Source organism: Neltuma alba, unplaced genomic scaffold (genome assembly GCF_004799145.2).
Source record: "Neltuma alba isolate B1F8T4 unplaced genomic scaffold, ASM479914v2 tig00011342_pilon, whole genome shotgun sequence".
Taxonomy (NCBI): Eukaryota; Viridiplantae; Streptophyta; class Magnoliopsida; order Fabales; family Fabaceae; genus Neltuma; species Neltuma alba.
The window spans coordinates 621-72,709 of record NW_021636043.1 but is presented as its reverse complement, the minus strand read 5'-3'; the positions used below and the strand labels follow the sequence as shown (position 1 = coordinate 72,709).

The following is a 72,089-nucleotide window of genomic DNA, read 5'->3' as shown; positions in this document are numbered from 1 at the left end:
TGACATGACTTTTCTTGTTAATTTCATTGTTTTGTCTGAATATTACTCCTCTGGTCTTATTTATAAGGTACTTCCAGCATGTTTCACACAGACCAAGAAAAACCCTAAATTTCAGTAACTCTCATTTAAATTTTAATAACTTTCCAACTTTATCCCTATTTAATATACATTATACCTCATATAAACAAAGTCAATACAATAATAAATGAGGGTTAAATTTGTATATCCATACAAAAAATTTCTCTCAGTGCCTTATAAATAGGACCAAAAAATATGTTTTCTCTCTACCCTATAAATAGGACTAGAGGAGTATCTCTAAAAAAATTTCTTACTCTGAAAAAAATTCCAAGAGCCGAAGAGAGCATTTACTAAACAGAGAAAACAAAGCAGTGGCAGACGAAAAAAATTCCACATCACCTGCTTATTAGACATGCCAGATCAAATTATTTTCGTCAAACTTGTACTGACTCATCAATTTCACAGTCAAAGTAAGAGATTTGTTAGCATAGGATACCGGTGCACCATTTTAATTACTTTGAGGGCAAAATTAGACCATAAATTACTTTAGGCCTCTGGGTGCACCTGGAAAAATACTTGGGGGTGCTGGATGCACCTTAACCCCAAAAAAAATTCCACATCACCTGCTTATTAGACATGCCACGTCAGATTTTCTGGTCAAACTTGTGCTGACTCATCAATTTAACGGTCAAACTAACAGATCTGTTAGCATGGGATACCAGTACACCAATTTAATTACTTTGAGGGCAAATTTACACCACAAATTACTTCAGGCCACTGGGTGCACCTGACTAAACACATGGGGGTACTGGATGCACCTTAACCCAAAATAAAAAAAGTGAAGGTGGAAATCCGTTTTTAACTCAGAAATCTTGCACGCTTAGGAGTTTTACTGTCCAAATTTATCCGAAACTTTAAAATGTCACTTATCTAATTCTATTTAGGAAAAATTACAAATAAAGATCTCCTAATATGTAAAATTGTGATTGGGATCTTTAATTTAGAAAATAGCAAATAAGGACTGAATATTACTTTTACAAATATGAAATGTGGGTGAAATGTCTGAAATATCCCTCAGCCAAGTTGTGATTTCGTCTATTGAAATTGTCATTCATTAAAGTAAACTTATCATTTCTCATAATCAACTCGTCATTTGACATACCTCAGTCAAGTTGTGATTTGGTCTATTGAAGTTGTTATTCGCTTAAGTGAACTTGTCATTTCTCATAGTTAACTTATCATTTGGCTTAGGGGTATTTTAGATATTTCATCACAATTTCATATTTACAAAAATGAGATCGAGTCCTTATTTGCTATTTTTCAAATTGAGGGTCCCAAATCAAAATTTTTATATATTGGGGTCTTTATTTGTAATTTTTCCTTCTATTTATAAATAGAGAAAAAAAATATTTTTTGGTGTTATTTAGAGGGTTAAAAGAAATTTTTTATATAGATGTATAATTTTACTATTTATTTATTATTATGTTGATTTTGTTTACATAAAATATAATATATATTAAATAGGCATAAAATTAAAAAGTTGTTGAATTTTAAATATGAGTTAATAAAAATTTAAAGTTTTTCTTAATCTCTATGAAACATATTAAAAGTGAATTATAAATAAGACTAGAAGAATAATACTCCATCTGGTTCAAAATATAAGTTAAACTTTATCCATTTAAGTTTATCAAGAAACTAGTTAAAATCAGTTTAAAATAATAAATATGTAAGCCATATATTTTTTTTTCTTCCAAATATGCCCTTATTAATGAAGATAATAAATAAAAGATACAATAAATAAATCAAAAAGTAAAGAGAATGTCTGGGGATAAAATTAAAAAAAAAACTCATTAAATATTTAGACAAAAGTGAATGTTATTTTATTTTAAAAAAAACCAAATTTCTTGACCAAAGTTTAGCTTATATTTTAAAGCTGAGAGAGTAATGAACTCACTATTAACAATCACATTCTTATGTGATAAATTTGCACCTAAAAATTTTTTTTGAATGCTCAATGTTCATAAAATCTGCACAAATCTTTTTGATCAAATTCAGCACAAATTCGTATCTTAAAGGGAAAAAAAATCTCACATTCAACAAAAAAAGACTCACATTTTTCCTTAAGAGTGAGGTTTTCTTAAAATAGGAGAAAAATATTGGCTTTTTTACTCAGACACAGTGAACAGTAATAAAATTTACTCAAATAGGATAAGATCAAAACTATTTACCAAAATACTATACCTGAAATTGTTCAGACCGTGATCGACTTTAAATTTGTACAGAACTCGTTCTTGGTCTGAACAACTTCAGTGAGACCCACAATCCATATTTATCTTACACTCGACGTGAAATTCCTTCCTTCCATACTTTTTCAGCTTTCTTATTTGACCAGACCATACTCTTACTTTTTCCAGCCACACACACAAAGTCACTCAGGGAGTAGTCATTTATTGTCTTTAGCTCCACTCAAGGGTAAGAATTCCTTCCCCAAATATTCTCATACCCAAAGTCACTCAAGCCTCAAGGAGTAGTCATTCATTGTCTTTAGCTTAGTTCACAGGTAACTGTTTTGTTTTGGCATGTGAGTGCATAGTGTAAATTCTTTCTATATAATGACATTCGGTATTCCCACTCCAATCTGCCTTCTTATCACTTCTCAAGTTCTTCTTGAACTTTGCCAACTCCTTCCATTCTTCTTTCTCCTTCCACAATTTTGTGTGAAGTGTGTAGTGTGTGCGGTCTTATAAATATTGTATACGTGTTATCTCAACTTGAAGCTTCATTTTTCTTCTAACTAAGATATATTCTCTTGATTCATTTTTTTTAAAATTTTTTGTATGTATTTTGCTAAATGATGGATAAAATTTTATATTTAGTCATTTTTACATGTTAGGTTTGTTTTAATTAAAAAATGTAGGCATATAATTAATTGTCATATAAAATAAATTGTAATTTACTTTTTTATAATCTGATTAAATGTGTAACTATTTGTTTTAGTAGATAGTGTTTTAGTAACTATGTAGTCAGAATAAATATGTATCTAGTTAGATAATATTTGGTTGTGAGCTTAGTCTAATCTTGTATCTGATCAATGAAAACTAGCACTAAATAGTGACAAAATTTTCCTAATAAAAAGAGTACTAATGGTGGGGTTAATAATGATAAAAGAGAGAAGTTTTTTTTTAAATTTAATTTTTGGGAAAAATTAGAGAGGAGTCGCAATATTTATTAAAGATGGTCTTAAAAATTATAATTATTTAGGGAGACCAAATAATAAAACATAAATTTAAAAAAAATTACTCAACAGCAATGGCTAATTGTTTTGTCATATTAAGTAATTATAAGTTTTAAATAATTAGTATGAAATAGTTATTAACATTTATTTTTGTTTTCAATCATAAGAATGCTTTTTTGGGTCACTTAAACGGTACCTAATGTAAAATTACACAAATACATTCATTGTAAGTTTATCATTATTTAATGTAAATTTACCTTTATGTGCTAGTCAAAGTATATATTTCATCAGAAGTCTTTATTCACAATATAGAAATTAGAGGCTAAAAGGAATATAATTATTCTTTAATAATAGAGATAAATTAAAATTGAACATTTGAAAGTGAAGTTGGGACGAGGAGAAAAATGAAGCAGAGGCAATTTTCTTGAATAAAAAACTCACATTTTCAAATTATTTTATTTAATCAAATATTTATCTAATTTAATCATTAAAAATATCCAATAATGGAGCATAAATTAGAGAAAATTTAGGGATGTAGTTGTTGGATAATTTAATATATTTAAATATAGTTAATCCTTTAAATACTTATAATTTTTAAGATCCTTTCTAATTTAATATTCTGGAATCTTCGTCCAAGTGCCACGTCCTTACGCTAATATAGGAGTCTCCTTGATAGAATGACCAATGACAACATAATTTGGTAGCCATATAAAACTTTTGAAGTGTGTCAATTGATTTCACAATATTGCTTAACAACACTTGAAATTTGGCTTGCTTCAGTTCCTCTTATATGTTTTCATATTATTGAATGACATCACCTTGATTGTGTACTAAGGCAATTCGCTCATCAACAACCTATTCCTATCATCCCTGTTCATTTAGGAAATTACCATACAATATAGTTACGTGGTAGAATAACCATAAATTGGACTTAACAATACTCAAACTTCATTAAAGCATGGAATGGATGGCTACATGCTGTTGTTGATGCTCCTTTGGCACTTGGTGAACTTGATCAAACATCTGAATATATGTAATGGTATTAGAAACATCCAACGTGTTTGTAGTGATATTGGTTATGTGGTAGGGTTTTTTTAGTTTTTTTTTTGTCAATATCATTATTTTCTTTTATACAAAAATTTTTTCAACTCAATGTTTTATTTATTTCAGGCTGACATAGCAGAACAGTTGAAACAATCTTCCTAAATAAACCGATGAACTTAATTTTTTCATAGTAACTTTAAGAAATAACTTTTTATAACCAAACCATGCTAAATACAATATCAAATTATATCACAATCACCTACACTAACTAATTATATAATAATGTTATCCGTGATAGAAAAAAGCAGCACCCAATCATATCCTATCACGAATAAAAAAACTTTTCTTAAACTCATTCAATTACAAACTATGTAAGAAAGGATTAATTTTATCTAATATGGTTATAAAACCACATATAATATAGCTCATAGATTGAAATATTAAGAATTAAATCTTACTTCATATTTTATAATAAATTCATAAACAAATTACATGCAATTCTAGGCCTGTGGCCAACTACCAGTACGCATACCATAATAGTACAAATCAAAGTACATAATACATAATAATACATGAATCAATTAAACACAGTTTATCTTAAAGTGGCAATATACAGGAAATAACATAATTCATAAATCGAGGAGACGCTACAAGTCGCTAATATAGCTTTACTCCTCCTGAGCCTTTCCTAATGTCCCTCATCTAAGCCTTTCACATGAAAAATGTTAAACAAAAGGGATGAGACAACGTCTCAGTAAGTAAATCCCTACCTATCACACACACTAGAATGGGCTAGCGAGGTGTCAGATGGGATACACAGAGTTAATAACAGTCAATAGATATTCATCTAACAGTTAAACTCACAATAACCATATAGGTCAAATATATCTGCTAATCTCATGCAGCTGATAATTTTAAAAGAGATAATGTATTTTTCATTTATCCAGAAGATATAAATATCAATGAAGATTCCATGTTATATACAGTCCATGAACCTCAAATCCATCCTTATATCCTCCTTATTTCCGCTTACTAGACCCATAGGCTAAGTTCTTTCTATTTGACTGGCTACTCTGACAAGCTCACCACACGAGTGATATAGACCGGCCAAAGACCACAGAGGACTCGGTGGACCATGGGTCCCCCCTCGAAGAACTAGTGGGACAATAATAGTAGCCAACCATAGAGCTCCGTATGGAAGCCGATACCACGTGACAAGGATGTAATTTGAATCACTAAATTCATAACCTAGATAGAGAACCCTCAATATGAGTTGATTTATTCTTACTGTAGAAGTCTAATTATTAATCTAATCATTGAATTTAATGTCTTACATGTCACAAGTCTACTCTCTAAATTTTAGGTTAATCTAACGGTAAACAAATTTAAAAACGCTAATTTACTATCTAGTATTCTATCTATCAAATCTAAAATAAATAAATAAAAAACATATCTAATAACTTGTAACTCAAAGATTGAATTGATGATTCAACCATTGAAACTAATGAGTATGAAGTCTAGGACCAGCTGACCAAATTACAGCCCGATCTAATGGTTCACAAACTTGTAAACAATACTTTACTAAGACTGTCTTAGTTTTATGCGAAAATTATTTAATTCATCTTTAACTCTCTCCTACTACCACCTATATATAGGCTCCTAAAGTTCTCTTTTCTTATCATTTAGTCAATGTGGGACTTTTTAACATTTCTATTTTATCTATTTTCTCTCTCTCTCTCTCTCTCTCTCTCACACACACACACATACATAAAATCAAAATTATTTTGATTACATATATATATTTAATCTCTACCTCTTTTATAAAAAATTGTTTAAATATTAGAGATATAAAAATTAGGATGTTACAACAGTTATATAAGCTAACAATTAATTCTTGTTCAACATGCTCTGATTGCATTGATTATCGAGAAAGATTTGCTTGAGACCAGCATAACATCTTACTCGCAGTTAGAGAATAACGATTTAATATGAATTCTCAACCAGCTCCACCAACAGTTGAGCTGCCCCATCCACAAATTCTTCGAGATAGACCAAGCAAACGTCAAGACGGTTACTTCTCTACTCAACCACCCATTGTAAATGAAAATTTAAGTGAACAAGAGCTTCAAAATTTTAGTCATTCTGATAGCATACCGGTCTCATCATCAAGCCCTATCACTCTTCCTATCCAACTCATTTTTACCCTCATCACATGCCATTATCATCGACATTATCCAATTCTAACTTACCCAATCCTCCTCAATTTTAGTCGTTCATGTCCTTATTTGATGATCATGCATTACTTATCGATCAACATAACACTTTTTCTTTTGAGTAAGGTGGTCCATCAAATGAGGTATTTGTTACCCCTCGACAATCAAGTTCTTTAGTTGACTTACCTTGGTTTGATTTAAATATGCCAATTACATAGACAAATGAGACATTAGATCAAACCCAAGAAGTAAATATACAACAACGACCACAGCGTGCGCGGAGGAGACCAAGATGTGACACTGGGAGTCATTATTTGTGAGATAAATTAATTCTTATTTTAGTTCATGTCAATTTAATTATTATTTATTATTAATTTTATAAAACTTAATCATTACTTACTTTCATTAATCACTTTTCTAATTAATGTAATATTAATTATTACTGTTATCATTATATAATGATTAACTCATTATTCTATTGATATGATCATTATTAACATCCTTGTAGGAATATTTATGTGGTGAGAGATTGTGAAGAAGTTGTTCAAATGCTAATAAAGTCTGAAAGTTGTTCACACTAAAATGAATTTCAGTTGGACGGGAAACAAGGTTTATTAAAGAAATTGTTCTTACTAAGTTGAATTTTAAAATTTGTTCAACCCAAGATGAAGTTCATCTGCATGGGAAACAATATTTATTGAAGAAATTGTTCTTACTAAGATGAACTTTTAAAGTTTTTCAAGCCAAGAACAACTTTGAATATAGTATTTGGGAATATAATTCCTACTATGTAGCATTTGAAGAATTATCTTTTGGGAAAATGACGAGAAAATGACTGTTAAAATTCGAAATGACAAAATAGGCATGCGAATATATGAAATGACCAAATGGGCATGAGGTATCAATCTGGAATCTTGACAATTCAGTAGAAAGACTAAAATGCCCCTGACATGTATTTGAAACCAATTTCACTACTCCAGTAATGATGATGACAACATTTGTAATGTGAATTACAATTTTCGTAATGAGAGTTATTATTTCACTATTCCCATTTGCAACTCGTTTATTCTAAACCCAAGTAACATGTATTTGGAGCCAATTTCACTACCTTGGTAATGATAATGACAACATTTATAATGTGAATTATAACTTTTTTTAATGAGTTACCATCTCGTTATTATTATTTGCAACTCGTTTATTTCAAACCAAAGTAACATGTATTTGGAGCCAATTTCACTATCTCGATAATGATAATGACAACATTTGTAATGTGAATTATAACTTTCGCAATGAGAGTTATCATTTCGTTATTGTCATTTATAACTTGTTTCTTTCAAACCCAAGTAAAATGTATTTGGAGCCAACTTCATTATCCTGGTAATGATAATGACAATATTTGTAATGTGAATTACAATTTTCGTATTGAGAGTTATTACCTATTCATGTATTCAGAGAGGTTTAGAGACATTTTAGTCTTTTTACCGAATTGTCAAAATTTCAGATTGATATCTCATGCTCATTTAGTCATTTTTCTTTATTTTTTTGCTTGCAGCGTTTTGGCAAAAATTCTGAAAAATATTCATCTCCTCCTTTTGTGATATTCCAAGTCTACGCTCCCATTTTTTTTGTTTTTTTGGGGTGGGGGGGGGGGGAACCCATTTTTGTCTCTTCAGCTTCTTCCCAAGTCATTTCAGCCTTGACAGCGACACCACCCAGCTGATCATAATGCCTTTTCCGGGCCTCTTTCCTGATCCGTTTATTGCCCCGAGGAAAATACATACCCCATATGGATCATTGCAACGTTGTATATAATTACTGGATTAAAGTAAAAATTTGTGTGGGTGAGGAGCTGATAATTTTTTTAAGACGTCTGTTAAAAATATTATTCCACTCATCTTATTTATAAGTCATTTTTAATATATTTTATACAAATTAAATTTTTTTTTACACTTTATGAACTCTCATTTATAATTTAACAATTTTTTAACTTCATCTTTATTTAATATACATTATATTTTATGTAAATAAAGTTAACATAATAACAATAATAAATGAAGGGTAAAATTATCTTCATATAAAATTTTTTTGTCAATGTCCTATAAATGGAATCAAAAATATTTTTTCTTTCTTCCGAGTAACACTTAACCTTGGTTTTTTAACAGAGTAGGGTAACTTGTTACGTTTTGAAACTTTAAGTATAATATTAAACTAAAAAATCTTTCAGAATAAACATTACTCTTAAGCAAAATTATTGAGACAAATGTATTCCTTAATTTTAGATTATTATATAGCAATAAGGTGCAAATTTATCGGTGAAGTATTCACAAATATGTACTTAGATCCATAAAATTTCTTTGTATACAAAAATGTACATGAAGATCCCAAAAATACCATAACTGCTAACATGACTTAATGTTTAAGACATTATTACACACCAAATATAAGCACCTCTTCAAACAAAAATTTAAATATTGGTTTGTCATTTGGTAAGAAATCAGTCTCTTTTGTTAAACTCAACCTCATTAATAATACCCTTTCAATCCTTAATACAGAACTTAATTTAAAAGTTGATGTAAATCCTATATACAAGACCAGTTTTGTATGTTTATCAATTTTTTTTCAAATTAGTCCTATTATTTTCTCAACAATAATCAAATAAGAGACAAGAGAGAGAATCAAGAAAGATGATTAGAATATTCTAACAAAAAAAATCATATTAACTAATTTAATTAAAATCTTTAATGTACTCAAATTAATTAATTGAGTTTTACATTAACAACCAGAGTAATAATTATTAAAATACCTCTCATTTCCTTCTCCCTCCAAGTTTCCAACCCAACAAAAACCATAACCTTTCCTCATCTCCTCTCTGTTGATTGAATCCAGCACCCCAAAATCTGAATAAACAACAATGCGTACGACAGTGCGCCTCTTTACAGACTGGTGAAAGAAAAATCAATCTCGAGAGTTTTGGAAGGTTTATTACCTTCAATGTTGTGATCTTCATATTAATGTTCTGATTTCCTTCTAAACACTATTCCAGCCATTGTTGGATTGGTTAACCACTTAGGGAGACAAACTCTGTGAGGATGGCAATACTTACTTTACATCAATATTGACTTTCACACTGTCTGATTGCAGGTTCAGCCAAATCTCATCTCAATGAGTCGATTACAAACGTTCAGATTTATATTAAAAACTCCGATGAATTTTAACGAAAAAAAAAAGAACAAAAAAGCAAATTTTTTAAAACCACTAAAGATTACATTTAGTTTGAATTTGTTATGGGATAAAGACTTTTTTCGTGGGAGAATTAACCTCTATTTGGATAGAAAGAAAAGTTGAGACGAGAGAAAATTAGAGATAAAATATTATCACCTCTTATGTTTGAATGGACGAGACAAAATAGAAAGGAAAGAAAATAAATAAATATATGAATGACTAAAATACCTTTTCTGTTATATCAAAATATATCTTGATTAAAATCTAATTAAATATCATAATGAAAAACCATATTTACATTAACATAATCATATAATTTAAAATCAAATTATTTGATAAAGATATATTACTCCCTCCGTTCCTTATTATAAGAGACAAATAACCAAATTGCGTTGATCAAAAAAACAGTTAAAATTAGTTAAAGACAATTAATGTGTAAAAAGTATAATGTTTTTTCCAACAATGCCCCCATTAATAAGGAGAGAGAGTATGAGAGAGAACAATTAAATTATTAAAAGAAAGAGAAGTGGGAGGGAGAGAGAGTATGAGTTGGTGACAAAATAAATAAGGGTAAAATAGAAAATCAATACAAAAAAATAAAGACAACTTTTAAGTGTCTCTTATATATGGGAACATGCTATAAGCATCAAATGTCTCTTATAATAAGGAACGGAGGGAGTATCATGTTATTATATTTTAATATCAAATAATTTTGTAAAAAAAACATTTTGTATAATGTAATGCTAAAAAAACCAAAACAATAACTCTACTTATTTTTTCTTTCAGTTCATTTTAGAAGGCTTTTTGCAATTTTAATAATCACATTTTTCAATCAAGCAAACACAGAAGAAAGACTTGATAATAATAAATAAAATGAAAAAAAAGTAAATAGGTATTACTCTTCCGGTTTTTAATATAGAACCAAATTGTTAAGTTAATTTTGGTCTTAAATATAAGACTCATTTCTCATATTTATCAATTTTCTCTAAATTATCCCTATGGATACTCCCTCAACCATAATCAAGTAGAAGAGGCAGAAAGGGGTATTAAGAAAGATGATTATGGTATTTTAGGGAAAACGTGTCATTTTATAATTAACTAACTTACCTAACTTCCTTAATTTAATCAAATTAGTTAAATGAGCTTTATATTAAGGACTAGAAGAGTATTTTGCTAAAAAAAAAATGTATAAGGATAGAGAGAAAAAATATGTTTTTGTCTTATTTTCTCTCCATATATATAGAGAAAAGTTAGGAGGAAAATAGGATGTAGAACCTTCTTTATTTTCTTCCCGACTTTTCTTTCCTCCCACTTTTCTTCTCTCAGGAAAAAACCACTTCTCCCCTTATTTTTCTTCTTAGTTTTCCTTCCTCTCTTATTTTCTCTCCATCCAAACATAGCATAAGTGTGACAATGACATGGCATAATATGTAGCATAACATCCTACATGCAGAGCCACCTCAACATAATTGGTCCATTAAACATTTGACCGTTAGGATCTGTCAACATAAGGTGACATTGCTATTTACAATTTCCAGAATGATACTGCTCTGAAAAGTGACATTGCTATTTACGATTTCCAGAATGATACTGCTCCGAAAAAAACTTCCTAACAGCAGTGCTTTTTACGAAAACTTCTGAGACAAAAATAACACTTATCCCATTTTTTATTCATTAGCCCAATCATACAAAATTTAACTGAAAAATGTTTATACAACACATAAAGCAGGCCCTACTCTGGTGAGCAGGTTAATTTCCTCAAAACTGGTATGACCAGTTGACCAGCTCAGATAAAAATATAATTTACCCTCCATATTCGTTGGGGAAAAAAGTAAACCTCCCCTTACACAAATCGAAATATAACATCTATTATATATTTATTATCATTAATGAACAATGTACTCATTTGTTCTCTCTTTCCTTCTATTCTAAAGTAGCATAAAACCCCGCAAGACTTCTCAAAATTGATGAATTTTACAACAAACGTAAAGAAATAATTTAATGCATAAAACTCTAGCACAAACAGCCTCAAAGCCCCATAGCAGCTTTTATAATCACGTTGGGGATTACATGAAGTGCGAGAAATTACAAGTTAAATTCCTCTCTGATCCCATATCTAATACAAAAGAACACTCTCAAGGCCTAAATTTTAACATTGAAGTAATCTGGGTCAAAATGATGCAACCTTACATAACCATCTTCACCTCCACTTGAAAAGCTGCAATGAGAGAATGATCTTGAAGTCAGCACATATTAAAGACACAGTTCAACAGTAACTCATATTATAACATTGTGCAATTGTATACTCTAAGACAGTCAGAAAGGAAAGGAGAGTCGTAACCCAATAGATTAAATGGAACACAAAATAGGATATGAAATCATAACTAAGTTTCTTGGAACCATTGTCAGTTCAGCACCAAAAAACTACACATAGACCAAGTTAATCTATGAGAATGGTTCATATACAGTCAGGAATTTTATTTTACCAACAATGACCCTCTTTATATCTCTATTTGAGGTTGCACATTTTATGCACATGGTCATTTTTTTCCCCCACTGAATAATTAGACAATCTAACTTTTCGTCTTCGTTACCAAATGTTGAAATGTCAACATAATAACATATCGGATATAAACATTGCACAGCCTATTTCCAAATCTTGCCATTTTAAAGAATATTTGTCTACAATGAGGTTCATCATGTAGCAAAAGGTTAATAATCTCAGCCATTGAAAAGATAACTTAGTAAAGAAAGTTTAATTAGCAGACTTTACAATAACAAAAAATAACTACTATTACACGAGAGAGGGGGGGGGGGAGAGCAAGGGATATACCTCCTGCCATCAGGGTTAAAAGCAAGTGCATTAATTGGTCCAAAATGCCCCTTCACACCACCAATTTCTTCTTGAAGAATCTAAATCGAGGACAAAAAATATGAGACATACAAGCAGAACAATATGTACACGACACATCATCAAGATAAATCCAAGTAAGAAAAAAGGGGCAAATAAATTAACCTTATCAAAAAACTTGGCTTCAAATTTTCCGGCACGATGATCAGTAGTGGTAACAGCTGATGCGTCTTGACCACCTCCAAGCACCACCTAGAAAACACATTACATGACCTTCAGAAAACCATAGATAAACTGAACAAATGCATCATTCAAGTAAAGACATTGAAAAGGGGCTTAAAGCAGCTGGATCATTTTCATCTAACATTGTCAACTCATTTAGAAGACCATGTATTTGTTAGGTCACAATCAATAGCAACATACTACAAGAAAATGGTAATTTCTGGGGTATAAGTTGACACCGTGAAATAAAAAATTAATAATATCCATTACCAGCTCAATGCCGTAACATCAAACCCAAACTTTAATCCTTCGGCGAGATATACCAGAAACAATATTACAAAAAACATGAAAATAACATAACAAGCATCAAATTTAAAATAAGATAAATACATACATGATCAAGAAGAGGTGACATGGCCACTGCATTGACTGGGCGCTCTGTTACATATGTCTTGATAAGAGACAATGATCTGGCATCCCAAAGCTAAGACATGCGAACAGAGGAGAAAAGAACAATTAAAAAAATATTATTCCAAGTTCTTCATACAAATGTGAATTAAAAAAACTACCAATAACAGAAAGACATAAGGAATGAATATTTTAATACCTTAGCTGATTTATCAAGGAGCCAGTCAAGAAATGGGAACCATCAGCAGATTTTGCAAGAGATGTTATTGTCTTCTTGTGGCCAGATTCCTTGTCCACCTCCTTAAGTAGCTTTCCCGTCTGCCAAATCATGCAAGACACAGGTTGATGAGAGAAGCAGAGTCATTGAACAGAAACACTGCAAGATCTTTGGTAGCAGGTATCCTCATAAACAGAGAAGGAAAATAACATCAAACTACAAGATTCAACAGTATTCAATCCGGTGTTCACACCCTACCTATGATTTAATGATAGCAATATCACCAAATGACAATATAAATATGAAGGTCACTAACCTCAGAATCCCATAAACGGATCACTGCATCTTCTCCACCACTAATAATGGTTTTGTTTAGTGGCCCCCAGATGGCTCTATTTATTCTTCCCTGAGGACCTTTAATGACAAGTACAGATTCGCCAGTTTCTGAAAAATGGGTCATCAATTGTTACCAACGGTAGCATGAGAATTAGCTGTATACAAAGTTCACAATACTTTGAATGTGCATATTTTCAAATGTTTGCATGCAACAGGAGGGCAGGGCAACGAGCAAGATAACATTGACATCTCTCAACTCTTAAATAGCTATGGATGGTCTCCAGGCAACTGCTGTGGATGTGCTATACAGGGTGCCCAAAACAGCCTATACGAAGAATCCATTTCTTATCTATAATAATAGCTCAATAAGGAAACATCATGCGTCACTTGAACTACATTAAAAAATACGGATAATAAAACATAATGCTCAAATAGGGACGGAATCTTCCCCACAACTATCAACCATGCGTGTCCAACAAACAGAATAAGCTCGTTTGCTTCTTTACACGTATACTTGAAAGAACTAGACGAGGAGACTTGCCCCCCATTGGTAAACGCTCAAAAGTAAGGTTTTTGTCACTTAAGAGATACACCCCTAAACTACAGATACTTGGATGCAACAATGAAAAGGAATCAAACCATAAAAGCAAGGAACATAAAGATTGGGCTTTACGGTCACTGTTGTCTCTAGCAATGCGTTTGACATGAATTGCAGAAGGCAATTCCATGAAGGGATCAGTTGTGATAACAGCGAGCTTGTCGGCCACAGCAAAATCCACAGACCTAGCAGGAGAATCAAAATTGAACGTGAACAACTGCTGCCCAGTTTGAACATCCCATAGCTTCGCCGTCTGATCCGCACTGCCCGTTATAAGTCGCATTGAATCCCCTAAATAGCGATAGACATTGTTAATAAAATCCACTATTAACTCTAAAAGGATTTCGTCAATAGCCAATCCAAAATATCAGAGAAGAAGAGGGAAATAAAGGAACTTGCTTGATACATCGCAGCACCAAACAGCGCCGTTGTGTCCACGATAAGTGCCCAAGCGTTCACCGTTGTCGGCGAACCAGACGGTGGGGTTGTGATCCTTCGCACAAGAGAAGAGAAGATCTCCATCTCTGTTGTACTTGAGAAACGTCAATGGCCTCTCATGGCCCTTCATCAAAATCGGCCTCATGGTTGTTTCTTTAACTCTAGAGAGAAGAAACCACCTTCTGCGAGTTTGTGGTACCAGGAAGAAAGAAAGGTTTAGGGTTCTTCAACAAGTTATAAGCTAAAGCCATGAAGGTGCAGCCCCAAATTTATTAATAAATCACCGTCATATTATTATTTTTCAATAAATGTAGCGAAAAATGATCACTAGATCAAATTGGTTTTTTTTTTTTGGCCAACGTATTAGATCGGATGTCAAATTATAATCATACTCCTCCGGTCCTTATTATAAGACCCAATTTGATTTTTTATTTGGTCCTAATTATAAGACCCAATCCATTTTGTTTCTTATATTTATGCATTTTTTTCCAAGATAATCCTTCTAATAATGATAGTTTTAGCCAATATACTTAATTAGCAAGGATATTTTATGAATGACAACACTTATTTATTATAAATAACCAACTTAACTTACTTCCTTAATCTCCTCAAATAAGTCAATTGGGTCTTATAATTAGGACCGGAGGAGTAATTTACTTGAAAAATAATAAAAGATAACAAGCTATATTTAAATACAATCCTTTGGATGTAACCAAAAAAAAATCCTTTGGATAATAAGACAAGATTTTTTTTTGAAAAAAAACTAGATTAAATGTACTCATATTGGCAAAAATAAATAAATAAAGTGCTCATTAACTGTACAGACCCAAATCCTATAAAACAAAGAAAAAATTACAAATAAAAACCCCTTAATATACAAAATTATGATTTGAGAATCTAAATTTAGAAAATAGCAAATAAGAATCAGATCTCACTTTTACAAATATGAAATATGGGTGAAATATCTAAAATACCCCTCAGCCAAATTGTGATTTGGTCTACTAAAATTATCATTCACTAAAGTGAACTTGTTATTTCCTATAGTCAACTCGTCATTTAGCATACTCTCAACTAAGTTGTAATTTGATCTATTGAAGTTGTTATTCGCTAAAACGAACTTGTCATTTTCCATAGTCAACTTGCCATTTGGCTGAGAGGCATGGACATTTCACCATGATTTCATATTTATAAAAGTAGGACTGGGTCCTTATTTGCTATTATTCAAATTTAGAATCCCAAATTACAAATTTATATATTAGGGAGTCTTTATTTGTAATTTTTTCTAAAACAAAAACATATAAAACAATTTCCACCAACGGTGAACTGAAAATCCTTGAATCCTAGGAAAAAGAGAGGTAAAAAACAATTACAGCTCTAATTACGCGATTCCGAATTTGTTAATTTGCAGCTTCTTGTTTAAATCAATACGAGGTGTTTGATGTCAGTTAAGGCCAGCTACTCCGACATTATATACATGCACACATGTTAGTACTATCTGTTCTTAATATAAGGTATCATTTGATTTTTATTTTGATATTAAATATAAGATCTCAATCTACTTTGTCTCTCATATTTATCTATTTTTTCCCCTAAGATAGTCTTTCTAATAATGGTAGTTCTAACCAACAAACTTGATTAACATGATATTTTAGAAAAGACAATATCTATTTATTACAAATAACTAACTTAACTTATTTCTTTAATCTATTTAAATTAGTTAACTAGTTTTTATATTTAGAATCGGATGTAGTATTATATAAAAATAGGAAGACTAGATTTAAATATTCTCACATTGTATGGTATAAGGCTCACTTTAATTCATAAATAAAATATTATTTTTCAAAATTCATCTTGAAAGAAAATTTGTTATTTCAACAATACGTACAGCCTTCATTTGTTGCAGTAATAATACCATTGCCGGTGAATCTGCAAATGCTTTAACTTCACACAGTTGCTTTGGCAGTTTGAGGCTGAAATTGCTTTATGCTGTTTTGCAGGTTAAATTGTGTGCGCACACTGACTGGAAGACACATGATTCCAATGGTGGCCCCTTGAAGAAGTTCAAGCAAGACAACTTCTGTATTGATAAACAGGGCATGTTTTATTTATCTTTTTGAAAACATCATAAAAAATTCAAAACTACACCATTTTTTGTCTATAAGATAGCAAAATGCCACTCATTTTATATTTTATATAGAATCTAATGGTGGGGGGGGGGGGAAGACAACATTTGGGAGAGTGGGAGATTAGAGGCCCCTTGCCCCATAAAGTGATTATTAAGTTGCATTTAAGTATAACAGAAGCTAATTATGCTGGTAGGTCGTTCTATGTCAATCTTTTGATTTCTGTGAAATATGTCATATTCCGTTCATCTCATTCCGTCCGAATCCATGCATGACTTAAATTGGTTGTTGCTGTGCACTATTCTTTTTTCGTTTGCCAGTATAAGAACAGTGACGGTTTTGCATTTGTTCTTCCTTCTTAAACTTTTGTTTTTTTAATTTATTTATAAGTTTGATGAGCTTCCGTGTTTAAGGTTTTAAACATTAGCAAAGAAATTTAATGTACTGGGGGAAGTCCCATGTAGAACAGAAAAACTAACAAGCTTCTGCGGTCAGACTCAGCATGTTCTCTTAGTTTACTTCACAGCACATGACTAAATATTCCAAGAGAACTTGTGATGCACACTTCCATATGTAACATTAGATATTTACGAAAGCACATTTAGTCTTTGAAGTTGGCCAATTATTTTTTTACACTGAACAATTCAGGTGCAGTTGTACTCAATGCATATATTCATGGGCTAATGAAAGGCCAAAATTCCCAAAAAGCTGAAAAGATTTTCTAGAGGATGAGAAGGGATGGCTGCAAGCCAACTACTGAAACATATACCAAGATGATAAACTTATACAGGAAGGCAAGGCAGTTAGGTATATCCGAATTTGTTTAATATTTTTTAAATGGTCACTCTTACGAGCATGCCAGCAACAAGATTTCCAAATGATCTAATGGTCTATGAAAACATCTATAGCCGACATTCATATGAATTTGTGGTCCATGAGTAGAGTGCAGAGGTGTCTGTTATGATTTCGTTGTTTGATTCTCCCAAAAGCAGCTTTGTCCTACTTTTCTCACACCTTATCTCGGGAAAAACCTTATTTGAGGGAAGATAGTGACCTTATTCCTATAACTCCCACTTACATTCTCAAATGCATTATTCAGTGCTAGTAATAACTTGTAAATCCTCTTTCTCCCCACAATTTTAAAAGGTAAAGGGATCACGAAAGAATCAATGCTAAAATTTACGGTATTCATTCTGAAATATACGAGATTCATTGCATTCAATTAGAATACTGTACATCCATTATAAAGGCAAATGTGGCAGTGCATCGGCAATACAAGGAAAAAGGAAAAACATACATGTAGCCCTAATACAAGATTTTAGAAACTATAAACAGGCCCCAGGGTGTGCTGGCATGATCCATAATTTTGTGATTGGGCCTTGACATGTTGGACTTCACAGTGTGCATTTATGACAGGGCTTATTCTTCAAGACAATTTACTTGAGGCTGGCTGCACCAGTGTAGCAAATCCATGTTTAAGTTGCAAGCTCATTGATTTGCTGCCGATATTGTGTAAGGAGGGATATTGGGCTACAGACATATCTCCATGTTCAGGTCATGCAAAGTGAATTCATTCCTGAATAACTCAGCCATGTTTAATTGGTTGTGTAGATTCCTTATGCATCCTCCGAAATAACCTTTACAGTGTCAAAGACTAGCAAGACTCTCCTCTATTGTTATTCACGGAATTTAAGCAGTCAGGCATATTAATCTCAGCTTTCCATATTTTGAACCTTGGATCTTTTTTCTGTGGAATTGGTATACTTCTAGTCAAGTAATCCCCCTTCCCATTTTATGATCTATATACACAAATGACCCCATGGGAGAAAATTGAGCCTGTTGTGTTTGTGCCCTGTGATGAATAGTTGTATATTGTGCCATGGCTGGTGGGCATGTCCATCTCAGATAAGAACCCATCCTTTTTCTCAGAGTGTCAGGGCTGTTTGGAATGTGTATTATGGCATCTGGTTGGTTCAGGCTGGTCTGACTTTTGAAACAAAACAAAGTTACTTAATAAGTTAGTAACCATAACTTTAGTAAGTAATTCATGGACTGAAGTTTGGAACCTACTGATTTTCTATTCGTGAATACCTCCCAGTATATTTTATTTTATATAAATTTCTAGTTCTCTGTTTTGGTTTCCATTATCTTTCCATTATTAAGTAATAACAATAACTGGCTCTGATAGAGTGAATGCATGTGCGTTGTAATTACTGGTGCAATGCATTTCACAGTAGAAATTATAGTTATAGTTATTACTTATTGTAGTAATTTATATTATAAAATATTATGCTTCCATCTCCTGAAGAAAATCCTGGCATATCGCAACAGTCGTGCAGGTTATCCATATGGGGCTGCAGAAATTTTTTCATTAATACAGCACATGGGATGTGAACCAGATCAAACTTCATATAATATCATAGTAGATGCCCATGGGAGAGCAGGTCTTCAAGAGGGTAAATTTATCAACTTGCTTTGTTTATATAATAAATGGACTACTAACTATCTTATGCATTGTGCAAGCTCTGCATCCTTTGACTATAACTTGTGAATATAAAATTGAGCAATTGCAAGTGAGAGAAGAAAGAAAAATCCTTTAAACCTTTTCCAATTTTGCATGGTTACAGATGGTGGTCATCAAGAGTGGGTTGTAACTGTGGAATTCCTAAGTTGTATCTTACTTATCAAACTTGTACAAGATATGGGAGCCTTCAATTGGCTAAAGAAGTTTTGGCCAGCCTTCCTTGCTTTTACAGCTCTGAAACTTCAGAGGATGTCTCTGGAAGTATACTTTTCCCCCGAGGTGGGTAAAATGAAAGTATACTTTTACTTCTCTCCGAAAACAAAACAAATATTCATTTCTTTTTTTAATTCTTTCTTTTACTTGTTTGAAAACAGAGACTTTACCTTTGTTTCGTCTAAACTGGACTGACTTTGATTAGGAAGAATTGGAACAACAAACTTTGTTGTCTTGCCATAAACTAATTCTCCTTACGAAATGATTTTATAATTTCACTTCTAAATATGAAATGTGGAAGCAGAAGCTGTCTTTGAAGAGATGGAGAAAGTAGGAAAGACACCAACAATGAAGTCCCACATGGCTTTTTTATCTGTCTATTCCAAAACAGGCACCGTGGGTAAATGCCAGGACATTCTTAACCAAATGCATAAATCTGGTCTGAAACTAGATACTTATGTTCTCAACAATATGCTAAACTTGTATGGAAGGCTAGTCCAACATGAAAAGATGGAGGAAGTACTGTCAGTGATAGAGAAAAGATCACATGTAGATGATATCAGCACATACGACTCTACCAATGTTCCAGTCTCTTCCTGGCAAGGATTTAAAGCCTAATGCGGTGACTTGGACATCTCAAATTGGAGCTAACTATAGAAAGAAACTTTATGGTAAGTGCTTAGAAATATTTGAAGAAATGGTTGTTTCTGGTTGCTACCCAGGTGTAGAAACTGCCAAGGTAGTACTAGCTAGCAGCGTGTTCCAATGAGGATAGACTAATGCTGAGCAGGTCTCTACTGTAATCAGAACAATGCAAAAGGATTTGAAGAGTTTTTTGCTCATATGATTCTTGCTTTGTTGTATGAATGGATATATACTTATTGCTGATGCTGAGACAGCCAATGAGAAAATACATTCTTATAACATCATATCAGTGTGAGATTATCTTGCCTTGTAAATGTTGTCTCAGTTTATACAGTGTTGACAATTGAATTAGATGAACTCCTTTGCTTCTTATGGTTGGAGTACATAATTTTCTTGCTTCTGTCAAAAAAATGCTTCGGCTTATCATAGTGAAGCTGCAAAATTTTTGAGCTTCGATTCTCTATAGTAATTAATTTGATGCACAGAATGTTGTGAGGGGAAAAAGTAAGTTTGAAGGATAAAATGAGTATTATATACCTGTAATGTCTACATTTTCAGAGTTCATCAAGGTAGAAAGAAGTTTTTTTTTTTTTTTGCTTGGTCGGAAAAGCCAACTATCAATGAAATAAAATACCACCAAACAAAGTCTGATAAAATCAAAAGATGAAAACAAAAAGAAAAAACGAAAAGCACCATAAACTAAGACACCAACTTAGCCAACTCCTAGACTTTCTGCCTTATGCCAGGATACTATTATTAACATCCCTACTCAGCAGATTCAACAAAAGAGATGGTGGGCAGAAAAACCCAACCGAAGGACACACCTTCTTAAGAGTAGCCTTAGCAAATAGCAAGCCAGTCAGCAATCAATGAGTTTAAATATTAAATATTAAATAATATTATATAAACTTATCCTTATACTAGAGTAGCTTAAGTCATTTGCTGTGATTAATTCACCTATAACTTGTATATCCTTAATTTATGTTCGAATTTTATTTCATGTGAGACTTGTCTAATAAGACTGATAAATTGAGTCTTTCAAGGCATTCTTTAATTTTTCATAAAGAAAAGGAGTAGCTAAGTAGTCCTAATAATTTGACTGCTATGAATTAGCAATGATCAAGTCTCAATAAATTCACAACTTACAGCTACTAAATCTGTCATTCAAGGGTTATGGTCTCATTATTGCAATTTGAAAGCGAATTATATAAATAGAATTGGCCACTGGGAATTAAAAGAAAGCTTAAAGAAAGAAAGAAAGAAAGAAAGAAAGAAAAGGAACGAAGGAATAAGGCAATGAATCATAAAGACAAAAACATGAGTCAGTACTGAGGCTGATGCTCACTCACGGACTGATGATTCCATAGCAGGAAACAAAAGACACCACCTACGACAAAAACTGTCACACTGTTTTTTTTTTTTTTTTTTTTGCCTTTTTTTCCTTCTTCGAATAATTACCGTAACGAACATTACAGTCAACCTTTTTACTGTTGCAGGCTTATCACTTTTCAAAACTTTAATGATACTGAATGACGTTTGATCTAAACCTAACACGCCGCCATTAATTCCTCTTTGAACTCCATGTTATCTACCAGTTTCACACAGACATGTTAACTATTATAAACCAGTCTTTCAGAACCGATGTTTGAATTTGATTTCTATCAATTTTTCAGTGAGAAAATAATGTTATTATTTTTAAAAAAATTGTTTATACCAATTCATCAACGGATAGATTTTATTTTAAATAATTAACAATTAATTATCACTACTGTCCCGCGGGGGAATCCTTTTTTTTTGGGTAATTTATACCATACAATTTATACTTTTTTTCTTTCTAACAAAATACTCATCTGAATATTGTTTGTACTTTGTACTGTTTGTATCCTTGGTGAAGAAAACAAATCCTTTCCACTTTAACTAGAATACAACTTACTTCAAACTTAGTCTAATAAGCATCTAGAATTAATTGAAATTTAATACAAGGGCCTTCTAGAGCTAACTTTGTGATATCCTTCAGGCAATGCAAGGGCCTTTTCTTTAAGACAAATGTCATGTTTGTAATAGATTACTGTTGTTTTTAGGATAACTTTTTTAAAAAATTTATTTATTAAAAGTTCAAATTTGATTACCTTTTTGCAAACCTGTGCGTTTGCCCAAGGGAACTTCCATAGATACATGTAAATATATATACTCTTCCAATCTTTAATTTAAGACATATTTAACTAATTTAATTAGATTAAGAAAGTTAGGTAAGTTAGTTAATTATAAGAAATATGACATATTTTTCTTAAAATACTATAATAATCTTTTTTAATATCCTCCCTCACTTACTTGATTATGGTTGAGGGAGTATCTATAGAAGTAATTTAGAAAAAAATTGATATTTATGAAAAATAAGTCTTATATTTAGGAGCAAAATTAACTTAAGAATTAGGTCCTATACAGAGGAGTAGTATATACGAACAGGAGTTAATTTAACGCTGTTCGTTTAAGCAAAAGAATTGAATAATAAAGTGAGGCGGAGCAGTTGAACTGGGTTTAGCCATATGTAAAACTCGCAAGCGAAAATGTGTATAACCAAAGCTTTAAAAATTAGTAGTTAACATTAAATTATGAAAACATGCCAACACAGTACCTGAAAGTGTGCATATTTTATGAAGTTGTTGTACTAGTGATAGAGTGATTAGATATAAAAATTCCTTTTGTATCAAAATATAAGGGATTAGGTATAGCCAACAGGCAACATATAAGATAATTAATTTCATTACCAGGTCGCTTTATTTGGAAGTCAATATATGTGTGTGTGTGTGTGTGTATATATATATAGTGAATTATAATGAGAATTTATATATAAAGAAATTAGAACAAAATCAGCCTTTGTCTTGTCCATTGGAATGTAGTCAACATGTGAAGATTCTCCGAAAGAGAGCGGCAACTTCCTCGTTCGGTGAAAATAGTGAGACAAATTTGACTTTGCCACATGTTTTCATTTCCATATCTCTGATTTGGTCCATATATACCCTAGACGAGACTTCAATGTAACAGTAATTGGTTACTAGCCTAGAAGATAGAGTTAATTATATCGTAATTTTTAAAATTTCAAAATATACATGGACATGTATATGTATATTTAACAAAAGTGACATAGGGAAAAAAGATGCAAAATATATAAATTTATTTTGAATAAGCACTACTCCATCATACAAATGTTCCCATTAATTATGTCATTAACAAAAGCATAAAATATATATTACAATCATGATTTTGTGGTATAAACTAATTAATGTCATCTATTTCTCTCCACATATATATATCTCATCAAGATTATCTATATATATCTTGAACTGTTTTTGTTTTGGAGCATATATTACACGAAAAGTATAGGTGCAATAATGTTTACATAGTGAACGTCTATATCCTGAGAGAAATTAAAGTGAGTGAAGGTTAAAGAGAATAGGAGGATTGAAAGTTGGAGGCATGAAACCCTAATATTCAACACAGATTTCCAACTAACAAAAGAAAAGAAGAAAAGTAGATACACACGCAATTTGGTTCCTGAAAAGATATATACCTCCTAATGCATTGGTTACGTACACTTTAGTCCATCAACTGGACCAAATGGTATATTTACCATGATTATCAATTTGAGGAACTAATTCAATAATCAAGGAGATATATTCTTCAAGGAGTACCGAATTGTATATTTTACTCCAGAAAAGAAAGAAAAAACGAAAGTTTAGCCAAGTTAGTTTTGGCATATCTGAAACTAGTCCGATTCACATGTTTGATATTAATTTCTTCTCCTAATTTATATTTCCTCGATCATTGCAGCGTCGTGCTTCTGAAACTTTGGCTTGCCTGTCCAGCTGCTGGTTCCAAAGAACTCATGTTCATGCTGCCATGTTGTTGAGGTTCTCTCTGTGAAAACCCACCATTCATGTTTCTCACCATTCCTCCGACACCCAAAAAGTCTAACGTTAATTTATCAGAACCTCCAAAGCTCACACCCAGATTCTGTTGCAGACTATTAGCCTGATCGTTCCCTGCTTGCACATTTCCGAATATAGAAGGATTCCCATTAGCAAGAGAGTTCATCAACCCTCGAAGATGGTGGTGGTGGTGGTGGTCGTTTTCTGCTGTACTGTCACTTCCAAAAGTGACAAGATTATCCGATTTAGCACCATTATTATTATTGGTTGTTGAACCACCCATTCCTCGAAGTAACGAGGAAGAACTATTATTTGACGTTGTTGTGGTCGAGCCCATTTGAGCAGCTTTCTGAAGCAATGCAGTCGCAGACATATGCGCCGCCGCTGGAGAAACGTCGTCGTGTTGGATTGAGTTGCTAAAGAGCACTGAGGAAGCTAAACCAGCTGACCCGACATGGTGATGATGATCACCAATAGGGTTATTGAACTGATCAGCGATCATACTGTTATTAGGGAAGAACCCTAGATTAAAAGGATTCGACGAACTGTTGTTATTACTAGGGTTTCCTTGAAGATCAGGAAGCTGCATGAGGCCATGTATAGAGGAAGCCTTGCCGGAAGACGAGAATGCTGCTTGCTGCTGAAATCCTTGGTTAGGGATCGGATCTGTGGTGAAAAAAGCTGAGGAATTATTGGGCATTGATGGGTTTGATGAGGAGGGTGAGATTAAGCCGGTGGGCTCAAATTTTGCTGCATTGGCATTGCTTAGACGCAAGATACTGGTATTATTAGGGTTTGTTGCAGAAGCAGCAGCAGCGTGGAGGTTTTGATGATGAAGATGATGATGGGACATTGAAGAACCAGCAACTTGCTGATGATGAGATAGGCCTAAGCTCATGTGGTGGTTTGTCCCATAAAGATGAGTGCCTATAGGGTTTAAGCTTGCAGGGTTCCTCGCACTCTCCTGAGCTAGGGCATCACAGAAGGCTCTGTGAGTGATAAAACTGTCACGTCTGCAACAAAACGTTATGGAGACAATTTTATGTTACTAAGTTTTGATTAACAAATCAAAATATATAATTAACATGCCACGTGTATATATATTGTATCAAAATCTCACGTACACATGCAGATATGTGACATATATGTACTTAGAATACGTAGACATGAATTAATACACACACACAATTACTTATGCATTATTAGAAATAAAAGAAAATACACATCGACGAGTATGTACATTGTTCTAAACTAGAAAAATATGAACGAAAATAATAGCTTAGGAATCTAATTTTCCTTAAATAATGTTCCCAATTTGTGGATGGTGTTCAGAGAAAGCTTTGCTTCTATGGAGATTGAGAGAAATAATCAAAGAAAACATATAAAATAACAAATGTAATGATTATTTATGCAGCTAATTGAAATTGACAATTGGAGAAAAATGGTATCGTGTTGTAATTTTTTGGCTACGTACCTATCACCAATAAGATGAGCATTCTAATTTTAATTCTAATGGAAGATGTATTTACGCATGAATTGTTGGTTTAACAATACTTTTTCATATATAAGTCGTAAATGGAAATGTGTTCAAAGGAGAAACAAATAGATTGTATAACACAAATAGAAATAAGCAATTAATGTAAGGGAATTAAAACTAATTATTTTTAAAGCGAACCATGCATAATTGAGATAAAGAAAAATTAAACTAGAGGCAGAGGAGGAGGGCCCAGGAGATTATACCAAAATCTATATAAATCCAATAATTCCAACGAGAACTTCCACTTTGAGGCATCTTTTTAAATCAATGAAAAGATGAAAATCATTTGCATATTTGATGAAAGTCAATACCGATATGCCTGGACATGGGACCGACCTCAATAAATGAAAACTATCTCACATGTCTTGTCCTCTAATTAAATTTCCATGATGAGCATTGTTTCAGCACAATCGTACCAGCAAAGAATCGCTAAATTCTCGGAAAACAAGTGAGAAAACACAGAGACTAGATATAGTTTGGAGAATTAAAATATCATTCACATACATGGAAATCTGGAAGATGAATTTGTTTAATAATATATATATTTTTCTTCTCCCATTAATCTTTGTATAGCTAGGTCCCATGGCCAGAAAGGACCTGAATACAATTGAAACTAAATACAAATAGCCAACTCATAAGAGAACAAAACCTGGTATCTCTGTGTCTGTCCCTTGCATTGTTGCTTATAACTACACGTGAATGGGAATAAGGGTGAAGGGCGATGTTCCCAAGGACCAAAGTTTTTAACTTTTCCTTGTTTTTTCCCTCTCAAACCAACACACATTTTAATTTGTTTTTTGAATCCTAGTTTTTTACAGTGCAGCACTCACGTGCGAGCAGTCTTCTGATGCAATATTGATATCATTCCCTCCTCATCTCCTGACCATACTTTTGAGTCATATATTTGACTGCTCAGTTAATTAGATTTGTCCAGAACAAATAATCTTTTTATATAGTTTTAATCAAATAACAAATTCAGAATAATGTGTCTAAATTGATTCGACAACTAGCCAAGACTAACTCATAATAAGTCACTTTTCATTCAAAAAATTCTAGGAACCCATATTATTGTGTAGTCCAAATTAAAGTTTTCTTTTAAGCTCGTTCACTTTCTTTACTCTCTTAACATTTTACTTTAATCAAACTCATGATTTTGGTCACTAGACAATACATTGTGATCTTTGAAGATTAAATATATTTCAAAATGGTCCTCCTCGATCACATTAAGCTCGCAATGAACAAATAATTAACGAGATATAAACGACATATATATGTAGTATAACAAAATGCTGCATTTCAATCATAAACTTAATTAATGCTTCTTTTGAAAAGGATCTCATGCAAACGTTTTATAGCCACATTTCTCATTTTGTTGATTATAATTAAGCAGTATCGATTGTCCCATTAATTGTATGTTACTGAAGCTTAATAATATGTTGACCCATTTAAAACAAAAACAGGTTTGAAACAAGGACTAATATTAATAGAGATTTAATTTACACAAGTTATATCTTTCACACTACTCTTTCTAACTCGTCTAATTATAGATGCGAGTCTTAGAAACCCCAAGAAACCCTCAAGTTCCCCAGAAACAAATTGTCAGCTCTCTGAGCCGAAGAAAAAGCTAGCTAAGCATGCATATATATAGATTTGCATATATAACAATCAGCAAAAGCATATAGATGAAGCTGAAAGTGATTAATTAATCAATTACCTGGAGAAGAGAGTGCCACAGTCGCATCTGTATTCTCTGGTACCACAAGTCTTGGAATGTGCTTTCCAATCAGATTGAACAGCGTATTTCTTGGAACACTTCTCGCACTTCCATTTCTTCTCGCCATGTTTGCGAGAATAGTGCTTCTTAATGCCAGTGAGGTCACCCAGAGCTCTTGAAGGGTCATGGTGGACGCATGTGGGCTCTGGACACAGATAAACCTTTCTCTTTGGCTCTTTGTTAGTCTTCTGCTTCAGCTTCCATGGTAGGTTGTGTCCTCTTCTGTGGAGTTGTAGGTTCTGCTCTCTTTGGAACCCTTTGTTGCATACCTCACATATGAACCTGTTTGTCGCCATTAATGTCTTGGGAGATAGAGCTATCACCTCCGCATCTGGATCTGTGCGTTCTCACACAAGATGACAAACCACAAAAAGTTAGACAGATTCCTGTACTACTGTATCCATGTGCTCAAGAACTGAAGAACTCAACCACTTGAAAAGATGCTGAAACCAGAAAAAGGTGTTGAGATAAATTAATTGCAGATGAGTCCAGGTCTAATTTTCCAATCACTGAAGCTAAGGGCCAAGGTTATGAGATAGAATTGAAGCTCGGGATGAATCAAATAAGAGTTTTATCGATCAGATGTGTTTTATGCGATGGGAATTGATATAAGTATATATGTATAAAAACATATATATAGAGGTACTTGCTTGGTGTTCCAGGTTGATTCCTTCTTTTCTTCTGAGGCACTGCTGTGTTTGGAGCAGTCGAGGAAGCAGCCGTGGAGGATTGATGATGTTGCTGCTGCTGTTGTGTCATCTGAATTGGGTTTTCTTCTGTGATTCCGAAGAACGGTGAAGACGAGGAAGCAGCAGACATGTTCTTGGGAAAAGTCAAGCGAATCTGTAAGGAAAAATTTAATTAAAAAAAAACTCTTGTGAGAGAAAGGAAAGAGAAATTAATAGGCAGAAGAAAGAACAAGCTAATATAGCAACCTGATGAAGTATGTATTTGTTGGGGTTTATTTTTTTGTGCGCCTCTATCCCAGATCTGTTTGTCTCTTAGAAGAAAAGCTTTTTCTGATGAGATTATAAAACCCAGAAAACAGCAGGCATAAAAGAATCAAATTAGGAGACAGCTACAATCCGGAAAGGAATTATAGAGAGAGAGCGAGAGAGAGAGAGAGGAAAAGAAAATGGCTGGGTGCAAGTAACAAGTATGTATGTATTCCTACTTATCCTGTCTTCTCTCTGGCTATTGTTTTGTTGTGCATAAAATTTATCCCTCTCGTTTCTTATTCCTCAATCATTTGATGTCATGTACATAATTAATAATACTCAGCATATACTTGTCCACCCATACTAGCTAGCTAGCTAGCTCTCAGCCCGTGTGTGTGTGTGTGTGTCATCCATATATATATACACATATATGTATCAGTGTCTCTCTCTCTGTGTGTGATCAGTGAAGTTAATTAAGGAAGTAGTAAAGATGGGGAAGAGAAGAGCGAAGATTAAAAGGGGTTAATAATGTCGCTGTACTGCTGAACAGGCTAGGTAGCTGCTGTGAGCATAGCAGAATGGAAGGTGATGGGTTTAGGGGTTGGGGGCCACCAAGTAGCCAAACGCCTTATCTCTCCTTCTCTTATTTCGTATCTTGTTGCCAACAACAAGACACCCCTCTCTCTTTTCCTCATTTCCATCCTCATCCCTCCATCCACCCCGGCCTCCCTCTATTTCCCTTGCTAGCTCCCTTTAATCTCTCCCACAAATCTTCTTTTTACGTATTTCTCGTCCAATGCAATCACTTAATAATATATATATCTCTCTCTATATATAGTTCCCATATGCACGGAGTTCAACATAAATTCGTTGGTATTTCTACTAGTCAAAAAGCAATCATCACAAGTTTGTGTATTATGTATGAAGAAAATTATCGTTATTAGGAAAGCTTTACATTTGTCGGTCCAATAATCTCTCGCTCCATTTAGGGTAAGAATCCATTCAAAAACAAGTTGGCAAATTGGAAAAAAAATTATCTGCATCAATTTTTTTCCTGTCAAACTCATGAATATATCATTTACACAAAGTTTGAACTCAAGTACTCACACTTGAAAAAGACTTAAAATAAGTGTTTGGTGTCACTGAGCTACAAAGTCCCTACCACGTCTACCATCAAAATATGTATAGTAAATTATTATATGAATAATTTGGTTATACTTATCAGCTACTAATTTACACACACACACACATACACATTAATGGGAGTATATTCATCCTAATTTAGACCATGCAAATTGATTTTAGATTACCTAGATTCAATTTAATTTTTAAAAATATTTTAAACATTTTTATTTTAATAAATGCATAATTTAAATTAAGGATAATATTATAATTGATACTTCTTAAAGAAATTAAATTATAATTAAAAAAATTTTGAATTAAAATTTTAAATCTAGACAATCAAATTAGGCTTTGGATGGTCCAGATTTCATCACAATGATGAGTACACGATGTTGATCATTGTGACAAACACTGAATGAAAATCGATATGTTAATGGTGAAATAAAATGTAAAGTAGTATTGTGATGAATTGGTAATAATGTGAGTGAGTGAAGTAAGAGAGAGAGAGAAGGGGAAGTCCCGTTTTGATTGTTTCGCACTCAGAGACCTCAACAGTAATATGATTAATTAAATGACAGAATCTGATTTAGTGTGGACTTTGAATTCTACACGCCTCAATCCATATACGTAATAACAAAGTAGTGGCTAATCAAAATTGTGCCAAGACAAATATTGCTACTTAGCATATATACTTAAAAAGTGTCGAGCTGTTTGTACTCTTTTCCATGCAAAAACCTAATTACTTCCAACAAAATATTCCATCCATAAATTGACAATTCCTTATGTGCTTCTCTTTCAGCATCAATTATATATATATATATTGATATATATATATATATATATATATAATGTGAAGTTTGCATAAAATTGTACTGTTCATGAATTAGTCCATTTTAAAGTTTCGTATGGAAATTTCTTATACTAGGATTGTAATCAAATAATAAAATAGACAAATAAATAATATAAGTTTGGCTTTATTTTTATTAGGAGGTGAGTCTATTTTAATTTATTAAACTGAATTTTCTTTAGAGGGACTATTGATTTATGGCACTCTATAACGATAACTAATAATTTCTCTTGCTTTATTTCTAGATGAATTTTATTTGATTTTATTTAGACAGCCCTTGTAATAATTTTATATATATATATATATATATATATATATGTTGTGACTTGTGCCTCTTTAAGAGTAATTAAAAATTTATCCTCTTTGTCAGCACACCTAAAGATTCCATTCATTTTCTAATGGAATAAATGTTGGAAGAGCTCACTCATACAATATTTTTACGATAATATTTTTAATGCATATATAATAAAATTTATGCTGCAGGGTGAAACGACTTTGGATCTTCTCGTGTCTTGCTCCCAATTTTATATATTACTAAAATAAGATAAAATAAATTTAAATCATATCATAACAAAGAAAAATTAAAGTACACGTGGAAGAGTGAGTTTTTTTTTGGGGGACTGAGAAGAGTGAGAGTTAATTAACTGCTTGAAATTAAATTACATAATACCATTTTTTACGTTTAATTACATTATACTACTACTGGTTAATTGTATATTCAAAAAATTACTTTTAAACAATTCTCTTGATTTGGCAATTGCCGAAGCCACTAATATAATAATACGTGCTCACGGTTTATGGATCATACAATTTGACCACGATCAGCTTGAAGGGTAACAAAATTTATCAAATATCCTAAAATGTAATGCCACCTCATGTATTTAATATAAAAGTTAGTTTGATTTTTAATTTTATCCTAAATATATTCCTTTAATATATTTTGTCTCTCATATTTAATTATTTTTTTAAAATTGTAATTGTAATAGTTGCATATGTTAAATATTGTCCTTCTAGTACGTAGTTGCATATATTAAAGATTGTCCTTATAGTAACTGCATATGTTAAAAATTCTCTCAAATGATAGTTCTAGTTAATACAAATGGTTAACAAAGTAATTCTAAAAAAGACAATACTTATTTATTATAAAAAAACTAACTTAACAAACTTTCTTAATCTACTCAAATTAGTCAACTAGCTCTTATATTAAGAACGAAAGATAATGCATGGGTGTGTGTGTGTGTGTATAATATCGATACGTTTGACGTATTGGGAGTTTGTATAGTATTTGTTTGTTTTACAGATTAGATGTGGGCAATATATAGGCTAGCAAAGTGGTTGCCGTTTATTACCGAAAAGGTTACCATTACATCATGGAGTTGTTTAAAATGTGTTCTATATTTTATATTTATCACTTATGTGATTTGCCCAATTGCGAAGAAATTAATTACCTTACATATATGATCTTATTTTAATTTAAAATTTTGACAGCAAACAATCAAGGAAATATTCAATTGGTTAAAATAATTTAACATTTTTAATGCCTGTTTTATTTATATCTTTTAATTTTTTTTACAAAAATTCAGGTGAGTTGAATTTAATTTCACAGGCTCTGTAGAAGTGATGTCATAGGTTTCATTATGAGCTTATTAGTTGCAAGAATTAAATAAGTGGATATATAATTTCAATCCAAATGTTATCAAAAATAATCTATGAATATTTTCAAAAAAGTATTCAAGGTACCACTAGCAAAACGTACATTTCACAATCAAAATATTTACCCTTTGAATTATTAATATTGAATTTTCCATAAAGTAATCAGTCTAATTACGGGGCAAACTAATAACTGTCATTTCTGTTTTGGTTTTTTTTTTTTTGGTGGTATAACTCATAGTATTCTCAAACCATTTTGGACTTAAGACTAATCTCTGTCAGGTTAGGAGCGTTAAGATTAAAGCCCTTTCAACATATGTCCTTTTCAGGATTCGAATTTGTATTCTCCTCTTTACGGAGGTGAGATCACTTACCATTTTAACCAACAGCTTGTTGGTCATTTTTGTTATTTTTTATTGGAAGGTACACATAACATTTCTTATTCATATAAATCGGCTTGCGATTGTATGAAAAATTAAGGATTCACATAATATTTTCTTATGCTCTCACATATACTTCTCCATTAATTTATTTTTTTGGTGAAACAAACAAAGTCAATATAAATTAGTTTCGACATTGTTTTCATGTGAGTACGCATGACGACAATATAATGACATTCAAATAAAGGACATGTTGTAAAAGATTCCCAAGTATCATTCTTCAGCACTGACTTCATATAAGAACAAGAGAATATATGCCTGATTTTTTTAGAATAAAGATAATTAACATCTCGACATTAATTCTTTCACATTTATTAATAATCAAATTTTACGAAACATATATGAAGTCCTTTTGGTTTAAGAAACTTTACATTGGACCAGATGTGAAATCATCGGGTATATCATGACTCCCTTAATTAAATAACCAAATTAATTCCGCTAAGGCAAATCCCAATTAAAAAAATTAAATGTCTTAATCTGTTAAATATTGCTCCTTTCTTTAATCCTACGACGCGGTCATGTTATTTATAATGTTGTTTATTAAAACATGAATGATTAATTTACATAAGAGTAGCGAAATAAAATCAGATATTCTCATAATCTTACATATGTCGATAACACATATGGGATGAAACAGGTGAGTTGGGATTGGTATCTGTAACGCAAAATAATTCCTGTGGAAGAATTTAATTTCGAAATAAATAATGTATGTCATAGACATAGAGAAAGGTCTGAAATATCTTCAGACTACATATTTTAGCAAACCTAGATATAAATAAAAATCCTTAAGTATTTGAAGATCATGAGAGAATATTCACCTATTGTGTGGAAGGGAATAACTTTAATTTACATTATTTAAGTGTGCCCGTAATGACTTAATTAATTATGCAAAGGAAAAGAGATGGTGTGGAAAAATGTTATGCTAGAGCAATCAGCTAGAAGCCATAATATTATAGGTTTACACACCGAACATGGCCTTAAGTTTATTACCAATAATAACGTATTATATAATAATCTCTCCAGTCCTTTATATAAAATACAATTTTTAAAATAGGAATAATAATCCTTTTCACAAGTTACCCTTTTACGTTTATCGATTGCAAGTCTTCATATTAGTAATTATCATATTGTTGGCTAATAACTGCATTTTGGTAGATCCTCTCTCATATCTTCTTTCTCATATCTTCTTTCGCCTTTTTTATGTTTTTTTTACTTGTTTTTTCTTCTTCACTCATTCTCTTAATAAATAAAAAGGTATATATTAGTTATTTGTAACGAATATTAGCTGATTTTTTTATTTACATAATAGTTGAGTTATTTATATCTTATAACCAGAAGTAATGTTAAGGTGGGTAAGATAGGAGATGATGATTGAAAAATGAAAGGCACGAACTGGAAAAGGCGTTGAGATAGTACATACGAAGGTACGTACGCTAGCCACTAGCTAGCTAGCTAGCTAGCGATTTAGTAGAAGTTGAAAATGAAGACTCAGGGTTTAACAGCATGTGTTTATTAATAAAGTCAACATTCATCCAAATACAAAAACTGACATATATTACCTCCAATCTTAATTATAAGAACTAGTTGATTAGTTCGAAGAGATTAAAAAAATAAATTAAATTAATTATTTGTAATAAATAGATGTTTTTTCTAAAATATCCTTGCTAATCAAGTGTATTTATTAGAACTACTATTATTAGAAAAACTACTTTAAGAAAAAATGGATAAATATGAGAGACAAAGTGGATTGGAGTTTTATAGTTAGGACCAAAATAAAATTTAAACAAGATCTTATATTAATGACAAGAGATAGTATAAATTATTTATAGAAAAGCAAAGCTCATAAGAAAAAGCTTATTGCTGGACTTAAAAGATTGTAGTGTATATATAGTCTTTAGAGAAGTGTGGATATATAGAACTAATACAAGCTCCATCTCTAGCATATGCCATTGCGATTGCAAATTCAATACTACAAGTTTAAATATAAGAGTTAGTTGAAAATTCAATTTAGTTTTAAATATGACTCCAATTCATTTTGTCTTCTTTATTTATTTATTTTTTTAAAAATAATTTTCATGTTGATTGCACATGTTGAAAGATTTTCATTGTAATACACATGATTAAGAAATATTATTTTAGAAAGAAGCACGCCTATTTATTATAAATAACTAATTTAACTAATTTTTTTAACATTCACAAATTAATTATTTAGCTCTTATATTAAAGATAATATGTAGTAATAATTAAGTAATTTTGGGGAGTTATATTTTTTGGCTAACCATCATGATATGACAAGAGGGGAACTCCAAGTAATTAACACACCGTCGGCATAAAGCTAATCCAAGTAATTAGATGTACGTGTGGATATAATGGTTACATAGATTGGACTTTTGATTTAATTGCACTCACTAATTATTATTCGAGCCATAATCAAATTTATGACTCTTTACATAATCACAATAATTATGATCAGCACTATTTGCACTATATTCCTATGATTTTATTATCAAGTCACTTCCAACATATTTTATCATAATTTTGAAAAATCTTAACTTTATTAACTCTACTTTAACAACCTTCCAATCAGTGGTGCCCAAGATTCCAATTCTTCCCAAGAGAGTTGCCCATATATTAGTGACGGTAGTGCTTCAAATAGAAAGATATTTGTGTCTATAAAAAGGGGAAAAAAAACAACTTTTCAACTATAATCCAATTTAATATATATACTTTTAAAAAAATAACGATATACATAAATGATGGATGAAATGGTATCATTTTAATCTTCTCTCGATCTCTTTGATGTATTCATGATCATCACCACTTCTAGGATTCTACATCGAAGATCGTTTAGCACGCCAACACGTATTTAATTAACTATGCTCCTTGACTAATTTTTCTGTAAATGAGAAAGTTAACAAAAAGATCAATTAAAAAAAAAGAAGAGAATGTGTGTGTGTGTGTGTGTGTAGAAGCAGTAAATCGTAGGCATGTTTGCAAACTTGATATGTCTCTCTAAAAGAGAGAGAATCTGAAGCAGTGGGTCATACCCTATCTAAAACTTGAAACTTCCTGCGGCTTCAGATCATTGCCATGGCGGTGGGGTGGTGTGACTTTTATATGTACACACACACACACACACACACACACACACTGATTTGATATGTATGGAACCCCACTATGCATATATCCCTTTCAGTGTAACGAGTGGTCTCGAAACCCTAGGCCTCATCAGGAATCTCATTTATGTATTACAACTCTATTATATTGCATATATAATTATATATATATAGATTGCTCATTTTTCTTTTGAAATATCCGAAAAAAAAAAATCTCCTCCTTTTCTTTTCACAACATTGCAGTGCTGAATTGCTCATATATGTATATATTCCTCCGACAAGTGTATCTGTAATTTGTTCTGAATATGAATTTAAGAATATTCTGCCTTGTATATATTGCCGCTTGGTCGGAGTGTATGTTTTTCAAACTGAGGATTTATGACTGCTCAATAATATATATATATATATATATATATATTGTACTTCCTCAGTGAAATAATAGAATACTTGATTGTAAGAGTTAATCTGTACAAATTTTAAAAAACTGGCTTCCTCAACACTGGACTTGGGGAGTGTTTGGATGGAAACGAAATCATGATTTTAAAAGTAATTTTATAATATACGAAGTAAATATGTAAAGGAATTCGTCTCAATTTACAAAAAAAGTGTTTTTGAGAAACATTTTTACAGCTTCCCAAACACCCCTAAGCTAGAATGAGGGGGGAAAAACACGTGTGATTTTTAAGATGAATAGTCAATTATCATATATGTAATGTTTGTGGGGGTGGCGCAGTGAGAAAAGGAGATGGATGCAACTCTTCTTTTTGGTCATTACCGTTATGGCAGTGAGAGAAATTTAAAAAGGAGTTTGGTGTTTGAACTCTCCAAATATCTCCACAAAAATATCACACATAAATACAATACCACCTCACATCCATCCTTCATATATGTCCTCCCATTAATTATTAAACCTCTTTCTCAAATATTTCTCAGTCTTGACAACGACATGCATATATCTCAAATTAGCTTGTCACAAAGAATCAAGAATTTTTATGTTTATCTTGTTTTTATTTGTTGGTTAATACTGCCTCCAATCCTTAATAGATAAGAGCTAGTTTGTAATTGATTCATAGTGTTCTGACCTAATTAATACTTTTCAGATAAAAAATAATACATATAAAAAAGTTATGCAAACAGGCTTGCTAAATTGCTCATAATCTCAACGAATCTATTGCATTTCACGAATCTCAAGAAGTTATATTAGATTGAAACAAAAATATTTAGATATCATAGTCGGGATATGAGTTTCAATTAACCTAAAGGTAATACTATCTCCTGCATTTAATATAGGAGTTTGTTTAACTTTTATTTTAATTCTAAATATAAGATCCCAATCTATTTTATCTCTCATATTTATCTATTTTTTTCAAGATAATTTTTGAGTGTTCGGGGGGATTTTATTAGTAAGGACATTTTAGAAAAGATAACACTTACTCCCTTCGTCCCTAATTATAAGATCTTCTTTTTTGAATGGATTTGTCTTTTTTTATAAGGTCCCCTTTGAGTTTGTCTAAATATTTAATGCATTGTTACCTATTTTAACCCTAATAAATTTCATATATTGCATTGAAGACAACATTCTCTCTTTATTTATCTTACTATTACTCTCTTACATTTATTAGGGATATATTTGGAAAAAAATTACATTTGTTACATATTAATTGCTTTTAATTAATTTTAAATGTTTTCTTAAAAAGCGCAATTTGGCCAAAAAGTTCTTATAATTAGGAACGGAGTAGTATTTATTATAAATAACTAACTTAACTATTTTTTTAATTTACTCAAATCAATCAATTAGCTCTTATATTAAGGATCGGAAGTAGTAATTACTAGCTTTGATTATAAATATATAAGAGCTAAATAACAGATTTAGTTAAATCCTAAATATAAGATTTTAATTCACTTTACCTCTTACAATTTTTTTATCCAAAATATCTTTAATAATCATACGTATTAAGGCAATTCTCAATCAAAAGATATCCAATGCACATAATTAATTAAAAAGGATAGTTTATAAAAACTAAAACACATTTTGTTACATATAACTAACTTAACTATTTTTTTTTTAATGTCCAAAAATTAGCTATCTAATTCTCATATTAAAAATTGGAGGTAGTACTTTCTTATTTGATTATTGTAAATGGGACGCAGGTAGATGAATATAAGATAACGTACAGACAGACAAGTACTCTCAAACCAACCGAAATTACCACCATACCTAACATATAGATATATAGCAGTGAACGACAACATATATGCAGGAGGCAAGTTCGTGAAGATCATTAATTAATTGAAACGACAAAAAGGGCATCAACAGTGTTAAATCCATACACACACAATCACATCAAGTATATATCAAGGGAACAATATAGTTTCTTAGCGCGTTACACGGGCTAGTAATCTTTTGTCTAGATTCTTCGTATTAAAAGCAGATAGTTTAACCATGGGAGGTTTAGTGAAGGTAACTAATCTTTCACACGTTTAATGAAAGTAGCTAATCTCTCACTATATAATGCACTACAGTTTGAGTTTTCATTAAAAAAAAAAAGTTTATATTTAATGCCTGATAATACTTTAAACAGAATTGTCTTTAATAGAAGGATATCCGTACTAAGCAAAAAAAAAAAAATTAGATAGTTTACTAATGATTTTATAGCCTCATGGCATGAAAATAAGTGAGAGATTACGAGTTCAATTCCATTCTTAGTGTATATCCCTTTACTTGGAAAAAAAATGAAATAGCTTAGATTTAAATTTAGTTTAACTGCTATTTTTTTCAAAAGAAAAGTAAATTTATCATTAAAAGTGGAAATGAAAATTGTTGGTGATGGAAATATAAATTAAACAGTGCATATATTCCAAATACGGAGCAGAGTGTTCGGGGGGACATTATTACTAATTACAGAGGCATGCAAAAATAGTGAAGATGTGCTGTTGATGTGCATGTGAGTGCGATGGTGACATTGGAAAGACATGTGAAGCTGCATCACCTTGTGGGCCCCCCATCTCTTTCTGTTGCTTTCTCTTCATTTCCATCCAAACTCCAAAAGTTGTGAGACTTTGCTCCACAATAGCAAGGGCTGGACCATCCTTCACTAACAAGCATCTCTCATTCTCTCTCTCCCCTCTGTTTTATTCTATACATTTTTAATAGAATATAGTCTAAATTTATTTGGAAAAGTTTTTACTCATAAATTTAGGCCCAAATTTGCTCTGAAAACTTAAAATTGTAACAATGTTGCCTTCTAGTAAAAAATACTACAGTTAATATCGCTATTTTAACGATTAGAATTAATTCTTTGCTATGAGAGGTAAAATTGCCATGATTTTGAGCTTTTAGGGTGGGTTTGCACTCAAACAGACCTTTCAGGTGCCCATCGCTCTTGAGTGAAAACATCAAAAAAAAATATTTGCACTTTAATATGTGGCTTTTAATTAACTCATTTTAAATTATTTTACATCTTAAAAGATAAACATATTAAAAGAATTTTGTTTCATGAAATGGCAAAGTAATTTTTTTTTTAGGGGATGCCAAAAGGCAAAGTGACGAATGATATGCATTGTTTAAACCCTGGAATTGCAATTCATAGTATAGGTCTTCACAAAATCTCTGCACCATTTAAATCTGACATAAACAATCTAATTAAATCTTCACAATATCTCTTAAAAATATCCAAGAGAGCCATTTTTGGTGTGATTATGATGCATTGGCAGCAGAAGGGTAATGCAGCAAATATTGGAGATGGAATATATTGAGGTCACTACGATGACACAACAGCCTAACAACTTTTGGCAGCCTTCCTCTTTGTTTTCACAGCTTGTCCCTTTTGCCATCTCCAAATATCTCTTCCCAATATTTAATATTATACCCAACATATTATCATACCTTTCTATGTCTTCTTATTTTCATGCACTAAACGTACACTTTTGTCAGATTAAACTATTTTCAATATAATAACAAAGGCAAACTTGTATTGAAGGCAACTTGAGGCTGTACAAGCTATGAAGGGTACGCTTCCATTTCTGCCTCTCTCTCCCCAAATATTCTCTCTCAAGATTTGGTGATGTGACAATTAGCCATTAAACAGAAAAAGGTTTTAGTGGATCTCACAAAAGGGGGTATGAATTATTTGTTAGAGATTATCAAAGTATTGCTTTATTTGCTTCGCATTCACATTCAGAACAACCCCACTAATTAATTAATTACTTCTAATTATTGTACATCGATGCTTTGCTTAATTTCACCAGCATGGAAGCTTCCTCCTTCATTTATCCTTTGCAAATGAAGAACCATGGTAGGTAGGGATTCACCTTCAACTTGTATATTATAGGACTAAATTGAAAATTAATGATTAAGCCAAAAATGTAACCTTCCCTACTTTATTTTTTGACAATTTCACTCGTACAATCCAAATAGCACAACTTACTACCAATTATATACTTTAATTGAAAAGGAAAATAATAAAACAATTTCTTTTTTTTTTTTTGAAACTGTTAATTGTTCTTGCACATTTAATTAATAATTTGCATAATGTGCTTAAAATATTAAATCACCACATCCTCTTTCGAAGCCCTGTAAGCCTATTTTGCATTTAAAACGACAAATAATGATTCAAGTTGATCAAACATCAATCTTCCCCGCGCAAGAGATAATCAAGCAGATCTTACAACCCCATCGGACTTTCAATGTCAAGGGCAATCATAGACAGTAGTCTATCAAGATTACTGAGTGAATTATTAATTGAGCAAAACAAGGAAGAAATGGTCCATCACAAGAAGAGAAAATTTTCAATGTATTTCATTTCCTTATTTCACTTATTCATAAGGATTAGATGATGATGAATTTAAACAAACTTTCAAAACACTTCCTCTTTACAAGTTGCTCTAATCCTTTCAAGATATACTCAAACAAAAAAGAAAAGAATTAAGCAATGATATACTGGCATTGATTTTAGCCTTCATTCAGAGAATATACACTTGAGAGTTTAAATAAGACTCCCATTTACCTATTCAACACGAAGCCATGTCAAAGAAGGGAAAACATAGCTATATAGATAAGAACCACCCAAACAGGAGCTCTTGAGTCTGACTTCGCTGGCATAGGTCACCTAGTAATCTGGATTCATTCCCAAGTCATCAATATCATAGAGTTAGCAAGTCCTGATTCCTCTAAGGTCGCATTACTTTCATAGTCCAGCACTTTGGAAGCTCCTGGAATTGATTGAGTCAGCCGAAATTGCTTCACCTCACCTTCCCCCAGCTGAGCGGAGCAGAATGACCACAGAAGCTGTGCAAGGCAAGAGGCATCCATGAAAGTCTTTACATAACAGGAAATATACAACCAACATAACAGACATATTTGTTTGCACCTATTGGCGAGACAAAAGACCTAAATTTGGGTCCATTAGTTGACTAAACCGTTTATTTCTGATTGGCACTCTTTCTTATCTTACAGAATTAGATTTGGCTAGAAATATCTTTTGAATTTATTTTGTCACTGGTTGTTCCTCGATTGTGAGACCTGATAGCCACCTTGGCCCAATATTTTGTAACCTATCCTATTCGGATAAACTGAATGAGAACCATGCTTTTAATTTCATACACGTTAACAGAACCAAAAGGATAGCCGCCACACAAACTGGGACCCTGGGAAAATACAGATACTGAACCTAGGGCATCTGAGGTTTAAGTATACAAGTCCAATCAATGAAGACAAACAGGTTTTGACCAGAGACCCCTGAACTCAAATAGATAACCAAGTGATAAGAAAAAAGAAGGCCTATAAAACTTATGGCAATCCTAACCAAGTAACTTAAAACTATTTTAATTAAATGGGTGATTCCAAGCAAAAGCTCGTTTAGATGTTGAATTGATGGTGGTCAAGGACCAACCATGAAAAAACATAGCAGCACAGTCCAATGAAATCAGGTATAAGAGAGAACAATGTTTACCTGAATTGGATCAGTCCGTAAAAAGTTGCGCTGCACACGGCATCCATCAGGAAGCCGGATACCGACTCTGCATAGGAGATTCTTATCGCCCTTGGGTTCTTCAGGCAGAGGAGGGTAGCTGGGGGCCAAGACAGTTTCCTGTCCTCGGTCAACAGACTCAGCATCCTTATCTACTCCAGCCAATGCACTTGATTCTTTCATGCCTTCCATTGACAATGCCAAAGCTCTTAACACTTCCTCATCTTCTTCATTACTTTCATCTGAACAAGCCAGGACTGAATGGTCAGATAAGCTAACATGACGATGACAACTACACCAATGATTATCATGATCAATTCAGCACTGAAGAATAACAGCAAAGCACCCCAAATACAACTAGAAATGATTAAAAAAAAAAAAAAAAAAATACAGCATCAACATAAAGGGGTAGCGTGCATCAACTTGAAAGACATTGCAAGTGCCAGTCACACAAATTGTTAATATGTAAAATAAAAAACATAGGTAAATGAAAAGGACAGTTAGCAATAAAAGGCAGTTATTTTGAAGATTGAGTGAATAAATACAAATAGAAAATTACAATAGACCCTTTACTTTTAGTTGGGCTAGAACTTTCTCTTGGACGTTTGTGAGACAAAGTACTGTGATGATCCTTAGGGCCTGCATCCAGAAACGGTAGTAGACCCTAAAATAATACAATTGAATTATCAAATCAGCAAAGGTAGGGATCAAAGTTAAACAGTGCAAAACTTTTTCTCATCATTCTCCCACGTAACCTTCTCATCAGGCCATCAGAAGCTCGCACATATCACATACCTCCAATAAGCTTTCAGGTTGAACCATTCCAGACCAGATGCGCATCTTTTGGCCAGTGATGGGATCAATTACAAGCACTACAGGAATTGAGTCCAGTCTGTAATAAGTGCATACTTTTCTACCTTCAGTTGTATCATCATAAACCTAGGTTCACAGAAAGAATGAGTCAACAATGCCGAACTGCATGACTTAAATATACTGATAACATAATCCCACACACATTATGCACATAATATAAGGCAAACATCACGATAAGTTTAAGCCAGAAAACACAAGACATATGTCTAAACTCCAATCTAGCCTGGATATATGTGTCACTCAAAGTCACATTATTTGTCCCGGTAAAAACTCAAAGTGACATGTATAAGTCATAGCACTATGAAAACTAGGCTGGACCAGTTGATTTGACCACAAAAAGAGAGATAGAATAGATTAGACCATCACATGTCATAACTTGTCCCAAAAGAAATGCTAATTTAAGGTTACCTCCAGCTCCGGCTTAATGACCGCCAACATAAAATGAAACATTGACCCATTTCTTCTATTCTCATTTTTCGGCTTTACCATTTTACCACTTGACCAGTCTAAGAGAACGTAGATATAATCAAGAGAATAATGTGGCTTAGCATAGCAAGCCATGTGCATCCCATCAATAAATCAATCCACATGAAGAGTGAACTATGCCGTTTTTTAACATATTGAGAAGCCTTTTTTTTTGGGGGGGGGGGGGGGGGTAAATAGCATGGTGTGAATATGACTTGAAAGAAAAATGGGAAGAAATCACACACCACAGAACTGATGGGGAAAAAAAAAAGAGAGCAACAAACTGACCTGCCAGAAAATAAAATTTGTGCTAATGGTCTGAGAGACAGCTTCATTGGCCCAAGTATCTCGATTAAGCTTCACAAAGAAAGAAATCAGCCAATGATGATATGCATTGTGTGCATGTTGTTATACCCAATTATGCATTATAAATATATACATTAAAGAAAGCACCAACAATATAATACCATATGTGAGCTGAATTCTCTGGTAGATTGTATATTCACTAAAAGCCATTTATCCTCCGTGGAAGCAGCAATTTTTGCCTGCATTTAGAAGCCATAGTAATTAGAATAGCTCTGAGCCTATAAATATTAAGTTACCTTTTAAAGAGACAAGTATTAAATAGAGCATCCAAAAGTTGCGTCACTTTTTCTTGCGAGTGACCAAGAATCACAGCCCACTCACTTGCAAACAGGAGAAAACAAAAACAGCACAATAGTTTGAGAATAATCACATGTAAAATGCGATTTCCAACATGTTCTATGGACAACTGACTGCTTGATTCTATCTAGTACAATGGATGAACCAAAAATGATTTGGATACATGGATGATTAATTATCATAATTAAGTTGGGCAATAAAACAGTTTCGGTTCAACTTCAATTTTATTTCAACTGAAAGCAAGGAAATGAAATTCTTCTACATGACATCAATGACTAATTGACTGTCTGAAAGCTATTGGCTATCACATAATAGGTCTCAAATCTCCGGTAGATCCTCAATTTTTTGTTCCTCTCCTACACTTCTTGAGCATTCGCCAACTAGACATCAATTGAGTAAGTTGTCTTGAAAAGGTTAGTTGGTTAAATCTTGATAAGCGAGCACGTCATTCAGTAACTTAACAATTAATACCATGCCTACCGTTTTTGGTTCCTTCAAGGATATACCTAATAAATCATTAAGAGTTGTTTGTAACAAAACTTAGCTGTTAGGCCAGGAAAAATCTTGATCATCCATAGGTACTATAGAATGATCTTGCAGGTATGATGCACTACTCGTAGTATTTTAACATTCCCCTTTAGTTGTCCCTGCCAGAATCTAACTAGAGGCTGCTAGTGTTATGCACGTAACTAGCAAGCAAGTCATTTATTTATAGGTTCACTACTTCAACATTGCAATATCCCAGTCTACCACAGACTGGGATTCAACAGAAGTTTTTGCCACACCACATCCAACCATTACCAACAATGTTTCCAAGCAACACCTAATATCATAAAATTATTAAGAAAAAAATATATTTAATATTTCATTATCCAAACACTAAAAACAAGGAAACCCATTTACCTTATCAAATGGACCAGTGAAAAGCAAATGAAAAGGAGGGCGATATAAAGAGGCAAGATTGTCACGAGAACTCTCTGCTGTAGAGACAGCACCTTGCTCTGACTCCCAAACCCCTGGACGTCTCATTTCCTCTTCAAAATTTCGGAATGCAACTAAAGAGCTAGCTTCTTGTGAACGAGGTCCCATCCTTGATACTCTGCACAAAGGCCACCAAAAGAAAAAAAAAACTCAATTAATACTTTGACAAACGAGAACCAGCATTGCACATTAAAACACAACAAAAGATAAACAAAGACATTAAAAAACGAAAATATTCTTGGACAAATGAAAATATTAAAAACAATTATCAGATACACTTGAACAGGGGGGGAAATGACTGAAAGCCCCATTTTAGAATCTGACTTCTCAATTCGACCCATCATAGAATTGCTTTCTCTATTTGGTTCCTCATAAAATTTCTTTCTCAATTTGATACCTCAGAAAAGGGTAGCTCTCAATCTAATTCTCACTCAACCCCCCCCCCAAAAAAAAAAAAAAAAAAACAACAACAAAACAAAAAATCAGTTCTCAAATATAAATTATCATCAATGAAATCCTCTTCAACAATATACTGCAAATGAAACGGGCAGGTGCGTTCGCAAGTGACAATGACTTAGTCTCCAAATATGTAGATTAATAGAAGATTGAGGATTGGTTCCATTATGATAACAATTTTCTTTAAATGAGATAAAGATTATAAATTAGAGAACACAAATAAAGGAATTCTATGTGAAAACCAAGTTGGGAAACACCCAATCTATAAGGGATCTTTAGAAAGGGGGGAAAACAAGAAGAGAAAGAGGAAGAGGAAGAGTGCAGGCAGCTGTCTTTTTTCAAAAACAAAAGGAGAGACTTAGAAGGAGTCGTTTGTGAGATAAAATCTTTTCAAATACAGGATGTCACGTTTCAATAAGGTACAGAAGACAAAATGAGAGATAGAAGATGCAGCATTTAGTTTCTAGTCAGATTAGCTAAGTAGAAACATGTTTTGCCTGTTTCATGCAGCTATGAAACACTGTTCAGATATAACAAGGCATATCAGACATGCAAGTCAAAGGATGACAAAAGCAGTGAATATACATCTTGATTGAAATAAAAGGCTTCAATCACCAAGGAGAGCAAAGGAAAATTAAAATAAAACATACCCATACAGCATTGGATCATCATAAAGGGTTTCCCTCTTAACAGGTAATGGAGGACGTACTTCGTCTCCATCATCACCACCGCTACTTTCAATGGCAGTATCCTTTCTTTGTTCACTGAATTAATTATAAAAAGGAAGCAGCATTAAAAACAACCAACAAATGATATAGATTTGGGCATAAACAATGGAAGTCAACGCCTATATTACCTTGAAGGGCGACCAGTCCAGGAATCATCATTTTCTGCAGGAGGGTTATGTGATGGTGATAGCTGTGGTCCTGCCCCACCTTCATTACCAATCAAAAACAGCTGGATAGCTTCCTCTAGTTTCCAACTTGTGGCCTGTCCAAACATCATTCTTTAAAATCCTACTTGATAGTAACTTATGCTTCAACTATGTAAAAGATAAATTCATGATAATTTTTCCTTTTATCTGTTCCAATTATTACTTATTTTTTTCTGATTTCTCAACTCAGCACAGGCTAATGCTCTAAGGAACGCCTTTGTATCCAACAAATCTCAACCCGCAGTAACACTTGTCTAAGATAGTCATCCAAATAAGCTTATTTTTCTGCCTTCCTCCAAAAGTTAAAAAAATGTATAATTCGACTACCCATCAGGAAAGCGCCTCCCAGCCGCAAATGAACTGGCTGGTGAGGATCTTTTTTTTTTTTTTCCATCACTGACATTCATCTCTACGATGCGGAATACAATATTCCATCCAAATCAAGGAAATATGTATAGAAGCATAGACGCTCAAAATAAAATTGCAAGCGCGCCCAATTCGTTTCCAGGCGAAAAACAAAAACATATTCTAGATCAATAGATGAAGGAGAATTGGAAATATGGATTTTTTTCTCACATTTTTAGAGTAAATTAGATTAGATAGTCAAGAGAAGAGAGTCGTAATGGAAGAACCTGCAGGAATTGTCTGGCCGTCTCTGCGGTTTGCCCCTCGGCAACCTCTAAGAACGACGAGACCATGATTTGTTGATCGTTCGGGGACAATACTCCCTCCATTGTTTCTCTCCGAATCGAAGTCCTGCAAGCTTCGATCTGGCGATCGCTCCTAGGGTTTCACAAGAGTGAAGCTTTGCACTGCTAAATTCGACGAGAAACTGAAGAAAATACAACTCACCAACTTTTTTTTTTTTTTAATCTGGGAAATAACAAGAATTCAGACAAAAACTATTTATACCGATTCATCGGGAAAAATCAAGAAATAAATAAATTGCATAAGATATTCTGCATTTTATTACACAGTTTTTATTTTTTATTTTATAAATATTAATAAATCTTCCTAATATATAATATAATATTACTTTATATGTCATCGTTCAATCTTAAACAAAAAAACAATAATTTCTTTTCGTTCAAAATAAGAAGAATTTTAGTATGAACTTATAAATTAAATATATGTATTAGTTTAAATGATAATTCGATCCGTAAAATTTGTTTATTCCCTTTCGGTTCCAGCTTCCAAGTGATAAATGATGAATATGATAGATCGATGATTTTAAAATAATTTGTTTAATTTTCATCCAAAAAAAATAATTTCTCTAATAATTTGAAGTATTTTAAATTATCCGTTGGCACAAAAAAGATTTTAAATTATCCACACAAAAAACCCTCTTAAATAAATAATATTGCCTTGGGTACCAAATATACCAGGGATCTTCAACAAGGTTTACTTATATGGATCCAAATTATATGGTCATTTGTTATGCATTACTTGTTTTTAATCAAACTAGATACAACGAAAAATATGGTAGGTCATTCACTCATGTAAGATTTGACATGAGAGGGGAATTCACTTGTTAAATCACCTGGATAACTGGGAACAAATCTAATTAATTAGTAAGTCTTTATTTTTTTTTAAAGAATCTCACAAAAATATCTTTAAATTTAAAATTCTAAATCAGTTTTGTTCACTACATTTTAATAATAATTGATAATATTTAAAAAAACAAATAACAGCATATTTTTCTACTTGTTTACAATTTGAAAATTTAAAATTCCAAAGGTATTTGTTTAGAATTTTTCTCTTTTTTTTTTGTCGTTATGTTAATTAATAGAATTGAATCTGGCAAACAGACAAAAATTATACTATTGAAAAAGAGGAAAACACGACATAATAAATCTGGCCATATCTACCACCCACTTTAATTCTAATTCTAATATTCATATTATGTGGACCTGAGAAGGTTTTTTTTTTTAATTAAAACTTGATAACATTATTTAGAACAAATAAGACAGTTACAGCTATCCTCCTTCATCATTGTCCTCCTCTGGATTCAGAGGTGAAGGTTGATGAATGATACAAAAATTGCTCTCTATCCTACGAGACAATTTAGCAAGAAAATCAGCAGTATGATTGTCCTGCCTGTGAACATGAAAAACCTATCTAATCCCTATGAAGCAAGATCCTAGCATCATTTATAACATCTCTAAAAGGATGCTCACGTCTACTACCCTGAGAAGTTTGAATATAACTGTGGGCTTCATGTATTTAGAGTTTTGGGATTCATGTGAACTTATGTAATTCATGTATTTTAGAACTAAAGCACAGATTGGGTTTTAGGCACACATGCAATTAAATAAAATTTAAAATTTTACCAAAACTTTTTGAGATCCATGGTGATTTCTTAAATCAAACAGGAAAAAAAAATTGAGACTTACCAATTTAATTAAGTTCGATATCCACACGAGATCACGAAAGATGAATCAAAACCCAGGATAACGAGAGTGATGACTAACTGCCTTTATTTATAAGTCATGGGGGATCCTTGTCCTACATAAATGTCAAATTCAAATCCTTAAATATCTAATTCAAATCTTAATAAGATAAATATTCAATCCAAATCCTAATATCTTATAATGTTTAATCATAGTATCTAATATTATCTAGTCTTAATAATAATTAAATACGCTAGCCCTTTTAATCATAAGAAAATGACTCAAGTAACGTTTTTCTCAGTCTCTCTCTCTCTCTAAGTGATTTCTTATAATTCGATTTCTCTTTTAAAAAAAAAAACAACCGCCTCTCTATTAATTAGGTTGCCTCTTTAGTCACTAAAATAAACCCTTAATTTAATTTAAACCTCATATTTAAATTAAATAATAAATTATATACGAATTTTGTATATTGAATATATAAAATTCATCCACCACGATTAACAAAAAAGAGAGAGATATTATTATTATATTTTTCTTATAATGAACATGGATTCAAAAATTATACATAATATATGCATATATATAAAAATATATCATATATACATTAATTTTCACCCTATCTTTAATAGAATTTTATCTTTCTTTAGTTTTGGGTCTTCCATATGAAATATTTTTCAGAACAAATCTTTTAAGGATATCAAATTCTAAATTGGACATAATATTATTAATTTTTTCAAATAACAATATAATAAGATAATATTATTTCACCCTAAATAATATTATATTTTTAGTCCAAATTAAATTAAAAGATCTTTTGGATTTTTCTCATTTATTAAGAACATTTTCCGATTAAATAAGGGCATATTATATTTATTAAATTTGAACACTTTTTAAATTCAATGGATCTGGATGTCTTAGTATGTGGGGTTTATGCCTCGAAGACCTTTTTTTTTTTTTTCAATGGGAGGGTTAAATTGTTAATATCACCGGAGAAAAAGAAAAAAAAAACAAAGAAAGAACGAACTCCTCTCTCATTTATTCTTTCTGGGTTAATAATTTATCCATGCACTTTTTCTCCTTGAAGAATTGTTTTATCTTAAGGGACAATGATACACCCAAAATAGTTCAAAGGACAGCATCTAAAAGTGACACAAACAACTTATTTTCTCTCTACATGTTTAGAGTAGTTTATAAGTAGTTTTTTTAATTATGATTTATGAAATATAATGTAAATATGTGAGGAAAATTTTATCTCAACTTATATAAAATTTATTTATAAGTGTTTATTTAAGTGATGCCAAGCGAGTATTCTATCTATTTAACCAATAGCTAAGGGCGTATTTGGATTAGTATTTGGAAAGGATGCCGGTCACAAAGTGTGAAATATGAGTTGAAGAAAGATATGGAGATTGAATTTTGTTTGGATGAGTGATATGCTAGAATAGAATAACTTCTAAGCTAAAAGCTTCCTCACCATGAAAGTTTTTTTGAGGTGCTTCTATAGTTATAGAAAAAGTTATTTTTCTACTATGGAGAGAGAAGAAAAGAGACAAGGAAAAAGGAATGAAAGAGAAGGAAAAAAGAGGAAAGAGAGAGAAGGGAAAAGTATTATGAGGTACTAAGAAAAAAAATTTAATTACCAAGAAATATTAATGAAAAGTGATGTTTTATTTTTTCTCAAACTTATCATTACATACTTTTTAATTGTCAACAAACTTTAAGGTAATTAAATCCCTTACTTAAAACCTAATTACAATTCTCTTCAACTTAAACGTGGGTTTAAAAATTAGCCATACGAACGGTATAGAGCTTGTTTGGCCCAACTGTTGGAGGTTCGTAAGTTACCTTTTTTTTTAAAACCAGATATAAGTTTGAAAAATTTATGGTGTTTGAATTGGTGGTAGAACAATAAGATTTTTGCATAAAAAACTACAATAAGCTATAAGTAAAAACTACAATAAGCTATATTTTTAAATATGCCCTTATAATAAATAGGGATAATTAATCCACAGCTCCTTATAGTTTCAAATAATTTTAAATCAGGTTCTTATAGTTTTTTTTCTTTTTATCAGGTCCTTATACTTTCATCTGTTTTTAATTAGGTCCCTGAATTTTTTATTCTTTATTTTATAAATTCTAATAGTACTATTATATAAACATAAAACAGTATATATTATTTAATATTAGTTTATAAACAATAATATTCTAAAGATATTGAATTATTATAATGATTTTAATTTTTCCAGCAAAAAAATTAATTGTTCTAAAAAAATTTCCTGAATTAATTAATTCTATTACTTTTTTATTACATAATTATTAATTTAATTTAATTATTAATATTTCATATTTCAGTATTAATCTATTTAATTAAGCTTATATTTAATTAATAAATAAAATTAAAACTATATGGACCTGATTAAAAATTTAGTGAAATTATAAGGACCTAATTAAAAGAAAAATAAATACAAAGACCTAATAAAAAAAAGATAAAAGTATAAGGATCTAATAAAAAGAAAAAAATTTATAGGAATCTGATTCAAAATTCGTTGAAACTATAAGGACTTGCGGATTAATTAACCCTAATAAAAAATAAAAAATAAAATAAAATATATGAGATCAGGAACTTATAAATAATTTAAAATTATTATATTATGTAAATTGATACTTTTTTGTTTTTTATTATTTAATAAAAGTCATACACATTTTAGTAATTTTATAAACTAAAATTACTTATTTAAGAATGATCCAAACAACTTATTTTCACGGACTCAACTTACTTTCACAAACTAACCTATTTATAAAAATTAATCTACACATAAATCACATTACTTAATCTAACTTTTTTTAAAAACCAAATTAAAAATAAATTATTTTTACTGCTGCCAATCCAAATAGCCCATGTTGTATAGTTACCTTACTCAAGACTAGACTAAAGGAAAAGAAAAAAAGTACAGGTTATCAACACATAAATTATTTGGTATTGCAGGTACGTATATATAATGGAGAATATGGATGGATTTAAGACTCTTGACACTGTTTACACAACGAAAGTACCCAATGCATAATAGAGTGAGGGTACAATTATTCTGCAACACAACACATCATGATGTTTCTCCCCCCAGACGACATGAGGTTGAACGTATTTGAGGAGCACTCAGCATTGTTTGCGGCAGAGGCAACGGCGGCGGAACCCACGGCAGTGGCCGTCGGCGAAGCCCTCCGACTGGCACACAGAGGCACAGTTAGAGGACCTCACACATATTCCTCTGAAGCGTTGGCTCGCTGACTCGCACATCCTCGCTTCTGCCACCATTCTTGGCCCCATCCCTGCTAAAATCAGCCCCATGTATCATATCATATTATATATATATATATATATACACACACACACACGTACACAACCACGATCTAAATAACTTCTAGTTCTGTACCTGTGGCCAGAAGCAGGAGGAAGAGGAGGAAGATGGAAGAAACAAGTTGGGGCAGAGAACGAGCCATATGAGGAAGTGACAGAGTAGTGAGAGAGAGAGAGAGAGAGAGGAATCAGTGGGGTTTGATGATGCTGGTGCGAATGAAAGAGGGAGGGAGAAGGTCTTTAAATAATGGAAGAGATGGTAATTAATTAAGGTAAGCATGAGATTATCAATGTGGGTTAATAATTAACCAAATCTTAATCTCTGTGACTTTCATTGGATAATGGAAAATGACCACTCATAAATGCTCTGCCGCTGCTTCTGTCTTAATGTCTCCTGCATTACTTATCGCACTGTGTTTTTGGCTCAACATTGGTTTTTTCATCAGTAGACGTACACTTGTATTTATCACTTAACCAGTGGGGTTGGGTTTCAGGCTGTAGCTATTTCAATCTTTGATCTCATTTTGGATGGAGATAAGAAGACAGGCAATATACATGCATATATATATGTACTACCTTCGCTCCGATTTTTAATATAAGATTCTGTTTAATTTTTATTTTGGTCTTAAATATAAGATCCTAATCTATTTTGTCTCTCATATTTATACATTTTTTTTCAAAGTAGCCCTTCTAACAATGATAATTCTAGTCAATACACTTGATTAGCAAGGATATTTTAGGAAAGACAGTACCTATTTAGGACAAATAACTAACTCAATTTACTTCTTTAATCTCCTCAAATTAGTCAACTGGCTTTTATAATTAGGACCGGAGGTAGTAAACAGTAAGATACAATAACGAGTTAACAACAACCAATATTATCTCATTAACTAGGATCAATTAACTAGATATATAGGCTGCACAACGCCATTGCCAATAACCAAATTTTTAAACAAATTGTTAATTAAAACGCCTTGCTCATCAATAATCTCATTAAACTTTGGTCTTCTCTTAATCTTTTTTAGAAGACTTTGTATTGTTCAATCTATTCTTCTTATCGATGCGTCCATGACCTTCTTTGTACATGTACAAATCACCTCAAACAATTTTCTACCATTTTTTTGGCCAATGGATGCTGCTACTCTAACTCTTTCTTCCCAGATGCTTAATCAAGATCTAAACCTTTATAAGGATAATGTCTTCTTCTTTTTTCCCCCCCACTTTATCTGACTGATAATCACAGGAAGATCAAATTTTCTTACCGACTTCTAATAGTAGTATGGATAACACTCACCCTAGGCCAACACACTAACATGACACAGTAGTACATATGTGATGGGACCGATTGTTGAAGATATCTAATAATGGCGTTTTTTTTTTTTGTTTTTGGTGACGGTGACATGCCGACACTGATATGAACACAAACTCATGTACGTGAAACGTGGGACGAGGATCTTCACATGTGGATCACAGTTCACAGCAGCTTCACTCGAAACATCTTTAATGAGCTCTCATGCAGATTTTCAGGGTTGATGTGTGATGTTCCCAGTTCTGGACGCACACTTGTATGATATCAATCAAAGCATATCTGAAATTATTATTATTCATGTAAGAAAAAAAAAGGAAAGTAAGTAATTACTAATGGAAAAGATAATTAATGAATTATGTGCTGATGTTGGCATAGAACCTGATCATGATCCATCCAGGTTTTTCAGATGAAATATTTAAGATTACGACTAGCTCTGCTTTTATTGAGTTGATGATGATGTCGTTGATATGGCCTTGTTTCTTTCTAAAATACTCATTGGGCATGTAATTTAAGAGTTGATATTGATCTGGACCTATTTTACATATTTATCAATTTTTTTGTCTAAATTAATCCTGTTGATGTTTTTTCAATAATAATTAAGTGGGGGAGGAAGGGATTAAGAAAAATGCTTATAATGTTTTAGAAAAAAAATATCATATTTATCTACTCAAATTAGTTAATAAAATCTTACATCAAGGACAAAAGAAGTGGCTTTTATATGGGTGGGTGTTACGAGGGCAAGCAGTTCCGGACCTTTCATCTTTCCTTCCCATTCTCTTTCCTTCTCTCCTTTTTCTAACCATTGGATTAATATTTCAATGGTTGAGGTTTAAATCTTTTTAAAACTATTATTAAAATATTAAATTATAAAAATAAATAAATAAATTATAAATTATAAACTTTATTAAAATTTAATTTTAATGATTTGCAAATGTACTAAATATTTTTAAATTTTGTTTATAAATAGTTTATAAAAATTAAAATATGAACCATTATATAACAGTTAGAAAAAGAAGAGGAGGGAAGGGGATAAAAAGAAAAGAGGAGAGGTTCTGGACCAGGGTACAAGTAATAATTTTTAAAAAAGTTACATATTAAATAAAATCCATGCAAAAAATTTCATAAATATTACTCCTCCTGTTGTACTTGGAGTAATAACTATTTGATTAATTTAAGTTAATTAAAAAAATTAAATAAATCACTTAATTCTCACAAATGTCCCTCTCTAAAATGCTCCTATGACAAATATCAGAGCTAAAATGGACTTAAATTTGAGAAAAAACTGTATCCAACATGTTTATAAGGTAATTGGAGAATTTGTTTTGATACTATTTTTTATTTTTTATTTTTATTTTCTTCTCACATCTATACCGTATAATATAGATGATGATTGTACTTGACGACTATTTGGGTTGGAGATCAGATAATAATATATCTGTTTAGATAAACTAGTTTACGTTGAGAGTTGTACGTGTCAAAAGAATTTTGTGTTGGGTTACGTGAAAGTTGCTTATAGTATTCACGTTGCGTTCCAACGGATTCGGGATTTCCAAGAAAAGCGAGTCGAGCTTGCTGGTCCCCACAAAGATAAAGGCAGTGTACGAAGAGGATATGGTGATCCAGAGAGTCATCACCAATCGAACTAGAAGAGAAGAAGAGCAGCCCGGAAGAATTAATGATGAAAGAATCTGGCTTGTTAGTGGTGATATTTGCAGTAGCAGTGGCGCCACTGATAGTGTTTGGTGCGGATACATTTAGCAGACGTCACTTCCCGCCGGACTTCGTGTTCGGAGCCTCCACTTCAGCCTATCAGGTTTTCCTCCTCCTCCTCGATTTCCGATTCCGGCGACCTTTCTGGAACCAGCAAAATGTAATAGAATAAAATAAAATAAAAGTCCGCATTTTTAACAAATTAATAAACAGTTAGATAGTATTTGCTGCGCTTTATGCTGTTTTTCTACTGATGGAGGAATATACGTCGTCGAAGGTTGAAGGTGCTGCAAATGAAGACGGGAGAAAGCCCAGCATATGGGATACATTCGCCCATGCTGGTAATAAAATGGCAAACTGAAACTCCGTGCATGTGAGAATTAATATATAAGCATTGTTACTGTTTCCGAATTGCCACTTTGCTTAAGCATTTTTCAGTTGCTTTAACGATTGATGTGTCGAGCTGCTTTCAAGTTCTGAACTTTCCCTATGAATTTCCAAAAGTTCTATCACTACTTGTGATTTTAACTTTCAGGTTACGTAGGCGGAGCTGATGGAGACATAGCAAGTGATGAATACCACAAATATAAGGTCAGTTGATACGCTTTCTTACTTTATAAGTATAATAGGGACATTAGAGCCTTCACAATTCTTCATTGACAAGGCATTTATAGACATCGTGAAAATTTTCATATTTTAGTTCTGTTGATTTTTTAGTTTGTATTGCTTTGTAAATACCTGTATATCTACTGTGCAAGAGTGCGGTAATATGGCTGCCGCGTCTGCACTCAGATGCGCATTTTTAGAGTTTGTTCAAGATTAGGTAGTTTGGCTATGTAATATAGACTCTCTTTACAGCACTTCACTCAATGATGTTATAGTCCTAGTTTTTCTCCATCTCTGTTTCTCTCTGTCTCCTTCTCTATCACTCTGTAAGTTCATTCTGTTGCAGGAAGATGTGCAACTCATGGTTAAAATGGGCTTAGACGCGTACAGATTTTCAATCTCATGGTCAAGGGTTATTCCAGGTGCAAAGAGTTACACTAATTCTCATTACCCTCCTATCGTTTCAAACTCTTTCTCACTGTCTCTCCTCATATGTTTATAGATGGAAAAGGAGCAGTTAACCTTAAGGGAGTGCAATATTACAACAACCTCATTAATGAGCTCATAAGCCATGGTCATCTTCCTTTATTCCCTTGCATACTGTGATTTAATTTGCCCCTTCCAATTACTGATTTTTCTTTTCCATCATACAGGAATCCAACCTCATGTTACTTTACATCATTATGACTTACCCCAAGCACTTGAGGATGATTATGGAGGATGGGTCAGTCAAAGAATTATGTATGGCTTTTAATTTTGAACTGTGATAAATTGTGTTACCGGGGAGTTTATATCAAAAATAGTTTTATCGTGAGTACAATCTGACATATGTTGACATGGTTATTATTGCTTGCAGAAAAGACTTCACAGCCTATGCAGATTTGTGCTTCAAAGAATTTGGTGACAGGGTTAAATATTGGACTACTATAAATGAGCCTAACGTTTTTGTATTGGGAGGCTATGACGCGGGAATTGCTCCACCAAAGCGATGTTCTCCTCCCTTTGGAGTTAATTGTACTGTTGGAAATTCCTCAATTGAGCCATATATTGCAACCCATTACATACTGTCAGCTGCTAGATTGTATAGGGAAAAGTATCAGGTAAACATATATGCACGTGTTGAAAATTAAAATAACCCTTCTTTTTTGTTTGGAAAAATGTAGTTTTCTTATTTGTTAAAAATTCTGGTTTTCTTCTTTGCTACTTACTGAGTTGTAATCATTCAGGATTTAAATTGTTCTGTCCAATTTTGTTATTAGAATAGGGTTAGAGGTTGTGTGTGTGTGTGTGTGTGGAAGGTATGCTAATGGAGATAAACTTTTTCATGACAGGTTGTATAGGGTAGGCTGATAGGCTCTCAATAAGCTATAATTACCTAGGCTTATCCTTTGTGTATATATACCCTCCTCTCGGATCTAATAAAGTGTGCTTTGAATCATTTACAATTGTTATTGCCAGCTAAGATGCTATTTCCAACCCTTTAACTTCACATGTGGCATACTCCCCACATGATGTTTCTATTAAATTCAATCAAATTCTCATTCTAAATTTTTCTAACCACACAAACTGATAAACAAAACCCTTTTATCCAACATTCCTTATGTTAGGGGCAAAAAACCTCAAATTCTGGGGACATTTACTTGGTCTTCTTCTTTATTGAACTTGAGAGAGGAGATATGAGCTTGACATCATTTATTGGTCCAAATCATTAGTTTTAAGTTTATAAAACTTTTCTACATATTCATCTCTTCTCTAGTTCAAATTTATCTAGTTTTTTCCACTCTTTATTCACATTTGAGCCCAACAATCCAGCAAATCAATAGTCAGAAGGAAATTTTGAGACTAGGAACTTGAGTTGGGGACCATTGGGAGTATGCTGTGTGAGAATTTAATGAATCTGAGGTGGCATCTCATGCAATAATGTTGATGGGAAGCCAGAATGAAGGATCTGAATGTCTATTTTTTTGAGGGTATTTTCAATTTCATAAGTTGAGGGAGGTATTTGCAAATGATACAAAATTGAGGTGAATTTACATTCTTGATTATGGTTGTGATAATATAACACACAGAAAAAACGAGTACATTGCAGGATAAGCAACATGGATTTGTTGGGATCAATATCTATTCTTCTCATTATCTTCCTCTAACAAACACCATCGAGGACATAGCTGCCAGTCGAAGGGCCCAGGACTTTTTCATTAGATGGTGATTTCCTCAAATTCACCATGTCTGTCCAGACATCTTATTCCATGTCTGTGCTCTAAGTAGTATAACTTCAAGGAATCATTCAAATGACAATATCACATGTCCTCGCTGGTTCATGAACTCATTGTATGGTCTTCAATCATGCAAACTGATGCTGTTAAGTCTCTGTAATTTTTGAAAAAGTCAAGAGAAGTCTGAATAATTTACACTTACCAGTAAGATTTCTATCTCATGGAGTATTATTCTGTCTTGTGTTAGTTAGCTTAACAAGCATATGTTTTCATGCGTGTTAATTGACGTAGATGACTTGTTTTAATAGAGTTTCATTTACGCTTTGTTGTTGCAGGTGTTTGCATCCCTTGCTACTTGGAGAATATCCGGAAACAATGAAGAAGATCGTTGGTTCCAGACTTCCTTCATTCACGAAAACTGAATCAAACACTGTTAAAGGATCAGTTGATTTCGTAGGATTAAATTATTATAGCGTACTTTATGTTAATAACAGATCAAGCAGGCCACAGATGGACGACAGAGACGTCATGGAAGATATGGCTATAGAAATGGCAGGTAAGTTGAAGGCTATATTGTGTCTAAGATATGCATTGCCACCAATCAGTACAATAGGATCTCTCTCTTTTTTTAAATAATCCCCATCAAATCAATAGGATGATTTGATATTCAAAATAGAATTCAATTGAGCGGAATGAAAAATTAAAACGAGAAAAATATGCATATGTATAATATCCTTTAAATCCCTAATAGAAAAGATAGTTGTTGTTGAGTAATGATAACGAAGATACAAATATTTCATTTATCTCTCTATTTTTTTTTCATAAGGGCATATCTTATTTTTTATGCTATGAAAAGTGAATCTATTTTCTACCAGACTGGCCTTTATTGTACTGCTAGTAATATTGACCCGTGAATGAGAATCTTTTAATTTATTTAACAATTGACTTGATAATTCCAGTACCATTTAGTCAAGTTGCTGATATATTGTCGCTGTTGATTTTTATTGATTGGTTCAGCCCATGAGTTTATGTGACCCTTGTCTTATGAGTTAGCTTGCTAGTCAATATTAATAGGTTGTTGGTTAATATAAATTGTCTATATTTATTTATCAAGTAACTAATTTCAAAAAAAAGCCAAAAAAAAAAAGACTGAGGATTGCCAACTTTCAACAATTATGGTTGGGCTTGATTAGCCTATAAAAAAGCAGTATAAATATTATTACATCATATCCTTAATGTAAGATCTAATTTGTAATTGAACTAGAGGTAATATTACCTCCGTTCCTTAATATAAAAACGAGTTGACTAATTTAAATGGATTAAGGAAGTTTGTAAAGTTAGTTATTTATAATAATTAGGTGTTGTATTTTTCAAAATACTCTTGCTAATCATGTGTATTAACTAAAACTACTATTTAATTGAACCTTTAACATTTGCAACTACTACAATGACTACTTTAAAAAAAATAGATAAGTATAAGAGACAAAGTGGATTGAGATCTTATATTTAAGACCAAATTAAAAGTCAAACTAGTTCTTATATTAAGAATTGGAGGTAGTAGTTCATAGAGATTAGAGGAGAAACCTTCTGTGCTGCACATACTTGTATTAACGCCATCATTATTTGATAGAATCTGTCTTTCAGCTCCAAAAATTATTTTGCTTTATGCTTGTTGCAGGTCCTTTAAATTCTTCGTCTGAGGCATGGAAAGTTTTTATTTTTTATTTGTTTTTTCCATTTTTTCCCCAGAGATGATAAAATAGCCAGACCTTTGCTTGTTGCCTTGTTGGATATGTTTTGAGTAACAATTAACCAGTTGGTTGGTTTTAGTTTCCCATTACCCCTTGGGGTTTACAGGGGTTGCTGGAGTTCCTCAAGCAAGTTTATTTTAATATTCCTATTTACATTCATGAAAACGGTAATTCCTCTCTTTCTCTGTGGCAGACAGCTGAGTTCTTAGATATTTTTTTCCTCCAATTTGATCGCTTAATTACTCCTCAATTTGGTATTTCAATGGATTACTCGTAAATAAATTTTAAAAATTTTTGATGACATGCAATAAAATTTTTGATAGATTATTGATAGTATGTTTTCTGAATGAGAAGGAAATTTTATAATTTGAAACTTTTCAAAGAGAAGAGAGAATCTTTTAAAAAAAAAATTATCATTTTTTCAAGTAAATTATATAATTTTTCTCTATACAAATTTTTATGAAATGGTATGCAACAACCTCTGTAACTATACAGGGCAACGAACACTACGAAATTCTTCATTGAACGACTGGCCAAGAGTAAACTACTTGCAAGCACATATTGGAGCAACGCTTGATGCATTAAGGTAAGCATAAGTGATACTAGCAATTTAGAACGGTCACTTCGATCTTCGAAGTTTATTAACACAATCTCTAATCTCTGTTTTCTTTTTTTTTTTGGGTTCTCTTTTTCATGCAAAAATATTTGACATGGTCAGAGAAATGGCTCCAATGTAAGAGGTTATTTTGTGTGGTCCTTCTTGGATGCATTCGAGTTGTTTGGTGGATAGAGTTCAAGTTATGGTCTATATTATGTTGATATGGATGCCCCAAATCTGAAAAGAAGGCCGAAGCTTTCTGCCACATGGTACTCCCAGTTTTTAAGTAAAGCCACTATGGATCAAGAGCAGCTCATTGAACGTGAGAAGAGTTCATCTCAATTCTCACGTGTTAATTCTTCTAAGTGCACAAATGGTTGTACTATGTAACTTGGATTCCTTAGAATGTCAAGTTTGTAAAAGGCGTCTCAACATAAGAAGTGATGCATTATGATTTATGAGTGTCTCTATAGCTTCTAAAATAGTTCTTGTAATAGTTACAAATATTAAATATTTCATCAAATGATACTTCTAGTTAGTACATATAATTAGAAAGAATATTTTAAAAAAAATAATACTTATTTATTACAAATAACTAACTTAACTAATTTTTTTAATCTACTTAAATTAGTTAATTAGCTCTTATATTAAAAACTAGAGGTAGTATTACAATGTAAAAAAAAGAACTATATCTTTCAAAAGCTTTTTTTTTTGTTTGGTTTTCATGAAACCATAGTTTAAGTGGGTCAAACCATGGTTTCATAAAAAATATGATGTGTTTGGCAATTTAAATCCTAAAACCATGGTTTGAGCTCCAAAAGTGATTTTGGTAAGGTTGCCAAACACCCTCTTAATCACCTTGGCTAAATGTACTGTACTTTTGTTATAATAATTTGTAATGTAATTTATGCATTAAACTTGAATTTGCACATAAACAGGATATATATATTGCATTTCTATGGAATTGGCATCATTTATATTTTTCATAAATGAATAAATTCTACTTAAAATGTGTTAGAGACAAACCCTAAACTCCAAAAATTGTTTTTAAAATGGATTAGAGACGAAAATTTTCAACTCAAGTTTCATTATTTTTAAGCAATAAAATCCTTTTTACAGGAGGAATGATTTAAATAAACTGAAATCCATCCATTCATATGTCTATATTACCATACCCCCTCATTGATCAAGAGATATGAGTTTTGCATATTCAACATGTCAAGATGGTTTATGGTTAGCAATAGTAACAATTTATTTACATACTAACAAATGTTTAATAGCTTGAAATAAATCAAAAGTTGTTAACCCAATTGTTATGGCTTTGCAAAACTACAGACAAAAATAAAAAAATTTACATAAAAATTATAGGCACTAAAACACAAATCTAACCAAGAAAAAAAGTTGAAATAATATTTAACCAAAATCCCCAAATTTCCTATGTATGTATATACACACAACAACCAAGACAAGAAGCTTAGACATGATAGATACATTAAGCAACACCAAGAAAACCCTAACGATTCATGCTTCACTAGTCCTTGCTCCTTACTTACATTAAAATTACAAGAGCTATCTTCCAAACACATTGATTTATTTGGAAGCCCCATTTCACACGAAAGGTACACATTGTTATATACACATACCAGAGCATTTCTAGTGTTTCTAGCTTCACTTTTGACAGATATCTTCTAGTGACTGAAAGGCCTATTCCCCCCCCCCCCCACACACACACACAGACCTACTTGAGAGGTGGGTCTCACTATTCTTTCTATCTTTCTCCACACTGGATCCTTAAATCAGAGGAGATCATACCTCATGCTACTTTGAAGCTCTCTTGCAACCACCTGGCATGAACTTGCATTCCGGCTTCAGTTAAAGCATTCAAAGAAGACTGATACAACCTCTCATCCAATCCTGTCCCTTCCATCTTCATGTCCCTTAATAGTCTTACTAGTTCATCAACTTGTCCAACCTTTGAGAACACCATCACCATCACACCTGCCATAGCCCTATCAATCTCTCCACCATTCATTCTGTACTCCTTGAAAAACTTGATGCATTTTTCAAACTCTCTTGCCTTGCTATACGCTACAATGATGCTCGTGTAGGTAACCTTATCCGGCGCGACTTTCCTTCGCTTCATTTCGTTCCATAGCTTCTCAACCTGCCTCAAGTCCTTTACCCTCCCGTGCATGTCTATCAAAGAATTGTAAATCCACACGTTGGGATTGCACCCTCTTTCTTTCATCTTAGCCACAAGCCTCATGGCTTCTCTTAGCTTTCCTGTTCTTCCATACATCACAACCATGCTTGAGTAGGCCACAACACATTTATCATAGCCCTTTTGTTCCATCTCCGAGAACACCTTCTCTGCTTCAGTGTATTGGCCAATACGACAATAAGCATTTATGATTGATGCATAGGTGACCTGTCCTGGTTCATGACCTTTTGAAACTAGTTGCTCATAAACACTGATAGCAGCTCTAAATCCTCTCCTCTTGCTGAAGCCATTTATAATAGCACATAGTATGCAGTCAGTGACCTTGATACCTGCCAATGCAGAATCATTAGCTCCGGTATCAGTATATGCAATGTGAAACAAGGAAACATTGTAGAAGTAACATGACTTCAAGTAATCAAAAGGAGGGGTTGGTTTTTGGGTCTATCTTCTAGAAATAAACTTGATTTTTGTGGCAACCTTTTTTGGACCATGAAGAAGGTGATTATAAGTAGATCGAGCTAACTTTGATAAAGATGGCGGGTTTGGTTTGCGAGTGAAAGCAGATAACAAATGCAACTACAAATGGGCTGTACTAGTACGGTAAGAAAACAGTCATCATATGCCCTGTAATCTGTGACATTTCCAGTGCTTATGTGCTTAGAAGCGCATCTTCTCTCTTCCACTGTAATGTGTTGACTGGCTTTCTTTTGACTATATGTTTGGTTTTGGAAAATATGCAATGAAAAATGAATGACAAGAGGGAATGAAATAAACGAGAAATAATAAAAACTCAGTCCTATTAACTTGCAACATGTATGTACATTTATCTCATTCAAGATGAAGTCTTTGTTTGCAAATAAGTCAATGTAAAGTAGTAATGTCTGTATCTTATGACAAAAAGAAACTCTATCTTAAATCTCCTAATACATATAATTCTAGTTAGAGTGGACAAAATATGAACAGTGTGCAGCTTCCTACAATTTATATAGATATATATATTATCCCTTCATCAAAACTCAATTAAAGAATCAAAATATGTAAGGCATCTGCATCACCTGCATTTTCCATTGTTTTAACTACTTCAAGAGTCTTCTCCATTAAACCTTCGTCAACGTACATCAACACAAGTTTGAAGTACACCTCTGGATCCTTTATCCTTGTTTTCCTCTTTGCTTCTCTAAGAAGCTCCTCTGCTACATCCACCTTACGCAAACTTGCAAAGGAGCATATTAATGTAGAATATATAGAATCATTAATAACCCCTCTTTTATTCATGTCCCTGAAGTACTTTAGAGCTTCGAATGCTCGTCTTGATTGGCCTAATGACTCACATAAAATGCCATATATCACAGACCAATATCTTTTTGAAGTAATCAATGATCGTTCACTTCCAAGTTCTTGAAACAACTGGACCACTTTGTCACTATCACCAAGTTTCATGTAAGCCTCCATAGCGTGTAGATAGCATCTGGAATAATCTGCAACAGTTAACTTGGTGGATATCATGCGTTCAAAGACTAAAACACTGCTCCTATACATATGAAGCTTATTGTAGCTTCTCAAGGCGGAATCAAAAGCTGAAACAGCAACTTCAGTACTTTGAGAATCCTGGAAAACATCAAGAAATGCCTCGGCAATCCTGAACTTCCTAGATCTTATGCATTTACTAATCAATATAGAACATGTAGCTACATCAGGCAACACAGAATAAATCTTCAGGTCTTCTGAAACAGATAAAATGGAGCCCCATTTCCTAAATCTCAGCAAATACCTGATCACATGCTCTAAAGTTGATTCCTCTGGTCTAAACTCAGGCCTCTCTTTCAATCTTTGATAGTATTCATACCCAAGTTCCTCCGTTTGAGGATCTTCAAATAACCCACAAACGAACTCATTCAGATTCTCAGCACCAGAAGGCTTTGAGTACTGCGACACATCATCTGAAAATTTCACATCGAATTGGATTACAGGAGCATGGGGTTGACATGCTTCTTCTTCCAAGATCGGAGTGGGCGAGCCTGAGAACCTAACAGTGAAGAATCGAGGATTGGAGTGAGGAACAGAGGAAAAGGAAGCGAATTGAGAAGTGGGTACGAGAGTATGAAGAAGGTGGTAGGTTCTTCTTCTGCAGCAGTTGGTAGTTGAAGCCAAAGACCAGTCTGCAGAACTGGAAATGGCCATTATTGTTAATGAAGGGATAAGATTTGGAAGAGAATAGTGTATAGAAAAGGTTGGTTCCATATATACCTTATCGTCCACTAGATTTCGTCACGCATGGGAAGGTCATTGGCCACTCAAAATTTGACGAGTGGAACAATGGCAGGCATAGAATTATCTGCTTCCATGGAAGCCACGTGAGTTATTTGCAGCCAAGCTACGCTGTTCGCAATATTTTATGAACAAATTATATATTGTCTACGGTGCCCCCAGAGTATTGGCTTGGAAAAGTCTTAAAATTTTGTGAAATTCACAAATAAAGACCTCCAAATTACTGAAATTATGCAAAGGTCATCTGAATAAGTAAAATTACCGTGAGGACCCAGTCTCATATTATAAATATGAAATATTGATGAAATGTCTGAAATACCTCTCAGTCAAATGACAAGTTGACTATAGAAAATGACAAGTTCACTTTAACGAATAACAACTTCAATAGATCAAATCACAACTTGATTGAAGGTATGCCAAATGACAAGTTGACTATGGGAAATAACAAGTTTACTTTAGCGGACGACAATTTCAGGAGACCAAATTACAATTTGACTGAGGGGCATTTCAGACATTTCTCTAAGATTTCATATTTTGCAATATGGGACTGGGTCCTTCATAGTAATTTTACTTATTCAGGTGATCTTTGTGTAGTTTTAATAATTTAGGGGTCTTTATTTGTCATTTTCTCTAAAATTTTAGAATAGAATGTAAATGCATAAATAAAAATAAAAATGTAGCAATATTTTTCATTTATAATATGCATCAAGCATTTCCAGCAATGGAAAACCTATGCTATTTCAATTGTATGTGTTAATTTATTTTTTCACTATCCTTAATATAATAATAATTAGTTTCACATTTAATTTAATCATAACTAGTTTGATATTTAATTTGATCCTAAATATAAACTTAAAACTCACTCTGTCTTTTATATTTATCTATTTTTTCAAGATAATCCTTGTAGTAATTACACATATTAAAAGTTATATTAAATGGCAATTCCAACTAATACACAAGAGTATTTTAGGAAAGACAATACCTATTTATTACAAATAAATAACTTAACTAATTTTTTAATCTATTTAAATTAATTAACTAGATCGGTAGTATTGTCTTAGATTATTTAAAAAAATGGACTTTGATTTTTTAATTTAATTTAAAATTTCCTCATGTCCTTTTTGTGAAAATTTTTTATATGTATGATATTTTTTTTCTGCCATCTACATTGTAAAATTGTTTAAAAATATTAATAACAAAATATCAAACTATGTATTATTTTTTAAAAATAATTTCCCCTCATTTATGTGGGAGAATGACAGAAAAAGAAGTTGAAAATTACAAATTCCAAATCGGGTTTAGTAAAATATAACTTTAATTAGTATTAACAAGTCTGAATTTACAAATGACAATAAATTTTTGTTGATATTTCTTGTTTGGTATTTACAAAATTTCAACTTCTTTTTTTGGTTATTGTCCCCATTTATATCCTCCTGGCTTGCTTCCTATTTCCTTCTCTCCTTTTTTTTCCCCGGTTTGGCAAGCAGTTTTTTTTTGGTTTGGGAAATTTGGTAAAAAATGCTTGTTTAAAAATTTAATTGACTAAAAAGACTTAAATTTGAGTGCGTACAAGTGTAATCTATGGGTGTAATAAATTTTCCGTTGTGTGCAACATATCTTTTGCTATGTGCAACAACTCTAGTATTAATAATTATTGCACATTATTGATGATATGTTACACATAGCGGAAGATATGTTGCACTTACGGACAAGTTACACTTGCTTAAATTTAAGTTCTTTTAACCCACTAAGTTTTTAAACAGGAACTTTTAGTCAAATTTCTCTTTTTTCACTTTTTATAAAACATTAGTATTTATTGACAAAAAACTAGTATTGTGAAAAATGTGTATTTTAAGTATTTCATTGAAAATTTAAATAAAAATAAACATTTTTTATGAGCACATTCGAAAGCCAATAAAAACACATCTAAATTGAACGTAATTAAGTCCTAAAACAGAACCTGTGATTGAATTGAAATGAAAATAAATAAAAAATAAATAATTTCTGGTGTGAAGCCGGAAAAGCTCTGGTTTGGCAAGTCATCTAGATCGGGCTTAGGTTTGGGGGCTGCTTTGACCTGCCGAGGACCTCAGGTATGGTCTCAGCTTTGGATTCTTAATCTTTCCCTCCTCTTCTCCGCATAGCCGTTGAGTTCTGGCTAGTGGTTTGTCCTCCTTTTCCTCCTCCAACTCTCTTCTTCTACTTCACTGTATAACTCAATTTAATGGGTTCTTTCTTCTTCATTTCTAGGAACCAAGTTTTTCTACTTAAGGTGGAAAATCATCAGGGAAAGAAATTCCCGAATTTGGCTGACTTTGGAGTACGAAATCAGCCTCTATTTTTCATTTTCCGAGTCAGTGGAAAATGGGGACTAGGGTTCCTGTGCAGCACTATAATCTCAACTCTCCCACTTCGTTCATTGAGGGCCCACTCCACGTTCTCAACACCGTTGAGAGTAGAACCTCCGATATGGATGACATCGAAGCCGAGGTCGATCGCGAAGCTGTCACCGAAGATAGCTTGGACAATGATAATGATACTGGTGCCGTCGTAAGTTGTATTGCCTGGTGTCCCCCCCCCCCCCCCCTATTAAGGAAAAAATTTCCCCTTGTTTAAAGCCTAAAAGTGGGAGCCGTATCTTGTCCTATGCATATGCGGTCTTTCTATCAGAGCTGATACATAACTTCAATTTTCATACAAACACTGCAGAATTTGTTCTTTCACGCTATTTATGTGATTCATGTCCTGTATCCTTGTCATCATGGATTGTCTCCGTTGTGCATAGTTTATTCAACTTTTCAGGCAGCCGGTTGATGGGTGGGCTTGAGCAAGAAAGTATATGCTTGTGGTTGTAGAGTAATTTAATTATACAGATGATTTGTACTTGTTTTGCAGGACTGCATGCATGAACCCCATAGGAATTCCTTGCCACTTCACAATGTGGAAGTTGAAGAGGATCGCTCCAGTCTCGAGAACAACGACTCTTCAAGGGACCCTTATAATATCTTGACCATTGATGGTGAAGTACTAAAATTTCTTGGACTTGTTTATTCTTTTAGTTGATAGGAATTTTTGTCTTTGGGTTAAATATATGTGATCATTTAAGATGAAGTTGTTGCAAACTCATTTTATCGCAACTTCAAACTAGATGTTTCACCCATCGAATCAGCAAGGGCAAGATTTCTACAAATTGTTGTGGATCATTTTATTGATGACCATGTAATTGAAGTGGCTGATTCTGAGGCTGATTACACTGCTCAGTGTGGGCAAGATAAGCTCAATAAAAGGAAGACAAGAGAGGCCCAGTATGAAGGAGATCCTAGTTTTGCTTTACCTCTGATGTATATTGCAAACATGTACGAAAGCTTAGTAAATGATGTCAACACCCGGCTTGCTTCCTTGAATGGCATTCGTGAAAAGACAATTGGGGTAGCGCTAGAAGCAGCTGGTGGTTTGTACCGAAAACTTGCCAAGAATTTCCAAAGAAAGGTACAGAAATCTCCGCCGCCTCCCCCCCCCCAAAAAAAAAAAAAGAAAGAAAATTATGAGAATTGAATCAGTCCTCAGACTAGTCGAGGAATTGGTTCAAAGTTCACTAGTGGGACCGTGGTCAAACCAATCATAACTAACCTAATATGCTTTTAATTTTATCTATAAAATAAATAAATGCATAATAATGAGATCTTCTATAAGATTTAAGTTTACGCACTCTTCTGTTACTTACCCTCTAAGATAAGAGTGAGTTGGACATTTTTGGGAAACTAATGCATTGTGACGTGGATGGACTTCTATTTATTTTTCTTCACAGTTTTTGATTCACTGATGTCTTTATCAAGCTGCTCCCCGTCAGGACCATGCACATACAAGAGAAGAGAATTGGCAACTTCCATGGAAACAAGGACAAGGTTTCCAGAACTAGTAATTCAAGAAGAGAAGCGTGTCCGCTTTGTGGTAGTCAATGGTTTGAATATTGTTGAAAAACCAGATGCCATGCCTATTGATGATGCTGAGTGGTAAGTTGAGCATCTTGGTGTTTTACTTTACCAATTGCAAATGCTTGTCTGACTTGTTTGTTTCAGGTTTAAGAGATTGACAGGTCGCCACGAGGTTGCTATCTCTGCACGTGACTATAAATTTTATTCTCCAAGACACAAGTTTAGGCGTACAGCATCAAACATGATGGCCAATATCTCTGGTCTACCTGTAAGCATAATATGGCTCATTTTGGCAATGAAATGCTCCTTCTAAACTTCTAAGAGAAGTTTCTGTGACTGCAACTTTTTAAGCATTACTAAAAATGCAATTTCTATGTATGAACCTTGGCAATGAAGTTCAGTTGGCTCAGCTCAAATTATTAATTTATGCGCTTGGCTATTTTTGACTCCATAATCATGATTGATATTCATAAAACCACGTCAATAGCTTGGTCATACAATATTGAGAGAGTAACTGCATTCTAGTTTATGGGCTTTTGTAAATCCAAACTTCATTTAGTGTTTCATGGTCCTGACTTGACTCAATTCTGCAGAGTTATCCTGGAGCTGACAACTCGTCTACATTGAGTACTTCTCAAGGATTTCGCTCTGTAAGTGAAGCACAAGTTAATTTGCTTTTCTTATAAGTTTGTCTTTCAATTGGTTGGTCAGCAATTAGTGTTTTTGTCACTTCAAACCAATTCATTTGAAGATTGCAGAGATGACGGTAATCATTGTAACCACATTTACAGTTTTGTGGCCGTTGGGGTCTGACGTGCCCCAGTCACATGACTACTTGATACCTGTCTTTTGCATCATCTCAATTACATTTTATTCATTTGATTTCCCAGTTCACCCTGCAAAACTTGTTGCTGAGGTTTATTATCTGTGCAAATTGTACTATTTTGACAACTCTTATCAATACAGATCACCTTATCAGTTTTGCCGAAACACCAACTATTGCATGGTCTAGACGAGAACAGTTGATGAATTGGTGATATCATGTCACCATATTGTAAGGGGGAATGAAATTTCTTATAATTATCTAGATTTAGAAGAAATGGAAAAAGAAAAAGAACAAAGAAGGAAAGAAAATTTGAAATGTTTGGTTAGACAACAAGCAAAGGAAGAAATAAATATGATGGTTAAAGTTAAAGATTGTATCCTTATTTTCTCTTTGAGATCAAATTCTTTATATTCCCCCCATGCCCCTATTTTCACTGCAATCTTAATGGTTAATGTGAAATGTGAATCTTCCACTGAACTGACGAGAAGACATGACTGATTTTGATCTTGCTGATGCGTTAGAAATTTAGAACATAGGCACCATTTTTATTTCTTCATGTATTTTCAGCAGCAAACTCCATGCAAACATCACATGCAAGCTTTGGCTCATCAGCCTCAGTTTCATCCAGTTCACCAGAACCATCAAACTATGCATCAGAGTCAGCATGCAGGCCCCTATTCTCACAACAATCACTGTGGTCCTTCCTCACACTTACCTGAAATTTCTCATGCTCACCAGTCACCAACAATATCTCAACAGTTGCCCTGCTTACAACCACTCACAAGTGGCCATGTTGGTGGACGCCTGCATATACTGGTGAGTATATTTTGTAGAAATTGAGGGTTTTTCCCCTTCAAACTCTATTGAATGAAAATAGTTGTGTGTGTGTGTGTAAAAAAGGAGGCAAAAAACTCTGTAATTTAAATCTCAAGAATTGGTCACCATATGGTAAAGCTAACAAAACGAAACTTCCTATGATCTGAGATTCTTGTATGAACCAAAGCACTAAAAGTGCACAGTGATTTCAGGGTGTTTGGATAAGTTGGAAACCAGACTGATCTAGAAAGATTCAAGTTGGTGAAATGTAGGTCATTGACCCAAGTAGAAATGAAAAAAAATGGCAATGAACGCACAAGAATTTAGAGGGAGCTTAAGGCTCCGAAGCCATGACAAGTTGTCTCGAATTCTTATGGATGTTCATTGAAGCATAATACATGGGTGCTTATAGGTATCAGTGAAGCTGCGATAAGGCAATTGCAAATCTGGAGACAAGGGACCAACGAGATAGCTAATATGCACATATGCCAAAATAGTTCCATTATCTACGCTATTTCTAGCAGTAATAATATCTGAGAACTATAAAAATACCAGCAACGATGTCACTTTTAGGGAAATGTGAATGATGATCCCTTATTTATGTCAATGTCTTTCCGAATCCAATTAAAATGAATTTGCTTCTATATTCTGATAAAAGGCACATTTTACTCATAATTGCTATGTTTTATGTGTGTGTGATTTGTGTTTCGGCCCTGCGCTTGTTTCTTATTTTTTAGGCTCTTATTTTATTTATGAATGCAGATTTGCGATTTTATCAATTCGTTGTAATTCTTCTGTTGTTGCTCTGGGCTTCTATCATAGTGGAAGACTCAGTGTTATCTTGTTATGCTCCATGGGAGTTTAGCAGGGCAATTGATTTTGATAATTGAGATAACTTGATATTGTGTAACTGCTGTCCTTTTTCCTGACTGAGAAGCTTTACCATTGCGTTGCAGCCATCGAGTCCTGCAAAGTTTTGTGATGAATGTGGGGCCCCATTTCTGAGAGAAGCATCTAAATTTTGCTCCGAGTGTGGTTCAAAGAGGTTTGGAATATGATATTGAGTGTTCAAACTTCGAAGTGCAGCCATATTCGTGAGTTGGGTTTGTCCTCACCATTCGTCCTAGTTCTGATCAAATGTCTTCATAGTTCATGTATAAATTAGCTTTCCTAAGCATTTTCACATTTTTGGGAAATGCATTTAATCATGTAAATAGTAAGAGAAAATTGTTTGCATTAGCGTGCGTGCGTGCGTCGACGCAGTCCTTTGATAGTTCTCACTTTCGGGCGACTAGAACAAATAACCTTTGGATTTACTCCCTCACTTTAACTTCTTTCCCATAGACCAGGGGACATGGTAGGTTTTGGAGGTTGTCTGGGATTGAAAGATGGGCTTAATAACAATTGGATCAACTTTTTGTAATAAAGATGTGCTTAAATTATAATGATAATTATAAATTACCTATTAACAGAGGGCTTGCATTAATAGTAAAATTTAAACTCAAGCCTTAATGACTTGTAAATTTCATCTTCATCAATTAGACCAATTTTTTTTATTAACAAAAGAAATTTTAAAAAGAGACTTGTTTTCCTGAGAAAAAGAGGCTAGGGTTTTTTTCTTGCGAAGACGAGGGGAAATGCACCCGAGCTTTAGGTTTTAAGTGACAGAAGCTGTTTGAAAAGGAGACTTATTTTAGTTGTGAGAGGGAGTAGCGAGTCATTGTGGATAGAGACGATTTTTTTCTTGTTGATAAGAGACAATTGAATTAATTAGCTGTGGTATTGAAAACCAAGAACATCACAAAACAACAGATCCAATCAAACTCGAAAACCAAAAAGGGCAAATATAAGAATTTTGAGATAAGAATTAAGAGCGGCCGGGTTCGTGAAGAAGGCAAGATTGTGCTTTATTTATATATCACGAGGGTGAAACTCCAACTAAAAAAGATGATTAATCATTTGCTTGCCTTGTCAAGCGAGAATGCTCAGAATGTAACACAAGCGAAAACAAACAAGAAAAAGGAAAATATCAAGATAGCAACCCAAATGGTACCCTTCTAATGTGAAACCACATTACTTTTAAGGAC

The 72,089-nt window shown here is 32.8% G+C and overlaps 5 protein-coding genes and 2 pseudogenes across 7 annotated transcripts; 2 read left to right on the top strand and 5 right to left on the bottom strand.

The window, feature by feature from the left end:
- Positions 1-11,587: 11,587 nt before the first annotated feature.
- Positions 11,588-15,027, bottom strand: LOC114712286 (eukaryotic translation initiation factor 3 subunit I-like; annotated as a pseudogene).
- Positions 15,028-24,072: 9,045 nt separating this feature from the next.
- On the bottom strand, positions 24,073-28,845 carry LOC114712289 (protein indeterminate-domain 4, chloroplastic-like). Of its 2 annotated transcripts, none has more exons than XM_028896799.1 (4): positions 28,722-28,845; positions 28,198-28,390; positions 27,488-27,884; positions 24,073-25,249 (listed from the first exon to the last, which is right to left on the bottom strand). In XM_028896799.1, the coding sequence occupies exons 2-4, from the start codon at positions 28,364-28,366 to the stop codon at positions 24,130-24,132; spliced, it is 1,686 nt and encodes a 561-aa protein (XP_028752632.1). In that variant the 5' UTR covers positions 28,367-28,390; positions 28,722-28,845; the 3' UTR covers positions 24,073-24,129. The 2 variants fall into 2 exon arrangements, with proteins under 2 accessions (XP_028752632.1, XP_028752631.1); XM_028896798.1 differs by lacking the exon at positions 28,722-28,845 and adding an exon at positions 28,483-28,684.
- Positions 28,846-40,422: 11,577 nt separating this feature from the next.
- Positions 40,423-46,856, bottom strand: LOC114712263 (plant UBX domain-containing protein 7). Of its 2 annotated transcripts, none has more exons than XM_028896753.1 (10): positions 46,634-46,856; positions 45,924-46,057; positions 45,718-45,831; positions 44,534-44,729; positions 43,435-43,512; positions 43,256-43,324; positions 42,425-42,568; positions 42,197-42,293; positions 41,612-41,871; positions 40,423-40,947 (listed from the first exon to the last, which is right to left on the bottom strand). In XM_028896753.1, exons 1-10 carry the CDS (start codon positions 46,733-46,735, stop codon positions 40,783-40,785), a joined length of 1,359 nt encoding a protein of 452 aa, XP_028752586.1. In that variant the 5' UTR covers positions 46,736-46,856; the 3' UTR covers positions 40,423-40,782. The 2 variants fall into 2 exon arrangements, with proteins under 2 accessions (XP_028752586.1, XP_028752587.1); XM_028896754.1 differs by having other exon boundaries at positions 42,203-42,293.
- Positions 46,857-51,268: 4,412 nt separating this feature from the next.
- LOC114712264 (defensin-like protein) lies at positions 51,269-51,928 on the bottom strand. The gene is made up of 2 exons (XM_028896755.1): positions 51,823-51,928; positions 51,269-51,718 (listed from the first exon to the last, which is right to left on the bottom strand). The coding sequence occupies exons 1-2, from the start codon at positions 51,887-51,889 to the stop codon at positions 51,546-51,548; spliced, it is 240 nt and encodes a 79-aa protein (XP_028752588.1). The 5' UTR covers positions 51,890-51,928; the 3' UTR covers positions 51,269-51,545.
- A 2,615-nt stretch (positions 51,929-54,543) lies between these two features.
- LOC114712265 (beta-glucosidase 11-like) lies at positions 54,544-60,352 on the top strand (annotated as a pseudogene).
- Positions 60,353-61,321: 969 nt separating this feature from the next.
- LOC114712262 (pentatricopeptide repeat-containing protein At5g13770, chloroplastic) lies at positions 61,322-64,368 on the bottom strand. The gene is made up of 2 exons (XM_028896752.1): positions 63,213-64,368; positions 61,322-62,486 (listed from the first exon to the last, which is right to left on the bottom strand). The coding sequence occupies exons 1-2, from the start codon at positions 64,336-64,338 to the stop codon at positions 61,750-61,752; spliced, it is 1,863 nt and encodes a 620-aa protein (XP_028752585.1). The 5' UTR covers positions 64,339-64,368; the 3' UTR covers positions 61,322-61,749.
- Positions 64,369-66,521: 2,153 nt separating this feature from the next.
- Positions 66,522-71,241, top strand: LOC114712260 (uncharacterized protein At2g02148-like). The gene is made up of 9 exons (XM_028896750.1): positions 66,522-66,589; positions 66,676-66,975; positions 67,321-67,444; positions 67,574-67,906; positions 68,267-68,438; positions 68,505-68,628; positions 68,954-69,010; positions 69,754-70,002; positions 70,959-71,241. The coding sequence occupies exons 2-9, from the start codon at positions 66,790-66,792 to the stop codon at positions 71,058-71,060; spliced, it is 1,347 nt and encodes a 448-aa protein (XP_028752583.1). The 5' UTR covers positions 66,522-66,589; positions 66,676-66,789; the 3' UTR covers positions 71,061-71,241.
- The last annotated feature ends 848 nt before the right edge of the window (positions 71,242-72,089 follow it).

Coding starts and splice junctions, on each gene's coding strand:
- LOC114712289 (XM_028896799.1), bottom strand. CDS start 28,366: ATGTCTGCTGCTTCCTCGTCTTCACCGTTCTTCGGAATCACAGAAGAA. Junction 27,885..28,197: donor GAATCAACCTGGAACACCAA/GCAAGTACCTCT, acceptor GAGAACGCACAG/ATCCAGATGCGGAGGTGATA. Junction 25,250..27,487: donor TGTGGCACTCTCTTCTCCAG/GTAATTGATTAA, acceptor GTTTTGTTGCAG/ACGTGACAGTTTTATCACTC.
- LOC114712263 (XM_028896753.1), bottom strand. CDS start 46,735: ATGGAGGGAGTATTGTCCCCGAACGATCAACAAATCATGGTCTCGTCG. Junction 46,058..46,633: donor CGGCCAGACAATTCCTGCAG/GTTCTTCCATTA, acceptor ATGTTTGGACAG/GCCACAAGTTGGAAACTAGA. Junction 45,832..45,923: donor TGGACTGGTCGCCCTTCAAG/GTAATATAGGCG, acceptor TAATTAATTCAG/TGAACAAAGAAAGGATACTG.
- LOC114712264 (XM_028896755.1), bottom strand. CDS start 51,889: ATGGCTCGTTCTCTGCCCCAACTTGTTTCTTCCATCTTCCTCCTCTTC. Junction 51,719..51,822: donor CCTCCTGCTTCTGGCCACAG/GTACAGAACTAG, acceptor TGATTTTAGCAG/GGATGGGGCCAAGAATGGTG.
- LOC114712262 (XM_028896752.1), bottom strand. CDS start 64,338: ATGGCCATTTCCAGTTCTGCAGACTGGTCTTTGGCTTCAACTACCAAC. Junction 62,487..63,212: donor TAAAACAATGGAAAATGCAG/GTGATGCAGATG, acceptor CTGCATTGGCAG/GTATCAAGGTCACTGACTGC.
- LOC114712260 (XM_028896750.1), top strand. CDS start 66,790: ATGGGGACTAGGGTTCCTGTGCAGCACTATAATCTCAACTCTCCCACT. Junction 67,445..67,573: donor TAATATCTTGACCATTGATG/GTGAAGTACTAA, acceptor ACTTCAAACTAG/ATGTTTCACCCATCGAATCA. Junction 69,011..69,753: donor CTTCTCAAGGATTTCGCTCT/GTAAGTGAAGCA, acceptor ATGTATTTTCAG/CAGCAAACTCCATGCAAACA.